Source organism: Cololabis saira, chromosome 2 (genome assembly GCF_033807715.1).
Source record: "Cololabis saira isolate AMF1-May2022 chromosome 2, fColSai1.1, whole genome shotgun sequence".
NCBI classification, from domain to species: domain Eukaryota; kingdom Metazoa; phylum Chordata; class Actinopteri; order Beloniformes; family Belonidae; genus Cololabis; species Cololabis saira.
This window is the reverse complement of record NC_084588.1, coordinates 33,926,776-33,998,864: the sequence shown is the minus strand read 5'-3', so window position 1 is coordinate 33,998,864 and position 72,089 is coordinate 33,926,776. Positions and strand designations below refer to the sequence as shown.

The 72,089-nt window shown below is 40.0% G+C and overlaps 1 protein-coding gene across 1 annotated transcript; it reads left to right on the top strand.

Moving 5' to 3' along the window:
- The first annotated feature begins 14,816 nt into the window (after positions 1–14,816).
- Positions 14,817–68,916, top strand: LOC133462838 (chromodomain Y-like protein 2). The gene is made up of 7 exons (XM_061744292.1): positions 14,817–14,980; positions 52,193–52,799; positions 56,302–56,507; positions 64,136–64,308; positions 64,421–64,631; positions 65,582–65,725; positions 65,804–68,916. Exons 1-7 carry the CDS (start codon positions 14,957–14,959, stop codon positions 65,960–65,962), a joined length of 1,524 nt encoding a protein of 507 aa, XP_061600276.1. The 5' UTR covers positions 14,817–14,956; the 3' UTR covers positions 65,963–68,916.
- Positions 68,917–72,089: the final 3,173 nt, after the last annotated feature.

Sequence of the window (72,089 nt, the reverse complement as noted above, 5' to 3'; positions counted from 1 at the left end):
TGGCGGATCGTTACGTAACGATCCGCTAAATCACCGCCCCCTCCACCCAGCTCCCTGTCTCCTCTCCTCTCCAGCGCACCATAAAGGCTGATTTATGGTTCCGCGTTACACCGACGCAGAGGCTCTGCGTCGATTTAACGCGGAACCATAAATGAGGCTTAACACGGAGCTGTTTAGAGCCTCTTTTGTTCTAATCACCGGAGGAAAACTGCTAAGAAGACCCGCGGCCACTGACTGGACTTAAGATAAGGGGACAGTGCTGCTTGCATGCCTTTATTTTTATGATTGTTTGCTGTGGTTCGCCCTCCTGCTTTTCCGTGCATGCTTCGCCTGTCGCTCCCGGCTTAACTCTCCGACGCCGCTGTGAGCGTATGGCTGGAGGAGGAGGAGGTTTGGAGGAGGAGCGGGGCAATGATTGACAGGAAAGGGGGGAAAGGAAGTATTTTTCACGGCGCAAAAAAACACTGTAATAAAAAGCCAGGAAAAGAGTACTAGAGTGAAGTTTTTCTTGTTACACTCTTTTAGACACATTTGAGGGATGTTGGCCAAGACTTTTAATAGTGTTAAAAGCATGTTAAAAATGATGTCACAATACCTTTAAGAAGAAGAAAAAAAAAAAGGCTTGATCTCCCCGGCTTGGGACAGTCTCCATAACAATGATATCCAAAGGGAAAAAGAGGTCCCTGTAATAATCCACTCCGAGTTACAAATAATCTGGTGGTGTCTCGGCTCTGGGATTTCAAACCCTTTCCTCAGACAGAGCTCCCCTCACTTGCAAGTTCAGCCAAACCTTTATAGTTGATTGGGCTTCCCGCTTCTGGTCACCTGTCCTCCAAAACTCCATCCCCATCATTCGATAGCCGGATTCTTAAAGATTTGTTTTTTTTCTGGTAAGCCTTCCATTACATCCTGCAATATTTCTATTTTGGCTTTACACAAGAACTTTGCAAAGAACATGCATGATACCATGGCCAGTTCATGAAACATTTCAAACAATTGCACCTTGCAAGGTTTACAAGCAATATGTTTTTCTATATTTTAAATCAACACATCTTAAATGCACCTTATTCATGTGGCAGTGTCACATTATGCTTAAATGCTTAAATTATGGTTTTGGAACTGGAGAAAGGTATTAACATGGAGGTTGTCACAATAGTGATATAAATGTTTAGAAGTGTTCTCCTGGTGATTCATTTTAAGGGTAAGAAAGATTGTGCAACTAATTAGGTCAATTAGCAACAAGTCAGTGATGTGAATTTGCATAAAAAGAACATTTGGATAGGCAGAGCTTGTCAGAGGTAAAGAGGGGCAGAGGTTGACCATCTGCAAAAAACTCCACTAATAGTGAAACAATTTCAAAACAATTGTCCTCAGCATAAAAGTGTGATGATTCTGAATATGTCTCTATCTAAGATAAAATATCAAAGTGAGGATAACTTCCAATGTGCAAGAGACAAGGCCATGAATCCACTTGGATCACAGGCCCTTGTGGTCCTCGGGCAGCTGAAAGGCCTGATTAAAAGGCAGAATCATGATACAAACATGATTCTGGTATGAACATTGTTGTATGGGCTCAGAAACACTTCCAGAATCACTTTCTAAGAATACACTTCATCTCATGATCCATAAATACATGTTCATGTAAAAAGGTCAATCATGCATAGAAAAAGTCAAATGTAAGCATGATCTAGAAACACGGCTGTCTTTCTGCTAATGCTCATTTGAAGTGGATTAAAAAAGTACTTTTGAAAGGCAGGGACACTATGTGCTCAGAACTAAAGAGGAGACACTGTCAACCAGTTGTTATCAATGCTTGACTAATTCTGCATCTCCAATGTCAATGTGATGAATTATGGCACTTTTCCACTAATACCTACTCGGCTCTACTCATCTCATCTCGGCTCGACTCAACTTGGCCTAGTTTCTTTTCCATTACAAATGCAGCACCTGGAGCAGAAGTAGGCGGGTTGAAGCGAAGCTGCTGTGACCTATTTGATTGTGTGATCTAAACGAAGAAGACAACAACACTAAAGATGTAGAACCTAGAGGAGATGATATAGGGTATATGCTGCTGGGTCTGTAGCTTGTGTTTTATATCAAGTAAAAAAATGAGAGTGAGAGAAGGCATTAAGCGGCTACGCTTTTAATTTTATTTATTTTTTTGTTCGTCTCGGCGCTGCTGAAAAGTCCGTTGGTAGCCGCGAGCAGCTATGAGGTGACAGAGCTCCTGGTAGATCTTGTTCATAGACTTTTGCGCTGCCATTGCCTGTTGAATAAAATGAACAAGAAGCCACCGTCAGAGTCGCTCTTTCGCTGATGTCCACATCCTGACTCAGACGTCTGACTCCTAACCCCCTGACCAATTGGTGGCATGTAGTGTGATGACGCAAGATACAGCCCGACTCAGCCCGCTTAGAACCTCGGCAGAGTAGTTACAGAAAAAGTATCTACTCTGCACAGATAGACCCCTAGTGGGAAAGCACCAAACCGAGTGGAGGCGAGCTAAGCCGGGCTGAGTAGGTACTAGTGGAAAAGTGCCATAAGTGCCAACAGAATGGGCAGGTGGAACCTGAATGAAGACCAAACTGAAAAGAATATTCAGAAAATATCTTTTTATGGGTTAGTGCTTGCATCTTTTGGAAATACATTCCTTTATAAAAGCATGGCTTTGTACTGGAAGACTTTGGGTACTGAACTGGCCTGCCTGCAGTCCAGACTGTTCACCAATTGAGGTGCATCAGGATCAAAGAAATATGACAAAGAAGACCCTGGACTGTCAAGTACCTCAACTCCTATACCAGATAAGAAGGGGGCATAATAACAAAAAACAACTCCATCAATAGGTCTGTATCCAGATGCATTTAGACTTGTGGCTGCCATCAAATTCAAAATGTAATTATTTTTTCCCTCAAGTTGATACATACTGTTTGCTCTATTGTGAGTAACTTATTGATTTATGAGATTTTAAAACACATGTATTCTGATTTCAGTTTGCAGTTTATATAGTGTCCAAACTTCATTTGGAATTGATTTATACAAAAGGATGTACATTTCTTTGAAATTAAAATTATTTACATCCACCAAAGATCTTTACATCTGTGCATTTGTTTTTTCCTTCTGCAATTTAGAAGGAAATTTTTAAGACTCGCCATTATAGATTTAAAATGCCCACTGCTGCCAGTTTGGGAAGCAGATTACAGTTTGGCTCACAGTTACATAAGAGTTGGTTGAGCAAGCAAAACACAATGTCTGAAATAGCAAATTAATTCTGTTCTCATTTGGTTGAAAGGAAGGAGTTAGGTGATGTATTTATAAAGCCACAAAATTGGCAGAGAGAGGAGATCTCGATGGATATGAGTATAATGTCACTGGAAGGTGCTGTTGAGTTTCTGCCAGTCAGTTTTGTTATCTTTTAATGATGATGTGGTTGTTTTTAATACAGAGTAAGATATTATCTGAGCATTTTAATCTGAACAAGTGAATACAGTTTGTTGCTCTATCCACAAATCCAAGTTGGCAATAACCAATCTGGATTCCGTGACAGCACATCAGCACAAGCACTGCTGTCATGCTTTTTAAGTTGTCAAGTTAGAACACATCCTTGATTATTCTACAGTGTATAAACAATCAGAATATTTAAAATGGCATAACTCCAAAAACCTGTAATCAAAATAAGAATCAGAATACTTTATTTATAGCTCCCAGGAAATTGTTGCCTGGCAATTCTCCAATTCATAAATACAAACTAAATTAAAATGTGTGATTAAAAACAATCCACTAAACATTAGGTGTCTTTTGGACGTTAAGGTGGCTGTTTAAAAAAACCAGGATAGCAGATTAAACTGGGATTTTCTGGATATCCTGGGTAAATTAATCCTGGATTGGGTTTCACAAAAGCGGTAGCACATAAATTACCATGGCCATATATCCTGTGCTGTTAGCCTGGTCTGGAGCAGGCTAACAGCCAGGCTTAGTTAACACTGGTGCCTCAATTGTTCAGTACAATAAAATGTTACTGTTTGACAGGGACGCAGGTGGTGCAACGCACAGGTCAAGTACCTGGTGAGACGCAGGAGGAGCCCGGCCGGGAGTCAACCCACAGTGCCCAGACCCTCCACGCTCCACAGGCCCAACATCGCCGGGTCATGTGGCCTTACCACAAAAGCTACCTAGACACAAACCGGGACTTGGGCTGCGTCCCAATGCTCCCCCTCGCCCTCGTTTTCTTTACTAACCCTAACTTTTGCGCGTTCCCGTGAAGGTAGTGGTGTCCCAATTCCTCTTTTCACCTAGGGGGAGGGGGCATAATGAGGGCTAGGGGCTGAGAATAGCCCCTTCAAATCGAGGGATTTCAGATGCTGACTTGGCGAGCGAGGGGGTATGAAAATTTCCCAGAATGCTTTTCGTCGTCATTTGCGGACTGAATCAAAAAAAAAAACATGGCGGACATTTCTTATTTTTTGGGGAATAAAATCAATATTTTGAGTTAGTTTCTGCATAAAAATGCATTTTGATTACATTTCTCGGCGCAAACCAATATTTTACTTTCATAATATTCACTCAGTGAATGTACATAATCCCTTTTTTGTCCGTTGTTCGCTAAGATCGCGCCGGAATATGGTTACGTAACCTACGTAAGCGACGCCGTAGGTTATGTAAGCGACGCCGTAGGTTACGTAAGCTACGCCATAGGCTGCGTCTATTTAACGCGGACCTAAACTCCGGAGCCGGCAGACAGAAATCTCTAAATTTCGGAGCAAATTTCTTAACAGGCGTAGCTACAACTGTTAGATTTCACCTATTAAACCAACATCTTCCTAAATGATTTATTTCAGCCAGCATAATTCTCAACAGAGCTGCGTCCCGGGAGAGAGTTCTCTCCCGGGGCGACGCAGCAGCTTGACCCGGACACGTCTCTTCTCGGGCTGTGAGCTGAGGCTGCTCCCCGGGGGCGGCGGTTATTCTCATCTCCGAAAACATCGGGTCAAATTTCTTAACAGGCGTTATTTGGATAAACTGAGCCCCGGTTGCGGATCTTAAGGTTACCTTTATGCCTGAAAAAATATTAAAACTTAATAAAGTGCCATATTAACAGCGCTACAGCTGAAATTAAAACAGCTTTTGGCTCTCAGCTTCCTGTTCAGGTTAGGGATGAAAACGAGGGGGAGTAGGAGAAATGGGACAGGCACCTGGGCCAAGTGCCCTAGATCTCAAGTGCCCTAAAATCTCCCCCTTCTTTTTTAGGGGTTAGGGAAGAAAAGAAGGGCGAGTGAAGAAAAGTAGGGGGAGTATTGAGATTGGGCCTTGATCACCCCGGCTGGGTCGCACGGGGGCGAGGGTGTCGGTTGTGAGACCCGAAACACTCCGTGACCCCAGGATACAACACTGATGTGTCTAGGTTGCACCAGAAGGTGTATATCAAAACCTTACTTGAGACCCAAATGGAAGAGTTTATAATACTTTTTTCATAATACTTTTGACTCCATATTTGCCAGCTTGGCTGTCTTGGTGTAATAATCATTGAAATCAATATGTTCTTGCATGAGATGCATTGACTTTTTTTCTTCTTAATGTGAGACAAAGCATAAAACTGTGCACTCAAATTAATAGAAATGCTTCTTGCCAACACATTTGGTGCAAAGACTCTCCTATCAGAAGAAAAAAAGACTTTCAGCTTTAGTCAGCAGTAAATCCATTGTCGGTCCACTGAGTCACTGCTTACACCCACTGGTCAGACTATGTTCTCCCTCAAACCAAACATAAAAATAATATACAAACAAAAACAAAATGCTTAGCAAGAAATACTCGCAGATTCACCAAAAAATTCCAGTTTTGTTTGTTTTTTTAAACAGCAACTCTGAAAGTGTTTCATATGGTTATTAAAATATGGTTAAACACAGTTACTTCATGATTTAACAAGGGGGCAATTACTTTTCACATAGGGCCAGATTGGTTTGGCTAGCTTTTTTCCTTAATAAATGAAATCATTTAAAAACTGCATTTGTTATATTTGACTGATATTAAAATGTGTTTGATCTAAAACATGTAATTGTGACAAAAAGGAAACAACAAAAATCTGTAAGGGGGTAAATAAATGTTTACAGCACATAAATCCACTCGCTGCAAAGCACTGTTACAAGAAAAACTGAAATGTAACTACTGCAGACCCACATGAAAGCGTTGTGTACAGTAAATGTAGTGGGATTCTTGCTAGATGTGGTTGTCTTTAACTGAGTCTTTATGAATCTCTCCTATTGTCTTTCTCTAACCTCATGATGTCTACAAACAAAGTCTTTGAAAAGTGAAGAAAACTCACAATTCAACCGTACCTATGCTCTGCTGGGAGCATGCAGCCCATCTTTTATTTAGTTTTTCCTGTTTGCCTCTAGTTCTTTGGACATTTTTGGGGTGATGTTCCTCCTTTTCTCCTGAAGCCTACACACCTACCTTCTATTACATCATCATGTTGCGCTACTCAACCTCTCTCTACTACTGTAGAGAGTAAAACAGATGTGCTTCGTCTTCAGGCTGTTCTCTGACTTAACATGCATTAGATCCTTTCTATCTGAATTCAGCATCATCACTGCATCACCTCCCACGATTCTCAGAGTATAAATGTTATCAGTCAGTATTAGTTCGTCTTCCACTTTTATTTTCAGCTGTAATTGTATTTCATTTTGCCTTTTCCTTTACAATGAGATGTACTGTCTTAGATAATCAAACAAATGTATAGGAAGGGCAATGTAGAATCCTTAATATGACAGTATTTCTGTAAATGTTTTTTTGAATTTAGAGAAAGAATCAAGGCAGGGCACCTAAGAAATATTAAATGTTTTTTTCTTGGTTAATTTGAGATCCTGTTTTTGCTGGAAGAGCTGCCATTGAAATAGTTGTCTGACAGTCTGTCTCTCTACCAGGCTGTTTTTAATGGGGTGGCCAGGGTGAGGCCAGTGGAAATTTTAGGGTGGCCAAGAAACGCAATCATATGGAAGTGAAGATGTATGTTACCATAACAAAACTATGTGAAAAACGTTTCCAAAGACCCTCATGGGATACAGGATGGGTCATAAGTGTGTGCATCCTTAAAGGTATTGTGACATGAAAAACACATTTTTTTGTTGGGTGTCTTGACATCAATTACACCCAAAAAACAACGAACTTTTAACATTCAGTGTATTGTGTGCTTTCTGGGATTTTCCGCATAACTATGCAAAAACGGCGCATGTGGTTTGGTGGCGGGCCGTTACGTATAGACCCGCTAAATCACCGCCCCCTCCACCCAGCTCCCTGCCTCTTCTCCTCTCCAGCGCACCATAAAGGCTGATTTATGGTTCCGCGTTACACCGACGCAGACCCTACGGCGTAGGGTTACGCGGCGACGCGCTCAGTCAAAAGCGTTACAGTGGCGACGATAGACGCCAAAAAGCGCGACCCGCCTTCATCTGATTGGTCCATATTTGATAGTTCCTACTTTCTGCCATAACTTTTGAACGGGTTGTGATAAAGACATGTGGGTGGTGTCATCGGACTCGGTATTGAGTACTTGACCTTCATTGGCCTGAATTAGCCCCGCCCCTTTTTCTGATTGGTCAATATTTGATAGTCCCTATTTTCTGGCATAACTTTTGAATGGTTTCCCATAGTCATGAGTGGTGTCATCTGACTCGGTTTTGACTCCTTCACCTTAATTGGTGCAAATTAGCCCCGCCCCTTCTTCTTTTTTTTTCTTTTTTTTTTTTTTTTTTTTTTTTTTTTTACCTTGTCTGCACACATATTATTGATTGATACCATGACGGTAGAAACCAAAAGTGTATATATGTGCATTATTACTATATGTAATATATACATATATATACGCACACATATGCGTACACATACATAAATATACACATACAAACCCAGTGTTTTTTTTTTTTTTTTTTTTTTTTTTTTTTTTTTTTTGGGGGGGGGGAGGGGGTGGGGGGGGGTGACGACATCCACTGCCAATCCAGGAAGCAGGAACACACGGAGACACACGTCAAGCACTGGAAATCTGCAACAAAAAACCACAAACAAAGCACGAAACCGGCACGGAGCCATCCAAAACACGAACAGCAATCGACCTAAATCTTGAGATCTGATCGCAGTCTGAGCTAAGCTATCGCTACCGCTACCTAAACCCAAAAACTAGAGAGCCAGCATGCAGGTGAACAAGCCAGTGTGTATGTCTATGTGTGTGTGTGTGTATGTATATGATCATGCATGTGTGTGTGTGTGTGTGTGTGTGTGTGTGTGTGTGTGTGTATGCATGTGACTAAATGACTATATGTGTGTGTGTGTGTGTGTGTGTGTGTGTGTGTGTGTGTGTGTGTGTGTGTGTGTGTGTGTGTGTGTGTGTGTGTGTGTGTAATAAACCAAACAAAGCTCCACCTGAAGTGTATCTATAGTGGGGGAGGGGGGGGAGCAACCCCGCCACCCGCGAGACCAGAGGCCGACAAGGAAGAGCCCGGAACCCAGGCCACCGGCAACCCCACAGAGGGGAGAAGTAGGAGGGAGGCAACCCACCGCCTGCGAGGCCCCCCCCCCACCCGGCGGCGGCCGAGGGGGCCCGCGGACCGCGACCCAGGCAATCCCCGGCCACCCGGTCCGGGCCGGACACGCGGCCAGGAGGCCCTCACCCTTCAGGCCAACGACCCCCACCCGGCAGGGGGCCAGCCTGCCCGGAGAGACAGAGCCGCCCCGGCCGCCGACGCGGGCAGGCGCACCCGTCCCCCACGAAAGTGGCCCTCCAAGACCAGAGGGGCGCCCCGCCGTAGAGGCAGCGGGGGGGACCGGAGACGGGCCCGGAGAGAGGGAACCCCCCAACAAGGCGACACCCGCGCAGGCCCGACAACGGAGGGCCCCAGACCCAGGCATCCCATTCATTCATCCATTCACCTATCCGATACCTATACTAATAATAATATAATATACTATACATAATAATAATAATAATAATACTAATAATAATAATAATACTAATAATAATAATAATAATAACCATCTTTGTATAATATAATATTGATAAATTATTAAGTTTTTGATGTCCTGCCAATGGAGGCTCAAATCCTCCATGGCAGGACCCTTCCATACCGCATTCTCACCGACACAGACATACAATCACGCACCGTTTCCCCCTCCCCGGGGGGGTCCAGCACCGCCAGAAGGCACCCCAGGCTGCACGGCGGGCCCCGCCAGGCCCGGGTAACCCGACCCACCTGTCCCAGGCCCAGGCCGGTGAGGGAACGCGGGTGATGTGGGCCCCTTCTTCTGATTGGTCGATATGTGATAGTTCCGATTTTCTGCAATAACTTTTGAATGCTTTGACATAAAGACTCGTGGGCGGTGTCATCGGACATGGTTTTGAGTCCTTGAACATAATTGCTGCAAATTAGCCCCGCCCCTTCATCTGATTGGTCGATATCTGATAGTTCCTACTTTCTGGCATAACTTTTGAATGGTTTGATATAGAGAGTCGTAGCTGGTGTCATCCGCTAAATGTCCAGGCCTGAAGAAATCTACATGCAAGTCATACAAACGCTTCCACTGCAGCCTGAACGTGGAAAGGGTGCGAGGGCCCGTTCATCGCTGCTTGCAGCTTTAATTTATTTTGAAATCCCATGCCCTTGTGTTTAAGTTATGTCTTGACTTCTTTTGTTCCCATCTGCCCTGATTGTGTGCACTTGTGTCTAGTCAAGCCTTCTGTGTGTATCTTGTGTTGTCTTTCCCTTGCTCCCTGCTGGTCCGTACTGTTTTATCTTCCATGTGCCATGTCATGTTTAGGGATTTTTGGTCAAGTTTAGGCTCTTGTGTTTTTTGTTATTCGTGCTCAGCAGCGCTTTAAGTTAAAATATATCACATTTTTTATAACTGCTCGCTCTCTTGCAACTGGGTCCAACTGAGCCACACCATAACAAAAATATGACCAGCTTGCATTCTGCTGTATTATTTGTGTTTAATTCGAGAGGGATAATTTTATGGAGATGAAACTTTCCTTTCATAATTGCCACTGTCACACAATCATCAAGTTCCTTGTAAATGGTCTTGTTCCCTTTAACTGTGCTTGACTTTCTTTTTCTTCCTTCATCAACTCCCCTTTTTAATTTTGTTTGTTGTGCACTCAGACATAACTGTAGGATGGTGATTATATGATTGAAGAGAGCTCCCTTGAATACCAACACAAGCTCCTTATTTATCACCTACATCAACACACACACAGATCCAGGTATTATAGCTACAAACCACTGATAAGGCCCGGAATCTGGGTGTAGTCAAAGGACTAATGTCAATGCAAATATCTTCAGTCAAATTGATTACTGCAACAATGTATTCACATGACTGCCTAAAAAGTCAACCAGGCAGCTACAGCTAATCCAGAATACTTCTGCCCGAATTCTCACCAGAACTAAGTGGACCACATCACTCCAGGTCAGGTTATAAATGACTCAATGGTTTAGGACCAAAATACATCAGAGACTTGTTTCCATATCAACCATCCAGACCTCTTAGGTTTTCTGGTTCAGGTCTCCTATATGTCCCCAGAATCAGAATGAAATATGGAGAAGCAGCATTCAGTTTTTATGCTCCACAGATCTGGAACAAACTTCAGGAAAACTGTAGGAAAGCTGAAACCCTCAGTTCTTTTTGAATCGAGGTTAAAAGCAAATTTGTTTACAGCTGCCTTTGACTGAATTATTTAAATAATTCTGAATTCATATTTAAAGAATGTTAATTTCACTACGAAACTCTAGCTTAAGTCTAACTTTTCTTTATTCTGCCACAGGACTGAAGCTCTTTTTTTTGTTCCTCTTTACTTTTCATGTTTTTATTATGTAGAGCAGGGGTCGGCAACCCGCGGCTCTAGAGCGGCATGCGGCTCTTTAGCGCCGCCCTAGTGGGTCCTGGAGCTTTTTCAAAAATGTTTTACCTTTTTTTTTCCTTTTTTTCTACTTTTTTTTCTCTTTTTTTCTTTTTTCTTCCTTTTTCCTTTCCTTTTTAATCTCGACATTTTGACTTTTTTTCTCGAGATTTCAACTTTCTTCTCGCGATTTCGACTTTTATCTCTAAATTTTGACTTTTTTCTCGACATTACGACTTTTTTCTCGACATTTTGACTTTTTTCTCAACACTTTGACTTTTTTCTCAACATTTCGACTTTTTCTCTCAACATTTCGACTTTTCAACATTTCAACTTTTTTCTCTACATTTCAACTTTTTTCTCAAAATTTTGACTATTTCCTCGACATTTTGACTTTTCTCGAAATTTTGACTATTTTCTCGAGATTTTGACTTTTTTCTCGACATTTCGACTTTTTTCTCAACATTTCACCTTTCGCCATTTGTCGTCATTCCAAGGCTTATACAAAACTTTTCATTTTTTGCGGCTCCAGACATATTTGTTTTTTGTGTTTTTGGTCCAATATGGCTCTTTCAACATTTTGGGTTGCCGACCCCTGATGTAGAGGAACCTTAAATCGTCTTGTTTCTTAAATGTGCTATACAAATAACTAATACTTGCCTTAATGAAAGAAGTCACATGCTTTTTTTGTTCAAAGTACCACACATATATAAAACAACATACTGTACCTCTGCATATAACAGGCCAGTTTTAGAGAGTGAGGTCAGGTACTCCCCTCCACCCTATCCCTGTCTTCTCCAGGATGGGGTTCTTTTAAAATCTGTGTGCTACTGCTTTGTGCAATCCACTTCCAACAATATTAATCCAAAAAAGTTCACCCAGTTGTCATAGTAGTAAGTTGTTGTTGTTGACTGTAGTAAATGTAGCTTTACATTACAACTAAGACAGAGCATTAGGAATTGGTTCAGCTGTTGAAGGAAAGGTTTTCTTGTTTGTTTGTTTTGTGATTTTTACTTACTGAGCAGAGATTTATCTTTTTGCTTTGATATTCATTTTTGAGTTGCCCACATATATTTATCTGTTAGGGGCTTGCTCAGTGCTTTTTCTTAAACACCCTAGTACATAAAAATGCCCTGACAGATGGGATGTGTTTTAAAATGTGTAAGAGACCTGAAGCAACTGAAATGTTCTTGACAAATGTGTTTGTCAGATATCAAGCCAGCATGATGAGGGTCTCAGATGTTGAATGATATTTTCAAGGTTGCATTAAATGATTGTAAACTTTTTTTTCCCCACAATATTCAAAGTAGACACTTTTCATTACTAAATTACATAGTTCGGTCAGAATTATTTATGAAATTATACAAACCCATTGACTTTTCCATTGAAATGAGCACAACCAAAAGTGCTTATTTGTTTCCAAAGGGACAATGACGCAGTGGAGTTCTTTGTGGACGATGACCTTGAAGTGCCATTGTGATGTACAGCCCTCACAACAGTCTTCTTTGCCAATATCCAAGTATTCTTGTTGAGGTTTCATTATTACACCTAAAGTTTTGGAAGTCTTGCACTTTTGACCATGTACGAGTTTGTTTTGAGTTTATCTCCTTTTACTTTGCAACTATGGAACAAAAAGCAATTCTGGACATAGTGAAACATTTGGAAATGGCAGTAATGCTTGCTCACGTCACAGAAGCATCCTTTATCTTTGTATCTGACAAATTCCTTACCTTTTTGCCATGATGACACCCTTCTTAATACAACTTTTGGAAGTTCTTTCTTAATTGAGTGTCGAAGTCACATATGCCCAGCTCACTGAATCCTTATAAATAAGGTCAAATGCTAGATGATTGCTGATTGGTTGCTGACTGAAGTCTCTGTCATTAGATGTCATAATAAAACTAAAGATTACATTCTTGCTACTGTTTTATCAGCTTTAGTAAACTAACTTTTTTGTGTGCTAGATGATGTAGAATTTTACCATGTAAATCTTTTATTACAAGAGAGGGCCCTCACCTTTTACTGTAATACTTTTTATTGCTCTATTTATTTATGCATTCATTTATTTATTCAATATCAAACACAACAGACCATCCAGCTCTCATTGGAAATTTTACTTTAATTTGAGGAATACTGTAGGACCATCATACAGGATTAAACTTTCATCATGTGTATATATATATATATATATATATATATATATATATATATATATATATATATATATATATATATATATTCAATGTTTCTTATCCCTTTGAGACGAAAGATTTGCAGTCCATAATACAACCAAACAATAAAACTTTCTTCAGCATTTACTGTATAATTTCCTTAGAAATAAGCACCAATAACACGAATACTGCAGCATTATTCCATATAAACAGTATTTCAATTTGACCTAATATGATTATTGGATATATGCTGTATACTTAGATATTATTAGTTATGAATCATTTCAAAAGCACCTGTGCGGAACATTTACTGGGACGTTGTACAATAAGTTTGCCTACAGTATATGATATGTAACACATCAATAACATACCTGTTAGTAACCGCAATGTTTTACCATAATTGTACCATAAATAGCTAAGTTAAAACACTGACAATGTTTGTTGGTTCTCTAAGGAGCCAAATTATGGTTCTAAAATAAAAATAAGACCGTTCTGCCTCTACAGTATATTCTATTTGTCAAAATTGGTATCTTGTATGGGTGCCGCCAGAGTCCTTACAAACACCAGGAAACTGGACCACATTACACCGGTCATGAAATCACTACACTGGCTTCCAGGGAGTCAAAGGATAGAGTTTAAAATCGTACTGCTGGTCTACAAAGCACCGAATGGTCTTGGACCAAAATACATGTTTGATCTGTTAGTTCCTATGAAGCTCCCAGACCCCTGAGGTTCATCTGGATCTGGTTTGTTGTGGTTCCCAAGAACCAGAACCAAGCAAGGTGAGGCAGCGTTCAGTTATTCTGCTCCTCACCGGTGGAACAAACTTCCTGTAGACCTGAGGTCTGCTCCAACTGTCAGCTCCTTTAAATCAGGACTAAAAACATTACATTACATTACTCCTCCTGTAAAGTTAATGTTTTATTCTTGACTTTTCGTTAATAAAAAGACCTTTGAAAGAAAACATTACTGTTTACTGAAGCGTACTCTTAAATTAAATTTACCTGCTGTACTCTACTGCCCTTGCTTTTGAATAACTTGTGCTTTGTATAATTTTACCTCTTTTCTTATAATTTTATTTAATTTATTTGGTATTTAAGCGTAGCCTACTCTTCAATTAAATACTTTCTGAAAACTGCAAATGTACCTGCAGTACTCTACTGCCCTTAGTTTTCATCAACTTGTGCTTTTTATTATTTTACCTTATTTTCTCATAATTTTATTTCATTGTATTTGTTATTTACCATCTAATTGTGTCTTGCCGCTTTTAATGTTGATGTAAAGCACTTTGAATTACCTTGTGTTGAATTGTACTATATAAATAAACTTGCCCAATTGCCTTATTTTGTCTTGAGGTTCAACTGATTCTGTGATATAGTCCACAAACCATGTGAACGAACAGAATTGGTTTCGCAGCATTCCGTGGGTAATGTTGATTATTCATAGTTGCATTTATTTCCCCCCTCAATGGATCGAAAGCGAGGTTAAGTCAGGTCTGTGGCAGCAAAGTGGACAGGTAGAGTGAGCCTGAGAAACCGGGACATCTGACATGTCATCTGGTTGAGTAGTTGGGTCGCTCAGAGCTCGGAGGAGACCAGCAGCCCAGCAGGCTGAGCTTTCTGAGCTTTCTTCCTCCCAGTAACGTGAATGTTTCAGACCTCGACTCGGGTCTGGGTAAACAGCACCGCCCCGATGCTTGTTTGTTTTAAGTGCGGAGCGATCCATCGCATAGCGCCGGGCTCGATTGACACTGTCTGCTGATCTGCTACTGCGGATTGCTCAGAATAACAAGGCTGCTCGCTAATTCCTGTTTATCGGGGGGGTTTCAGCGAAACACCGAGTGAGTGAGTGTCCAAAAAAAACCCCCGACAGCCAGGGCAGGCAAGACCGCCGCGGTCCGCACCCCACCATGGCTTCAGGAGACCTCTACGAGGTAGGATAAAAGCAACGTCGGCGGAAAACGCTCTGTTATATTCACCAATAATGGAATTAGGAAGTAAAGGGAAGGGCGTCACGTATGTAAAAAAAAAAAAAAAAAAAAAGAGCCTGTCCTAAGCCCTTTAACAGGCGAAACTAACCCTTCTCAAGCTTTGCGAGGACCGGCTCGGTGTATGTACGCGTGTACTTTAAGTCGCTTCTGAAATACTTTGACATAATTCTCGTCGGCTGCGGTGGAGGAGATGTAATTGAGGGGCTGAACTCCTTCAGTCTGACGCCGAGTTGAAAGTCGGGGTAAAGTGACAGCATGGAGCATGGAGAATATCTCCAGACGGAGTGATGGGCTCCCGAGGTGCGCACACGGGCCAAAAACACACTTGGACACCGTGCCATGTACAGCGCCGAGAGTTTATTTATTTATGTATTTGGAATAATGGCAGATAAGACGACACATGAGTTGGAAACCAGTCCATGCAGTGCGTCTTTCATTGCTGGATGCGTCAATTGGTGAAATTATGACTCCCACGTTGGGTTTGTTGCGTCTAAAGACTGAATTATGGCTCTGCGTTAAATCGACGCAGAGCGTAGGGTGCGCGTCGCCGCGTACCTTACGCCGTAGGCGTTACACGTTGGTGTAACGCGGAACCATAAATCAGCCTTAAAAGTTGCCCAAATGACTGGGCTGCTTGGAAGGTCTTTCCGCCTGCAACATCACTCTGGGCCCTGCATCAGCTTTATTCATGTGCTGCCGTGGTGTCATATATTTCATTTTAGAGAGAGAGAGGGGGGATTTGAGGGGGGATTTTTTATGCTTACATATACTTTTGTTTATTCACATTTTATCAGGTTCAAGGCATGTTTCGGGTGTAAGTAGGATTCAAAACTTTGCAATCATGTATATTTCAAGTTCATTTCCACTATGTAGCATCTTCTCAAAGATTTGCCTTAAGGTATGCTCATGCATGGCCGTTAATTTTTGCTTAAACAAGTGACCTATTCTAAAGTGGGTAGTTCAAGTGATGAATTGTTTTAATCTGTAACTTGCTCTTTTGTCTCTTCCAGTTTAAAAAAAAAAAACATTTATTTTTGCATTACCAGTACAAATGCAAAATTGACATAATAGATGGATGGGCTCTACTGTGTTTTATTAATTTCAGTTCAATTTCAGTCATAATTTATTAATCACAAAGGGAAATTACATCTGATTTGATATACATATTTTTTATTTTTTTTAGGTGCTCTTATCAAGTCGACTTACTTATGCTTTTTAGTTTTCAAACAAAGTTGTACATTCTTTTTTAAAATAACCTTAAAAGTTGCCCAAATGACTGGGCTGCTTGGAAGGTCTTTCCGCCTGCAACATCACTCCGGGCCCTGCATCAGCTTTTTTCATGTGCTGCCGTGGTGTCATATGTTTCATTTTAGAGAGAGAGAGGGGGGATTTGAGTGTCTGATTAATTTCAAGGACAAAACAAATAAATATACTTAAGTGGATCGTGTTTTCCAGTGTGCATTTGTGTAGGGTTGCCACCTTTCAGAAATAGAAATAAGGTACGCCCCGATTTCAGCAGCGCAGGAGCCAAAAAAATGTTTATTTTATATGAAAAAAAAAATGCGTTTTTAAAGTTTAAAGTGCTTTAATAGCATTGAACTTGCATGACTGTACAGACAGACAACCATACCAGTAACTGAAATATCCTCCTATTCTTTGTATGTCCACATCAGCCCAGATGTATAATATAGATACAGGTGAAGAATATGGTGTAAAAGTTAATTTATTTCAATAATTCAACTAGAAAATAGTGTAAAAGTTAATTTATTTCAATAATTCAACTATAATATACAGAGCGCAGCAGGTCCTGTTGTCCCGCCACAAAGATTTTGATGGCCTTAATGTTTCCAGTGGTTTATTTTGTTCAGTATTGTTAAATTTTGTGTTGATGTGTGTGTGTGACAGACTTGTGTATGGGCCGTTAATGAAAATACGGGACAAATCGCGTCCCGTATTAGTTCAATACGGGATGCAACATTTTTTTCTCAAATAAAGGACAATTCCGTATTTTACGGGACGGGTGGCAACCCTACATGTGTCTGTCTTTTAAGCATGGCTCATCTGAAAAGAAACTTGGGGTTCCTCTTGACTGTTCATGGAGATAACATTATCTGCTCACAACACTGACAAATAATGCATGAGTGAAGCACTATATCACCTAGAAAACATATGCTAAATAAGATAAACAGTTACTATTTGCCTTAAATAAAAGAAAGCTTTTTTTCCCACTGCAACACATTTAATTTGGAATACAACAACATAGTGCAATAATGCAATTTACATGAGGCGAAGTCAAACCCCCTATTGAAGTAGTTGTGCTTAACCTTTTTAAATCATTTCTGCCAATTTGATTTCCAATATTTTGTATAAGTTGGTATCAAGCATTCTTCCACTACTCAGAGTAATGAAAGTTTGTTGCATAACATATTTGAGTCATTATTTTGTTATTGTGTGTGTGTGTGTGTGTGTGTGTGTGTGTGTGTGTGTGTGTGTGTGTGTGTGTGTGTGTGTGTGTGTGTGGAGAGGGGGGCGTATTTCTTTGTGTCAGTCAGTGTGGTTACATGCACAGCTAAATCACTATTGACAATAATCTAAGAATTTAACTGGAGTTTCCGAGAAATCCAAGTATACGGTACATGCGAAGAGAATCAAATTATAACTATTAGTTAACAAATGCGGCACATTTGAAGTAGATGTAAAAAGAGGACAACAACGTGCGAAGATATGAACGCCAGCGATGCAGCAGCTCTGTAGATTTTGTACATACTAAGCCTGATGATGTTGCATGTAAGATACACGCAATGTCTTTCTCTACTTCTTCTGCTACTTTGTTGTCATGCGATGACTTTTATTATTTACGCTTCTGCGGTATCGTCACTTCCGGAAGTGGGAATCCCAGGCCAGTAAATAGCTCGGCTAACCGTGGTTTGCGTATACATGCCAGAATAACTATTTAGAACCGCATTATCTGCCTCTAATATCTTGATTTCAAAAACTCCAGTTTGGTTCGATTACAGCCTGACTAAGGTGTAAACATGACTTTTAAAACCTTTGATACCAGTCAGACCAAGGTAATGATTTGACTTTCTTTTAGTGCATGCAAACATAGCGAGTGATGTAGCTCTGAGGAACATTGTACTTCTGTTTTAGGTGTAAATCCCAGGATGAGAATGCTTCTAATTCCATGCCAGCTTTTGGTTTGACGGTAAAACCCCTTCTGCGTGGTAACCTGTGCTTGAACTCTGTGGCCATCGGACGTTTTGTGGAACTCCATCAATGTATTGTTTTATATATTTATATATTTCAACAGCAAATTGAGACATTAACAATGGATAAGATAGACAGGCAGATAGTTGATCCATCCCAAAGGGGAAATTCAGGTGTCCATTGCCCTCAAAATTCAAACACATCAAACTCATACCGAGATTAAAGACAAAATAATAAAAAAATTATTATAAATTATCATCAAAGCAACGGTAAAGTAAACGGCTCAAAAGTCTTATGACTGCAGACTCACATAACCTTCTGAAGTGCTCAGACCTGCAGCGCCCCGACAGGATTAGGTTAGTGACAGTTTTGTTTTAGAGTAAACAAATTGATAAAACTGACACGTTTTTTTGGTTTATGCTTCGTTTGTTCACTCAGACGCACATAATCATAGTCTGTCACGACTTATGAGTGACTACAAGTATACGCACACATACATATTTGTTGGTACCCTTTTATAGAATGGAAAAATACATTTGAGAAAAAACAATGATATTCAAATGATATGCAAGCAAAAAACAAACAAAAAACCATCATAAATCTGTGGAATAAATTGTTGGTACACTTATTGCAGTGGTCTGAAATAATTAGAAATTGACAAAAGTATTGATAAATTACTGACTAGTGAAAATAGGACAGGTTTTGAATTGAGTTTCAACAGAATCAATAAGAAAAAATAAATGAATAATAAAACCGGCCTACACAAAAATGATGGGAAACTGTTTGAGGCAAACATTACAATAAAGTAATTTCATTAAACAGGTATTTTGACCCATTTCTCATGAGCAAACTTCTCCAGCTGTCTCTTGTTTGAAGGGATTCTTCTCCTGACTGCATGTTTCATCTCTTCCCACACATGTTCAGGGTTCATTGAAGGCAACTTCAGAACAGTCCAATGTGTCGTCTTAGTCATTCTTGTGTTTTTTTGTTCTGTGCTTTGACTTATTACCATGATGAAGGACCCATGACTTCCAACTGAAAAAAACTTTCTGACACTGGGCAGCACCTTTCACTCCAGAAAGCCTTGACAGTCTTGAACCCTGCCACCTTATGTCAGATGCAGCAAAGCAGCCCCAGAACATAAACAAGCCTTGTTCATATTTTGCAGTAGATAGTGTGCTTTTTCTTTGAATATTTCATTTTTACATATGTAAACATATAACTTATGTGAATTGCCAAAAAGCTCCAGTTTTGTCCCATCCGTCTTAAATGAATTTCACCAGGTTTGTGGCTTGTCAATATGCATTTTGACAAATTTATGTCTGGCACTTTTATTGCTATCAACAGTGGAGTTCTCCTTGGTCTTCTTCGATCAAGTCTGCTCTAGCTCAAACAGTGATGAATGGCTCGAGCTGACACTGATGTACCTTGACCTTGGAGTTGACCTTGAGTGTCTTTGGCAGTTTTTCTCTTTTACCACCATTCATATAACCAGATCCTCAGTTTGTCATACATTTTCCTCTCTTGCCCACATCCAGGGAGGTTGGCTGCAGACTTGTGGACCCCAAGCTTCTGAATAAAAATTGCAACTGTAGTCACAGGAAGATCAAGCTTTGTGGAGATGGTTTTTTCAGCCTTTAGCTTTAACATACTTGCCTGTAATTGTCTTTCTGATTTCCTCAGACAACCATTTGCTTTTTCTGATCCATTTTCAGTGTGGTAGATGATGATGCCAAACAGCAGGTGACAACTGTTCATCCTTTAAATAGTTAGACTGTCTAACTGCAAGATTGAAGACACTTGTGATGCTAATTACAGGACACAGTTTAGTTTAACATGTCACTGTCGTCAAATTATTTTCAATCTTTTCTAAGGGTACCAGGTAATTTGTCAGGGCCAGTTTCATTCGATTATTATTATTATTATTATTATTATTATTATTATTATTATTATTATTATTATTATTATTATTATTATTATTATTATTATTATTATTATTATTATTATTATATTTTAATTAAACAAATAAAATAACTGATTTAAACCAATAAATAAAAATAGCCTACACATGCACAATCTTACACACAATCCTTCTTGTCAATTTATGGTTTGTTTTTGAGTGCATTAAGTTTTGTTGCAGCTGTAGGATAAAAAACTGTCTCTGAATCGATTAGTTCTTGTTTTTATTTTTATTTTCCGTCTACCTGAAGGCAACAGAGTGTCCCGGGTGAGAAGTGTCTTTTGGGATATTGCTTTTTTAAGACAGCGGTTGGTGTGTAAGTCCGTGTTTAGTTAGTTTCATTTTATTTAAATGACCGTTGTGGGTTATTCTTTCTGTATCTGGGTTTTTTTTATGCTTACATATACTTTTGTTTATTCACATTTTATCAGGTTCAAGGCATGTTCCGGGTGTAAGTAGGATTCAAAACTTTGCAATCATGTATCTTTCAAGTTCATTTCCACTATGTAGCATCTTCTTAAATATTTGCCTTAAGGTATGCTCATGCATGGCCGTTTTACATTTTTGCTTAAACAAGTGACCTATTCTAAAGTGGGTAGTTCAAGTGATGAATTGTTTTGCTCTGTAACTTGCTCTTTTGTTTCTTCCAGTTTAAAAAAAAACATTTATTTTTGCATTACCAGTACAAATGCAAAAGTGATATAATAGATGGATGGGCTCTACTGTGTTTTATTAATTTCAGTTCAATTTCAGTCATAATTTATTAATTACAAAGGGAAATTACATCTCATTTGATATACATATTTTTTATTTTTTTTAGGTGCTCTTATCAAGTCGACTTACTTATGCTTTTTAGTTTTCAAACAAAGTTGTACATTCTTTTTAAAATAACAATTACCAGTCCAGCATTTGCATTTTAAGCCAATCAAAGTACACTTTCATCAGCGATGATCACTGTACACCTCTTCAGTTGTGGTCCCCCTTATGCTAATTATCCTGAGATAGGAGCAGAAATATAGCCTAAAGTAACTACTATTGTGCTGAGGTACTGTGGTGTATACTTAGAGACACACAAATAATCACTTCACACAACAGGAATAAGAGCAAAGAAAAAGTAACATGGTATTAAGTAAAAGGGCTAGTGCCAATAATTTGCTGCATAAAGGGTAAATAGATTACACCATTAGTATGCAAATGGCTACCACTAGTATTTGACAGACTAAGGAAAATTAAGTTCCTCTGGTCTGTTCACCAAAGCATCTTCTAACTGATGCGCAAAATGGAAACTGTAGCTAGAAATAAAAGTTCCTGAACTTTTGCATGTGTATCTTGCAGGAATGTCTAACATAGCCCTTTGAAGAGGTCAGTTAGTCTCTTTCCCTTGGCTTCATTTATTTAAGAGGTATCTCTGAATTTAAAAAATATTAAAAAATAAATAAATAAGTGAAATAAATTCCTGTAAGGCCTTAATATGGGTTATCTTTGTGAAAATGACAAAGCTTAATAATTTACTTTTAGAATAAGTCTTATTCTACTGAGAGAGATGAACAGGCTAAGGGGAGGAAACAAACTACAGGCTAATTCCTTTTCATTTTAGTTACTATTTGACACCATTAATATTAGGGGTGTAACGGTACACAAAAATCACGGTTTAGTACATACCTCGGTTTTGAAGTCGCGGTTCAGTTAATTGTTCGGTAAAGTAAAGGAGGAAAAAAAAAAAATCGCTTTTTTATTTAATTTCCATCTTTTGTAAACAGCAATTTATAAATTTTCTTATAAAAAGAAAGAAAAAAATTTATATTTTTTATATATATATATATATATATATATATATATATATATATATATATATAGGAATAAAAAATAGAATACTGCTTAAATCTATTACCAAATCCTTCAATTAATAACATATTCTGAAATTAAACAAAATATAAAACGTGTTTAAAATCTCAACAACTGAGTATATAAAAACACCAGTGGCATTAGGTATTGCTTAAGCCTGATCTGAATTACTGGCAAATACCTGTTTAAATGTCAAAGGTAGTTGCGTTAACACGGTGCTGAGTTTTTAGCTCTGCAGCGGCAATATTCACATTCATGTGGTGTCATTTCAAATGCGTTGAACCAGAAACATGCCCGATTGCTGGTGAAAAATGTCGGCACACTGCTTTCGTCTTATCTGCTTGTCTTTGTCCGTCGTTGTTTTTCACTGGGGAAACCAGTGTTCCCAAACAGGAGACCTTGAAGATAAGATAAGGCAAACTTCCACTCCACCACTTAAAATTTGAAGTATGTTTTGCGCGCAAAACAAACCTGTTAACTAGCTACTGTTAGACAGTCCAGTATCGAAACGTTTCAGTATGAATGCCTGTACTGTTACACGCCTAATTAATATACATCATCTAGCCGTGGTATAATTTACACTGAAATTGCGTTTCAACTGCCATTGTCCTTATAATATTAAAATATTTAATCTTAGTTTTCTTTGCAGTTTATTTTTACCTGCACCAGTAGCATGATAGCCATTGGTTGAGCCGGCTGTCAATCAGTCATATTAGAAATATAAAAAGATTCACCCCCCCTCAGAGTTTTCATGAATGTGAAATCAAATAATTTAGACCAAAATATTTTTTTGAACCAGGCTGTAAATATGTTTATTTCTGTTCTAAAGTTGGAAATTTTAACACAGGAGTCAATAGAGATTGACTGAGTTTTGTAGCCAGCCTCCAGCAGTCAACCGAGGAACTGCAACGATTGTTAGTTCTGCATGAGCGTCAATCCAGAAGTTAGATGGTTGGTGCTTGGATTCTATCCACTAACCACTTGGCAGTCCTCTCTTTCTTTCCTCTGACTCACAGTGTAGGGTTTGACACAATGACAGTAACTTGAATTGTCAAGCTACTCGCTGGAGATTAGATTAAAAAAATGTTGAAGAGTGATGAATGTGTTTTTAGAGTGCAACCGTTACAATCAATTCAGATCCCAAATCACAACAGTAAATCACACCTTATTTCCTGACTATGATTCGCAACTAAAGCGCTGCAACGCTACTGTGCTTAAATCCAGCCATGGGAACAAGTTGAAAAGAGGGGTTTAATGTGACTGTTGCGTTCGCAAGCAGTTATGGAAAACTGTGGCTTTGCAGGCCTGCCTTCTTGAAGGAAAAAAAAATGTATCGCTGCAGACATGCAAAGTTAGGTATCCCATGAATGATGATGATGAACCACGTGAGCTGGGGCTCAGTCATGGACAGCCCTGGCGCAATTTAATCTCGAGCTACCACTAAGCTAATTGCTGGGCATTTGGGGTAGTTGGTATGCAATATCATCAATACTATTCTGGAAATGGATTTTACTGTAACTTTTGATGTTTTTATCTTTGTGTGAGTGCAGATTTTACCCATGTTGACCACTAAATTAGAAGCAGAGGATGGCTGTTCAATACTTTGGGTTTTCTCAGCAGATGTGCAAGCTCGCAATGTTCAGATTATGTGGTGGCAAAAGTAACCCCTTACGAAGTGGAATTAGCAGAGCTTTCTTGAAAGATTAAAAAAAAAAAAGATTTTGATGAGAAAATATGAAACAGATGTACAGTAGACATAATGAAGCATGGAAAGCAGCTGAATTTATATGAGCTTCAGAAGATCACAATCATTTGAAAATCTATCACATAAGGGTCCTTGCGTTTGTGTCCGAAACCCAAGTACTCTGAACAATTGGCTTCCTCAATTCTCAGCCATAGTCGGATTTTAAATATGACGACAGTTAACAAAGATAACTCCTGTCCATTAAATGGTTAAACATTGTTGTGCTTGCTTCATATGAATGGTTGAAGTTAACCTTCCACTTTGCATAGGTCCACACTAGCTGCCTGAAGGGAGCATGCCCATTTTTTTTGTGGACAAAAAGATCTGATAATCAATTCCTATTTATCAATCCGAACTGTGTCACTTAAGTGTCTGGTCTCGGTTTTGGATGTGTATCTGAAAAATGGACATGTGACATGAATAAGAATATGCTGTCATTGATCTGAAAAAGTGTTGCACCCAGTTCAGCATACTGAGACATCCTTCATTGTTGGAATGTGTATGACAACCAACAAGTTTCAATGTGATTTCACGAAAGATCCTTTCAAAAACTGATACTCCCTAGCATTTTAGCAGTGAATTGCCTGGCGGCACCTCCACCTCAATATGGAACTTCAAAAGGTAAAGGATGATGTCAAAAGGAGAGGCATTTAAGATGTAGTGAAGGCATTAGAGAGGAACAGCAAATGCTTTGATTGATAATGTTGGATTGTAAATTAAAGAAAAGTTGTGTGAGGAGGAAGTAGTCTGTACATCCTTTGAACGAGTGTAGCAGAGAAGCAGAAAAGCAAAGTGCTGGAAATGATGCAGCAAACTGAGCTCGGTGGAGGGGGGTTTGCGTAGACGGGGAGCCTCTGCTTTGTGACACAATTGATTCCTCGGAGAAGAATTAATCAGGCTTAACGGTATGATATATTCTTTTCGTTTTATGATAAAGGAGAAGAAGTCAGTAAACTACACATTTTTAGAGCCATTACTGAGAACATTGACTTATTTTTCTTGATCAGTTTATATTTTCGAACATTTTAGACAATTGGACAAGCGCCTTACTTTTTCGCGATGGCATTTCAATGTTGGGTCGTTTTCATTTTTGACATGTGGGCACCCACATCTCGACAGCAAATATCAGTCGATCTTCTCTTTCATCCTTTCATAAGTAGCAGGGCAGGACTTTGCAGCTGTGATGACTTCCAAATGAGGTTGGAGTTCTGCCTAAGTAAACTCTTCTGCTTCATTATAGTGTCTTTTATTCAATTCATTCTCTTACTGTTGGTACAAAATATGCATGCAGACAGGTATTTGGTCACATACATGCCGTTTCAGGGGACTGCTGCATTCTACTGAATGTCTCAGGCAACACAGCATACTGTACCAGGGGGATTTCAAGGTTTCACATGATTTTCTTATTCAGCCCAAATGGCTAAGAATGAGAATTTTTTTCTCCAAAGCAGAAGAACATCTTGACATTACACATAGCTTTCCAGGACGATGTTGTAAAATAGGGTTTTGGTTAATAGGTGTCTTTTTGAGCTTTGTGTTAAAAAATACATATTATAGAAAGAAAAGGGTGTGAATTAGATGAAGCAAGCACAGAGGGACTTTTGAATATCCAAACAGTGATCTACAGGGCAGAGTGTGCTCAGCTGATGCTGATTCATACTTCGATGTTTGCTGTCATTATTTGAACGTTTTATAAATAGGTAAATGCTTGACTCCAAATCCAACATTCAATCTCTAAGGCTGCACCAAGTGCTTTGTGGAGATGTCATTGTGAGCTCTTGCAGTGTTTTTTTTTTGGGGGGTGTGGGTTGTCAGCTAACTTGGTCATTTTTAGATCAGGTTTAGGATGTCTGACTTTTAAACCCAGCAGCAAGCCAAAATCCCAAGGAATGTCAGGTCTTGTTTGACAGAGGCCCATAACCTCATGCTGCTCATTTTGCTAATCAGACTTAGAATACAGGCTTGTACAGGTAGATGTAGTTTCTTCATAACCATTTGTGGAATAATTACATCAGGGGTTCCCAAACTCTGTGCTGGGGTCCTCTTCTGGTTTAACATTTCTGAAACACCAGACAGGTGTCCAGGAAGATGTTCAGGTAGCATTCTAACGAGATGCCTAAACCACCTCAGCCCCTGTACCTGTAGCGCAGAAGCGCCTCTACTCCAAGTCCGTTGCAAAGGACCAAACTTCTCATCCACCTCTAAGGGAGGGTGCAGTGACCCTGTGGACAAAACTAATTTCATCCACTTGTCTCTGAGATCTTTTTCTTTTGACCACTGTTCATAGTTTGTGACCAAAGGGGAGGCTAGGAACGTAGACTAAGACATGAGTCAAAACATCTTTCAACATTATAAGCAAACTGCTGATGTCAAGCATGTGCAAGATAGAACAATTTACGGCTCCTTAGGTCTATTGTCTACTGTATGCGTGATCATATTGTAGAAGCATTAGGACTTTCGCCTCTCCAGCTGAGCAGTACAAGTTAAATGATGGTTTACTGAATGAAGCACAGTTAAACTTCCTCTTTTAAAAATGCATTAAACATGGATATTGAACTGTAAAACTGCAGTGTTGAAGTAACATTTTACACATGCAAAACATACACACATGTACACACATCTGTGGCTGATTTAGTTGAAAGTTAAAGATACTGTGACCAGTACCAGTGGTACTGGTGAGCCTGTCCTAAGGGCTGTAGCAATCAGTAACTTTACCTATAGGTCCCATCAGAAATAGAAGCACACACATACTCCACTCTTTGGAGTCTATGGAGCTGTGCTCCATACCATGGAGAGTGTCAAAGCCAGTATCAAATTAGCACCATGTCAATTTACAGCAGAGAAGCTCCTTATGTCAATGTCAGAGTGCCAAAATATGATTGTCGCAGTCATGTTTAACAGAAGTCAGGTGTTAATGTCTGTTCCTTTCTTATCATATATGATAGAGTTGTTAATGTCGTCAACAACTTTAATAATGTACTACCTTACAGAAATTCCAATGATGTCGTACAAAAGCATTACATTTATCGTAGATGTGATACCTAACTACCGAGACCCATTTTTGAAGTGGATTGTAAATTCATTTATTTCTATTGCAAAGTTGGACATTTTAAGATGGGAGTCGATGGAGATTGACTCGCTTTTGGAGTCAGGAATGGATGAAAGACCGGGGAAAAAAATGGTTTTGGAACTTATTTTCTATGAATTTTTCCTAACCATCATGCTAGTTCATTTAATAGGTTGGGGGGTGTACAAAACACCAATAATGTGATAATAAACAGATTTAATGGTTATGATTGCAGCTTGAAAAATAAACCAGCATACAACATCATCAGGAAGCATGACTTCAAAATGTATCGATTGTGTATTACAGCAAAAAGAAGTACAATGAAATGAGCACAGATCTGAAGCATATGTTATATTTTGTGGAGGCCTTTGGCGTTTTTCCCCATTTTGAGCTACTTTTTGTTTTAACTTCATGTATTTTTGGAAAATTTTGCATCCTTTTATTTCCAGCACATGGTGACCTGGTGGTACGTTTCCATGATGTACATATTGGATAAACTTTATGCTGCAAAACATACAGTAAAGAACATAAACGTACTAACTTGTGAAGATGCAAAATTAAGGTTGTTGAATAATTGAAATGTGAGTTTAGATGAATATGTAGACATAAAAATGTTCAATTATGTAAACTGAAAGTAAAAACAATTATTTAAAAAACAGGTGTTATAACTAGGCATTTTTATGTAATTGTCTAAATATATAACTATTTTACATTCAAAATTATTTCTATCCCGCTATTTCTGCCACTGAAAAAAGCACTCCAGAGAGCAACAAATCTAACTTTGTTCATTATTATTTTTTTCTGCTTCTTGTTCTTTCTCTTCTTTTGTTACATCTTCTTCATCATCTGGTGCCGCTGCTTCTTTTTCATCCTCTGCTGTTTCTACTTCTCCATCTCTTTTTGCTGCATCTTCTTGTGCTGTGGCTTGTTCTTCTTCCTCTGCTTCTGCTTCTTTGCTCTTCTTTTCTGTCATTCTTGATATATTCACGTGAATACGCATTAGATCTGCATAGGTAGATGTGATTTCTGAGGGCACAATCATTTATCAAAATAAAGCACATGACACATGCAATGCAGTGCGTATAAATCAATTTTGTATAAGATAGATGGATAGATAGATAAACGTTATTACAGACTCAAGGTCCAGAAAAAAGCTAAAAATAAAAACAAACATACCGTACATTGTTATAAGAGACAACTTTACCAGTGTTTGCTCAGAGCGGCATATAGCACTAAACTTAACATTTGACAACAGCAAGATTATTTTCACCTGCCAATGGATTTAAAAATAAGATCCCTCAGGTTACACTGTAAAGAGCTGATTCGCATCGCCGCAAACATTTCGCACTCATCTATACACACACGCCAAACAATTATAAACTAGTTTTTCTAATACTTTAGAAAAACATGGTAGGATAGATATCGGTCTATGATTGGAAAATAAGATGAACAAATAAATGATAAAAGATGTATGTCATGTGTATTTTGAAAAAATTGGTACAGTTAGGAAGGAGATGAGACCAACTTCATATCCAGATTTCATATTATGCAATACACTACCACTTACCTACACTAATTGGCTTTTCCGAAAAATAGAGTTAAGATCATTTTTAGTCCAATTTTGTTTATTCATACAGTGCCTGTTCAAAAATATGATCTTATGGCACTTAACAGTGAAATTAAAAAAGTTAAAAACAACTCCCATTAAATAGTCCAACTCAGTTCTGTTACCTTCAGATTAAATCCACTTTGTTATAATTCACTCCATTCCAGTTCAGTCCAATTCATTAGGATTGAGTTCACATACTATATCACAAACTATTAAAAAGTAGAATACCACAGAAAACCAACAGATTGCACCAAACCTTCACTCTAGAGTACATTTGTGGCGATGCCTGAGTGAAAATCACATCACCATAGTCTAGAACAGAGATCAAGGTTGCCTTGACCAGCGTCGATTTAGATGACAAAGCAAAACTTTATTCTGAAATAAAATCTCAACTTCAGCATTAATCTTTAAACCAGATACTAAACATTAGACACTAAAGACAGATGGTCATTGATTTAAAAAACCCAAGATATTTAAAATAAGACATGCATTCTACCAAAGAAGTTTGTAAGTTGGTGATGGAGGGAGGATTTACTGAGAATTTTTGGCATCAGAGATAAACATACTTAGATTTGTCAGGGTTTAAAATTTGTTGATGTGTATATATATGTGCAGCAAGTTTACATTGCATGCAACTAATTGCTTGCCTAACACAAAACCCCATTCATTTTCTATGGAAAGTGAGGAGGCATGTTTATTGAATATGCAAACAATATACATTGTTTTACAGTCCAAAAACATACATGCTAGGTTGATTATAATTCTAAATTGCCTGTAGGTGTGAATGTGAGCGTTCATGGTTGTTTGTCTATATATGTGGCCCTGTCCAGGGTGTATCCCTGAGCTGGGATAGGCTGTTGGAGACCGCCGTCACCCTGTACAGGATTAAATGGGTATAGAAAATGGATGGATAGGATAGTTACAACAGCTACCAGAAAACAGGCTTGGCTATATGAAGGGATGACATTGAGTTCTCCTGGCAGTGTTGGTCCACAAAGTCAGCTCTACACAGCAGAGACTAGAATGAGTTACCAGCTGTTATGCATAAATCAGTCCTATCTCTTAATATACTACAAGTTGTTAAAGTCAGTTTCAGAGCACCCATGTGAAATATTATGGTTGGTAAAAATGTCTGTCTATGAAGGAAAAGTGTGATTTTTACCAATTTACTTTTGTCTCCTCATCTGGAGCACCCATGTTGAAAATAAGTATGTGTATCCATGTGTTGTGTTCCCATCATTGTTGACCAGGGCACGGACATACCTGTGAATACTGCAGTCATCTCAAGCTTGATTAAACACCAACACCCAGCTGTAAACCCTTGATTGCAGTTGTATACCCTTTACGACTGCAATCACTTGCCAACTGGAAGAAGGGCTTATGAGAGACCCCATTCAACTAATCAAGCAGGTTTGACTGTAGTGCCTGTTTAACAGTTATCTGATAGGTTTGTTTAAAAAAAAAATTAAATAAAAAATGTCTCATGTTGTTGCAAATAACCAGAAAGTAGCAGTGCAAAACCTTTTTCACACCAAGGCAGCAAACATGCTGCTGTGCTCCAAAACCCATTCATTTCAACGGCTTGCATGCCCAATGAGACATTTTTCACTGCCTTTACACAAACTGCATGTGTTTTTCTCAGTGGCCGCACTAGACGCAAACTAGGTCAAAGTTCAATCTGGGTTAACTTTGACCTCTGCATAGTGTGAGATATAACAGCAATACCGCAAGATACGAGGCATCCTTCCAGGATGGTGACTTAGACGGAAGTAAATTTTAAACTGATCACTGTGGAAACAGAGCTCCCTCACAAGCCTGAATTTATAAAACTCTCCCCTGGAACCAAAAGCCTCATATACAGACCCCCACCCCCCGCCTACCAAAATTGTGCAAGGTTTTGAAAACTGTGGCTTGCTCTCTAATCTGTGACTACCAGGCAACTCGTGCCTTCTAACCAGCAGTAAGCAAAGCGCAGGTTGCATTTGTTGTGCAAGGGGCATTGGATGCAGTGGACTTTCCAAAGAATGTGCTTTTTTTTCTAGTCTAGTTTTCCACTGATGATTGTCTTCAACAAGGCCACAATAACCTCAATAGATTTTATCACTTGAAACCTCTATGAGACAAAACTTAAAACGTTGGAAGCTTGGTAAGGAGGGGTGTACTTTTCCTCTATATCTGACTCTGTAGGGTTGAGTAGGGGGTTGGATTTTGTCCCAGCTATCCCCGGCTGACAGGTGGGGTACACAGGTCAACAGTGGCTATATTTCTAGCAAGTTCAAGCACAGCTAAGCTTCCATTGTTTTTGCTGACTTGACAGAAGCTAAAACTGTGCTGGATAATGGAGACTAGTAATGGCTAGAACTTTGTTTGTTAAGCCTACATTTCATTTTCAGTTTGTGTCTTGCATCGAAAGTGACAATTAGGGGTCATTTGATGTTTTTTCAGCTCAGAATACTATAGACAGATCATTTTATGTCAAATGTATTAAGTTAAGTAAGTATATGAATATAATGGAGTGACAAATGTAAAGAAAAAGGTTAGTGATTAAAATCTTGGTTCCGCAAGAGTATGGTGCTGGCAGACAAATGAACCAAATGAATACTTGTCTGCTATTAATGCTAACGTGCTCAGAGCATAAAGCCTGTAGACTTTAAACATGATAGATATAAAAATGATAGCCAACTTAAGTAGTGTGGTTATCTCGTATAACAAAAGATATGAGGAAATACAGTAAGATTTTGAGCACTTTTATTCTTTTGTCAGATAAAAAGAAGATAAAGAAGAAATTTAGCCATGTTTCCTTTCTTTATAATGTGAGAGTTTTCTGTAAAAGTGATTTAAAAATACAAGTTAATAGCTAAATGTACGTGCGGTGTAGTGTTTTGACAGTCATCGGTTTTTATAAGAGGTGTTGGGCACACTGATTTTGGACCTTCATAGATAATGCCGGGGCGGCAGTAGCTCAGGTGGTAGAGCGGGTCGTCCAATGATCGGAAGGTCGGCGGTTTGAATCCCGCTCCGTCCCAGTTTGCTGTCGTAGTGTCCTTGGGCAAGACACCTTACCCACCTTGCCCCGTGTGAATGTGTATGAATGTTTGGTGGTGGTCGGAGGGGCCATTTGGCACAATATGGCAGCCACGCTTCTGTCAGTCTGCCCCAGGGCAGCTGTGGCTACAAAACATAGCTTATGTGTATGAATGAATAATGATCTCTGTAAAGCACTCTGGGTGCCTTGAAGGGCGCTATATAAAACCAAGACATCATTATTAAAAGAAACTTGGCATTTTTCATTGCTGCTCCAAATTGGTGGTCCTGCACCACTTAGTATAATTAATGCAACACGCTTCTTCTGCCTAACCATGACAGGAACCACCTTCAAGTATTTTTGGTACCCATAAAACCAATAATGCAGTCGTTCCCAAACTTTTTCTGGTGGGTCGCCCTTTGGTTTATAAGAACCTTTCTGAACATGCGCATGAACAACACCCTGTCAAACAAGCCTTGTCAAAAACCTGTCTATTATGCTCTTGGGTTATTCTGGAGTCTCTTGGGTCCCTCACAAGAGGCCTCTCCAACTAATTAATCAACCTTTTATATAGTAAATAATCTGAATCTGAAAAAAAATGTGCATATATTTTTTTTTTAATCGTGCAAATTTGTATTTTATAAAAAAAAAAATATAATATAAAAATATATCACCATTGGACACCAATCGCAAATTGTTGCGATTCAAAGTTGGTCGGACCTTGGGGGTGCCCCCTTCTGGCTTGGGGCCCCGAACATTTGCCTGGTATGCCAGTTGGCAAGCGGCGCTTCTGATTACGCTAGCAGTGTCCAAGCATTAATTTTTTTCATTCATTCATACTGAACCACCTTCTACAATGGCTCTGCCCCCCCATCTAGGGGTTGCGCCCCCCACTCTGGGAACCACTGCACTAATCGATGATTACATTTTTTTGTTTGCTTATTGCTGATGGTTTATTCTCAGCACATGCTGATGATGCTACTCTAAAATCGATCATAACCTACGATTCAGAGGGTCATCGTACAGCACTGTTTCCCAATTCCAATCTCAATTCTCCTTAACTGATAACCTCTGCAATCAGACTACCTAACAAGAAAACTTCACACATTACCTCCATACATATGCACTAAAAAAATAGAACATAAAATAAACCAAATCTTTGCACAAAAAATCTTACTATTGCACATTTTCATATACTTGAAGCTTGAACCATCAGCTTGGTCCACACAAGTCTGTTAATGACTCATCCATTTGATTCAGGTTTGTAAGAACAGGGGGACATCTAAAACATTCAGGGCAGTGGCCCCTTGAGGACTGGAATTGGGGAACACTGTCCCACAGCCTACACATACCATTCTTGATGTAGTACTGAAGATTAAGCCAATTTAAGTCTTACAGTGTGTGATGTAATAATCAGAAATGGTTCAATGTATATATAGGAACCCTTTGAGAAAATTTGTTTCCTGCATTGGGTATTCTCTATAACTAAATCTTAATTTCTAGGCATCATGCATTTTTAAACATTTCTGAGTGCACAGATTCATCATCCTCTTCCCTACCTTCTCTTCTTTTTTCTTGCCCTTTATGCATTGCAAAATGTAACATTATTTGGGACAGTAAGCTGACTAATTCTCTTTTTTTTCCCTTCTTGTCTTTGACACCCCTGCAACTCACCCATAAAAGGCTGTTTATGCTTGTTATTACATGCAGCACATCTGAGAATATAATGAGTTATTACACTAGCTATACTGACTCCTTTGATGAAACCTTTTAGCAATTTGAATGTAATGGCCAAAACCCACACTCAGAATGTCTTGACTATCAGCGTAATACAGTGAAAAGCTTTTCTTCTTTTCTACTTTATGATGGATAAAAGTTCTTTAATCTAATATCCCTCATTATTATTTTTGTAATTTAATAGTACATCCCCCCTTTTTTCTCCCCCTTTCTTTCCTTTTTGTTCTTCTTTTTTTATTTTATTTTTTTATTTTAAAATTTTATTTTTTACACTGGTGTAATGGACAATCATTTTTATGTGCATCTGGACTCAAGGGACAATGGGGATTGTCGGGAGGGTTGGGGTGGGTAGTGGGTGGGGGAGGGATAGCTGGGTGAGGGATCTTGTATACTTGTAAGTATTTGAATGTTACAGCCACACTATGCTTGTATTCTTTATTCTCTATAACCTTTAACGCTGTGAACATATGTATATTGCTTAATGTATAACCAATACAAATTTCTAAAAGAAAAAGTTCTTTAAGATTAAATGAAAAAATATGCAAAATTAATTTGACCTTCCACTCGAAAAAAACAAAACCTTCCAGTGATAAATATTGTCAACAAAAGTGTTTAAGAATAATTATTTAGTGTTAAATTCTTTACAGGCAATTGTTTACAGGTTGCACCAGCCATAAAATGCATAATAAAGAAGGAAAAAACATATATAAGTCGCACTGGAGTATAAGTCGCATTCATCTTGAAAGGCTATGTTAAATAAAAATAGAATAGAGGCAACAACAGGCTGAATAATTGTACGCTATGCTTACGTTACATGACACAACTGAGAACGTGCCTGGTATGTTAACATAATATATTAAGAGTTATTCAGATAACTATAGCATAAATAACATGCTTTGAAGTTTACCAAACCATCCGCGTCACTCCAAATAACTAAAATCCAATGAAATCTTCATCCTCAGTGTCACTTTTAAACAACTCTGCTAACTCCGGAGGTAGAAGATGCGGCACTTCCTCTTCTACGTCGCTTACGTCTGACTCATCGTCAGTTGCAGTTCGCCCTCTTGCGGTTTAGTGTGAAAATAACATGTGAAATGATATACCGGTAATAATATGTTAATAATTTCACACAAAAGTTGCTCCAGAGTATACAGTAGGTCGCACCCCCGGCCAAACTATGAAAAAAACGCATTTATAGTCTGGAAAATACGGTAATAACCGAGCTTTGGCCCCTGTGCAGATGATTCTCAACAACCATTAACTCCTCTGCATTTGAGGTAGCTTTTAGCTCCAGACAAAAAAATAAATTAAATAAAATAAAATACTGGAAGACCCTGAACTATTCTCTCTTCTATGGAGTGTGTCTGTGGTTCTTCAAATACTGATTCTAGGTATTCCGAGAAGATTGGCATATAGCGAAGATGGAGTTTATTTTATTCCATTTCCTAAATCCAAACAAAACAGATCTAAAAGTCTGCCTTGGATTAAACTGCTAAATTAAAGTTTAGAAGATCAGTAAGGTTGTCCACATTTGTTCTAAGGTAAATATAAACAACAATGCTCTCAACTCACTGATACGGTTGACTACATGCAGTGTTGTGCCACACGTAGGGGGCGCTGTTCCAGTCATCAAGAGTTATTAATAATTGTATTCAACAATTATTAATAATTAATAAAGTAGACTATTTATCAAATTGAATCATCAAAATGATTTAATCCTAATCGGGGCACCACCTGGATTTCCAGGTAAAATGATAACTTTTAACAGCAGAAATCAGTCTCACAGATTAGGGATTATTCCACCAGAACAACAGTAAGGGCTGTTATTTCTGGTGAATAATGTTGAAGGCGATTACAGTTCGGCACTAGCTCTGTCAAACAGCCATTGTGACCAGAATATGTGTAAAACATCACAAACAACTTCTCATTAAAATCAATCAGAATTTATTCACATCCAAGTGTCAAGCGGATGGTAAAAGCGACACCATTGAATAAATTAGGTTAAAACATAAAACACTAATTATCAGAAAAACAACAACAATAAAACGTTAACTGCATAAGGAGAATAAATCAAAACAATAAACACGTGATACAAAACTCCCGATCATTTGTGTCTCCAGGCAACTGGCTGCACGTGGCCGACAAAACATTTAAAGATGGCGATGCCCTGTGGTATTTAAAGATGGCGGCGCCCTCACCACGCCACGTGCAATCAGACGGGATGACAAAACACGGCGTTTAAAACGTGAATAATTGGCGGAAAATGGTGCCACAAAATAAACAAACAACGATAATGCCGGTAGTTGCCGGCGTTACACAGTAGTATGCGTACAGTAACTTCATTAAACACAAATTTAGCTCTGAACCGCTCTAGATTAAACTGATCGCCCAAAACACATAAACCTCACGCCTCCCGGGGCTCTGTCGGTGGTGATCAGATTTCTGCCGGGGTTTTCCCGGTGTGGGAGTGCTTCGTCTTGGCTCGGCTCCACCTTGCGGCTCGGCTCGGCTCAGTTCCTCTGTCCTGCGGGGATCCCACCGGCAGTTCGTTCCTGCAGTGGTCCTCCAGGAGCGGGCAGCGGCTCGGCTCTCTCCTGTTCCTACTTTGAAAAGAAAAGACAGTCTTGCAGCGTGCAACAGCCGGGGCGATCTCTCCGATCACGTGGCCTCCAGGTGCGGGACAGCCCACTGTAATCAGGGCCGCTCCCATTACATCACCGAGGCGCGGGCTTCACGGACGCCGGAGAATCTGCTTCTCGGGCTGATCTGGACGCGCTGCCGGAGGATCGAAACCTCCTGGCGAAAGAACTCAAAACAAAGAGAAAGTTAGGAGCAGAGGGAGAGAAGAAGCAGCTCTCCGGGCCGCAGCTCGCCGTATGGATCCCCATGCCAGATCCCGGTGCGGGCGCGTTTTCTTTCCCACCCCCGACCGGGGAGGCGAGGAGACGTGATCCCGATGGGTTTTTGGCAAGAAGCCAAGAGCTGACGAACTGCACAGAATGAAGAGCTGAGGAAGAGAGAGAGGCTGGGGGAGAAACAGAGATATTTGTGCTCCGCGGGCTGCGTGGCGTAATAAGCGCCAGGCCAGTGATTGGACGCGCGCCACTTCAGGCGCCTCCCCCAAGGCACACTGGTCCTTGTAGTCTCTGACAAGGCGGCCATTTTAGGAAGCACATTAAAGCCGATTCCGGGTTGAGCCGGCTTTAAAGTCGAATTCACATATTCACAAAATGTTCATAAGCATTCATAAGTCCAGAGTTCACATGACCACATGATGGTGGTCCAACAGCAGTCATCATGTAGCAACGCAGCTTTCGGCTCAGATAAGTTAGCTAGCTTGTGCTACAGTTAGATAACTTTAATCTCTGCTCGTGTTGTGACTTTACCTCAGATTATGGAGATACAGAACTGAAAATGTATAACTTTAGATCAAGTGGTAGACGGCTAATTGTTGACCTGAAGTTGTTTAGTGTCAACTTCAGATCTACTACTTCCTGTGAAGCGCTAGATGTGAAGTTTCTTTATTACACTCTATCTAAACTAATGCCTTCCCAAATTAAACTAATAAAAAGAGTATTGGTTTATTTTTACCCACATTTAATTTTTTTAGCAGCGTTGTTGTCATGACTACTTGTGACGACAGTAAGATGAAGCTTCTCTGGCTTGCACATTACCAACTATATATGTTTAAAGATTTTGTACATATCCCTCCATGGAATATGGAGTGCGTGTTTGTTTTGTTTTGGATGAGCGTACAGTTAAACATTTATTTACGAAAACTGACAGTCCGATCCCAAACCAGCCCAATTTTTTTTGCCTGCTCAGTTTTATTTTTACCTGTAAATCAGACAACACAACTCATGAGAGGGTTTTTGAGTCGGGCAAATGCATGGCTCACATGATTGAGGTATGAGGCTCTCATTGTTTTGACTTTATAGTGTATATAAAGTTACAGATACACAGCTACTAGTGGGGAGGTAGCTGTCTCCAAAAGCCCAACCCCATTAGCCTCACAATAGGTGTAGGTTTGTCGAAGAGCAGTTTGTATCACCAGTGTCCGCCATTATAGTGCTCTACTATACAAGGTGCACCAGGCAGTGTCACATGTATACTTTATTACTCTGGGAACCAATGGTTCCTCCACAAATAAAAATGGCCTTGTGTAGTCCTCTCCTCATCAAATACTTGAAACCCTATATCAGTTGTTTCCTTCAACTGTCTTCAAAGAATCCCCTTAGCCTTGCCCTGTGCCACAATTTTTTCAAAGTAAAAAGAATCAACTATTACAGAATCTCCCTGGATTGACCGACAAACTAGTCCTTTAATGTAGTTAGGGATAAAATGGTAGGAAGCCAGATCAAATAGACCATTTAATTTCTGTCAAAAAGTATGATCAATGTGGTCTAGCATTTTATTTAGCTATATTTCAGAGAAAGTATGTACAAAACTCGTCAAAATGTTAATTTTTTCTCTAAAGCTGAAATATGTACAATACCTCTCTCTATGAAAGGGGAGCTGTTTTGTAACAGCAGGCAGGAGTTTCTTTCATTCTTTCTTTCAGATTTGTTTTGTTTCTTCGCCAAATTTTATTTCAATGCCATATGAACCTTAGAGCAAATCAAAGCTAAAGCACAGAAATCTTCTAACACTCAATAGGCATGGCAGTTTGCTGGAAAGGGCTTGCTGTCTCAGCATGCTTTAGGGTCTAGGCCTTCAATCATGAGCAATTCAATGGCAACCTTTTGCTACAGGCAAATAATAAATCTAATTATAAGATAACAATGATATACTGAATAATAATAATCTCCTTCAATTAAATTGCAGCCATTCAAGTCCATGTTTTGAATAAGTGCCTTAAGAAAACATTAATTGAAGCTCAGTTTGCTACACACTGATCTAATCCATGTCCAAGCCAGATTTCTGGCATCTTTTCTTGGATGCTTGTTCATCAATGTTTGGGGCAGGCTCTAAGATGAGGAAAGCCTCAGGATCGAGTGAAGGTGTTCATCAGTAAGATGACTCCTGTGTTATGTTTTGTTATGTTCATCATTCGAAAGGTTGCTCGCATAGATAGATTCTGCCACACATAAAGAGCATTTGAACAGCTTGTGTATGGAGCTGAGGTATTATATCAGGGAGGAAACATGGAAACTGTGGCGTGCCCACCGCGTCATACTGTGACTTCAGTCGATTACTACACTGCAATTCAGTCAGCTTCATTTGAAGGTTATTTGGTGCACTTCCCACCTCAACTGCCACTGGATTACAGAGCAATTCAAACCTACATTTCTGGACATCAAAGTCTGCAAATCGCCAGGTAACTCAGAGCTGAGTATGTGGATTTTTTCAGCAAATTGTGCATATGGGAACACGGTGGTAAGGATTTGCATTTTCATGGTTTGGCAGCAGAGAAAATGGCCCAGGTTTCCTTGCAGCATCTGATTCTCCCACAGACACAATTTAGTTTTAAAAACCCTCACTGCAACGTACACGTCTTTGATGGCCCGGCCCCGTCCCTGAAGCTACAGGTGCAGCACATTGAGATGATGTCACACATAAATGCCAGCTTAGACAGAAACTTTTGCTTCTGGAGCTGTGTTGTGTCTTTCCCTTTGTTTTCAAGAAACTGACATATTTCCTCTCGCAGCTCGAAACATCAGTTCAGTACTCTTTTTGGCTTAACCATCTCACTTCTGTGTTCTCTGAATGACACAACTCCAAAAAAAGACTTGACTTGGCAGTGATTCAAACCTTGGACTCTTATGAAGTTAACTACTTGAGTTATTGTAGTCATAACATGTTCCATCCTTGGGGCTTTGCCACACAATGATCTCCTCACATATCTTCTCCCTAATCCTGCCCACCAGTCCACTCTTTTGGCCAGACGTTTGTCCCACAAGTTTATCCCAAGGCAGCTTCATTTTAGTTACACATTTGGGAACCTGTTCAGAGAATTCCTTTCCTGTGGTTGTTGCCATGCATAGATGTTAATCCTAAAGGTTCCTCTGTAACACACAGATTTGAGTCCACTTCATGGATGAATACTGACAGCTGGGCAGTATCAGATGCGCAGTATCAGATGCGCCGCAGTTCAAGGGAGAATGCAATGAATTTGTTTCCCTTTTTCATCAGCTGTCCATATAGATTGGTGGCAAAATCACATGTGTGATCAGCATTTGAAAATGCTTGCTGCTATCTGGGAACAGGAGTTCACAAAATTTCAAGATCCCCTTTTTTTTCTAAAGTTATACGTAGCCTCTAAATTTTTTGTGACGCTGCCCACAACCCAGATTTGTTCAGTAGTAAATGCAGGGGTTCCACTACATGTAAATGATCCATACTGCCACACCAAAATAAAAGCTGCCATGCCATCAGAATTATGATTTTTTTTTTCAGATGTTACAAATGTAAATTATATCATATGAATGGATCCATATAAACATAGTCTATATTTCTACACATTTATGGCCCATAAATGTGATCATATTCCAACCACAGGTAGTCATTTTGACTGCTTGGGATTTCGCGCTTGAAGCTAGCTTGATGCTTGTCCTACGTACTGATGTAAATCATCCCAATATTTTAATCGGATGGTCTCATCATGGGGGTGTCTTAATTGTGCCCCACAGCGATCTATTGAGAATGTGTTGGACCATGTGCACTGTGATTTCAGCAGTTCATTACTTAAACAAGTGCCAGAGGGTCAGCCCCAGTTTAAGGTGCTTTGAGAGGAATAATCTTAATAATCGAACCCTGATTCCCCGTTACCTGTGGGTCACCATGGTAGGCACAGAAAGTATCATCGAAAGTTGATAGGGCAGATATTCGAATGAGACGTCGCCGCCACGGAGGGCCAGCGATCGGCTCAAGGTTATCTTGAGTCACCAAAGCGGCCGGGGCACCCACGAGGAGCACCCCCCATGGGTTTTGGGTCTGATAAATGTACGCATCGCCGGAGGTCAGAGTTCGTTTGCATGTATTAGCTCTAGAATTGCCACAGTTATCCAAGTAACGGTAGAGCGATGGCAGGATCAACCAGGTAGCCCCTCCACAATGGGGTCGACATGCGAGGCGGAGGGGAGGGGATCGACGCCTGGCCGGGGACATGCCTCAAACCGGGGCGGACGCCCCCCAACGCACCATTCTGGGGGTTGCTGGAGCGCGGCTCCCTCGCGGGGCGCTTTGAGAAACACGTGCGTCCCCGCAGGCGGGGAGGTCAGCCTGCCCGGTGGCGGGCTCCGTGGCGGGACACCTGGATCCCCTACGGCCCCTGGCCACGCCTAGAAATCCTGTCCATAAAAAATTATGAACAGGACCGGTGACAAAGGGCAGCCCTGCCGGAGTCCAACATGCACCGGGAACAAGTCTGACTTACTGCCGGCAATGCGAACCAGACTCCTGCTCCGATCATATAGAGACCGGACAGCCCTTAGCAGAGGGCCCCGGACCCCATACTCACTGAGCGCCCCCCACAGAATGGCACGAGGGACACGGTCAAATGCCTTCTCCAGATCCACAAAACACATGTGGACTAGTTGGGCAAATTCCCATGAACCCTCAAGCACCCTGCACAGTGTATAGAGCTGGTCCAGTGTTCCACGACCGGGACGAAAACCGCATTGTTCCTCCTGAATTCGAGGTTCAACTATCGGCCGTATTCTCCTCTCCAGTATCCTGGCATAGACTTTCCCGGGGAGGCTGAGAAGTGTGATCCCCCTATAGTTGGAACACACTCTCCGGTCCCCCTTTTTAAAAAGAGGGACCACCACCCTGGTTTGCCACCCCAGCGGCACTATCCCCTTCCCCCATGCAATGTCGCAGAAGCGTGTCAACCAAGACAGCCCTACGACATCCAGAGACTTGAGGTACTCAGGGCGGATCTCATCCACCCCCGGTGCTCTGCCACCTACGAGCTTACAAACCATCTCAGTGACCTCGGCTTGGGTGATGGATGAGCACATCCCCGATTCCACACTCTGCTTCCTCAATGGAAGGCATGTCAGTCGGACCGAGGAGATCCTCAAAGTATTCCTTCCACCGTCCGACGATGTCCCCAGTTAAGGTCAACAGCTCCCCACCTGCACCGTAAATGGTGCTGGCAGAGTACTGCTTCCCCCTTCTGAGGCGCCGAACGGTTCGCCAGAATTTCCTTGAGGCTGACCGAAAGTCTTCTTCCATTGCCTCACCGAACTCCTCCAGACCCGTGTTTTTGCCTCAAGGACTGCCCGAGCTGCGGCTTGCTTGGCCTGCTGGTACCTATCTACTGCGTCAGGAGTCCCACAGGCTAACGTAGCCCGGTAGGACTCCTTCTTCCGTCTGATGGCATCCTTTACTTCCCGTGTCCACCACCGGGTTCTAGGATTGCCGACAGGGACCGGAGACCTTGCGTCCACAACTTCGAGCCGCCGCGTCGACAATGGAGGCAGAGAACATGGTCCACTCTGACTCAATGTCCCCCGCCTCCCCCGGGATCTGAGAGAAGTTCTCTCGGAGATGAGAGTTGAAGACGTCCCTGTCAGAGGGCTCATCCAGGCGTTCCCAACAGACCCTCACAATCCGTTTGGGTCTGCCCGGTCTGTCCAACTTCCTCCTCCGCCAGCGCATCCAACTCACCACCAGGTGGTGATCAGTTGACAGCTCAGCCCCTCTCTTCACCCGAGTGTCCAAGATATGCGGCCGAAGGTCAGATGAAACGACAATAAAGTCGATCATCGACCTCCGGCCTAGGGTGTCCTGGTGCCACATGCATTGATGGACACCCTTATGCCTGAACATGGTGTTCGTTATGGACAAACCGTGACTAGCACAGAGGTCCAGGTATCACTGTCATTGCCCACGTGAGCGTTGAAGTCCCCCAGTAGAACAATGGAGTCCCCAGTTGGAGCACTATCAAGTACTCCTCCCAGGGACCCCAAGGAGGCTGGGTACTCCGCACTGCCGTTCAGCCCGTAGGTGCAAACAACAGTGAGAGACCTTTTCCCGACCCGAAGGCGCAGGGAAACGACCCTCTCGTTCACCGGGGAGAACTCCAACACATTGCGACTGAGCTGGGGGGCCATAAACAAGCCCACACCAACTCGCCGCCTCTCACCCTGGGCAACTCCAGAGTAGTGGAGGGTCCAGCCCCTTTCAAGGAGCTGGGTTCCAGAGCCCAAGCTATGTGTGGAGGTGAGCCCCACTATCTCTAGCCAGTATCTCTCAACCTCCCGCAGAAGCTCCGGCTCCTTCCCCCCCAGCGAGGTGACATTCCATCTCCCTACTGCGAGGGTTTTGGTCCAGGGATTGGGTCGTCGAGGCACCCCGCCACGACCGCTTCCCAGTCCACATAGAACCAGCTTATCACGGTCCTTCCTGCGGGTGGTGGGCCTACGGGAAGGCCGGTCCACGTCGCCACCAGACCCAGCCACCAGGCGCTCGTCTTCGAGCCCCAACCCCAGGCCTGGCACCAGGGTGGGGCCCCGGTATCGCCGATCTGGGCGACGTGACGGTCCTCGATTTTCCCTCTTCCATGATAAGCTTTGGAACCGCTCTTAGTCTGGCCCGTCACCTAGGACCTGTTTGACATGGGAGACCCTACCAGAGGCGTAATGCCCCAGACAACATAGCTCCTAGGATCATTCGGGCAACACAAACCCCTCCACCACAGTAAGGTGGCAGTTCCCCCTCCTAAAAGAACTAAAATATTAATACAATTAATACAAATAACTTAAATAAATGAATGTGTTTGCTTTTGTCAGTTTAGCTCTGTGTGTTTACATGCTTTCTGTCAGACTGTCAGGCAGGTACGAAGAACATATAACGGATTCTGTGAATTACAATCTTCCACTTTTCCCGCAGGTCCAAAATAAAAATAGAGAGAACTCCCTTGAACAGTTATAACAACTGATTTTATAATGTCTATTGATATTTAAAAGCTCATATATTGAATGTTTAAACTAATTAGCAGCATTAGGCAAAGAATAATATGCAGAGAATATTGGCTTTTCGTACCTTCTTACCTTTTCTTGCCTATAGTCTTTAAAATCGCTTTTGTTTGCCTATATGTGGCTTTGCGATGGCCTTGCTACCTGTCCAGGGTGTATCCTGAGTTTTGGCAGAATACAGCTGGGACAATCTCCAGCAGACCCAATTCAGAAATAATATTTGCATCCCCTTTTCTATTTTAAACTTTAATGAATCGAAAAACAGTTCGATCTATGGCACAAAAACCATTATATGATCCAAACTTTGAATTGTGTAATCTGTACGAGCCCAGCTGTATGTGCACAATAGATGTCTGCAATCACACAGATGAATACACAGGAGTCAATGTTGGGTTTCAGTTTCTATTCCAAGCACATGTCAGTATGTGTAGGATAACTGGAAGGTGACCAGTCTTTCACGTCAGACATGGCCACCCCTCACAGCCACAACCAGTTTTTTGGGAAATCTGTGTGTCCTGAAACCAGCATTTATTCATGTTGTTTACCCAAGTTTAGGCTCAGTGTGAAAGTTGCTTAAGTAACTGTCCCATTTTCAGTTGCATTTTGTGTTTTATAAAAGAAAAGATTACAGCTGAGTCACAACTGTTACAGTAATCCAAAAGAGAGAGAAAAGTATCGGTAAGTAAAGTAGACACTTCTTGATGCCATGGCATGTGGAAGTTTGGCTAAAATGTCAGGGAAGCTTTATTCCAACTAGAGCACTCATGACTCTCTTGCAGATAATGTTACAGCTGCACCCCCAAATAAAAACACCCAGGGAAAAGAAGCCGATGGTCTGCTCAACTTGAAAATAGATCTAGCCCTCGTAGTTTCCCTGGCGCCAACATATAGTTGTGCTTCACAGCAGATTCTACCATATGGTGGAAGGATGGAGACATCTTCCAGGCCAAACAGCTTCCTCTTAGCTGAGAATGACAGGATTTATACTTTTTTCAAAACACTAAAAATAGGTTGTGGTGATCAGAAACATTAACGGCAATCCTAATGCCTTGACGTCACATTTTAACAATGACTGGCTGATTTATGAGAGTGTGGTGCGCACTCATGGCAATGTTGACAATTGTACAATCCATAGTGCATAAAAAACATACAGATGGTTTGCTACTTTATTACAAATGTTGTGGGAGAAATTCACCAGTCTACCTCGCATAATATATCCCATAATGCGCTGCGGCAGTGTGCTGAGGGAGCTGGTCACAATAAAGCAAAACAAAGCAATTTTATTTCTATAGCACAATTCAACAACAACAAGGTGATTCAAAGTGCTTTACAAAGATATTAAAAAATAAATAAAAAACATGATTAAAATTTAAAATCAGTAGTTAAAATATGATTAAGTTTTGGAACTTCAGATTTGGAGCTTTATTCAAAGGCAGCTGAAAATGGGTGTGTTTTCAACCTGGACTTAAATACTGTTTCAGCTCATCTGAGGCTTTCTGGAAGTTTGTTCCAGACATGTGGAGCGTAGAAGCTGAATGCAGCTTCACCATGTCTGGTTCTGACTCCGGGAACTGATAGAAAAACAGATCCAGATGACCTGAGGGGTCTGGAAGGTTCATACTAGGTCAGGAGGTTACTGATGTATTTTGGTCCTAAACAATTCAGAGCTTTATAGACCAGCATCAGAACTTTAAAGTCTATCCACTGATGGACAGGCAACCAGTGTAAAGACCCCAGAGCTGGACTGATATGGTCTGCTTCTTTGGTCTTAGTGAGGACTCGAGCAGCAGAGTTCTGAACGAGCTGCAGTTGTTCAACTGACTTTTTAGGGGAACCTATAAAGATGCTGTTACAATAATCACGCTACTAAAGATGAATGCATGGACTAGTTTGTCCAGGTCTTGCTGAGACATCAGATCTTTTGACCTTGATATATTCTTAAGGTGATAGAAGGCTGACTTTGTTATTGCCTTAATGTGTTTAGGTCTGAATCCATTACTATACCCTGTGGTGACCTGTATTTTTTTCTGTTTGGCTCCAAACACAATTACCTCAGTTTTGTTTTTGTTTAGCTGGAGAAAGGTGTGGCATATCCAGTCATTAATCTCCTCAATGCATTTACCAAGAGTCTGTACAGGGCCTCTGTCTCCTGGTGACATTTTCATAGAATAAAATGGAATAAAATAATTATTTATTGCCCACCAGGGTGGAAAATTGTCTTTGGCTCACCAACATATAAGACAATCAGTTCTAAAATCATAAGTATCACATAAAATCATGGTTAAAAGACCATAAAAGCATGGATAAAAGACATTTTAAAAAAGTGGGAAAAAACAGGGGGACGGCAGTTCAATTGATGGTTGTGGGCGATTGTTTACTTTGTTGCATTCAGTATGGAGATGGCATTTGGTATGAAGACTTTAGGGGTTCAATATAACAGGACAGAGGATTGAGCTGTCTAACAGGATTTTCCGAGCTTTCCTCCTTGTCCTGTCAGTGTTGGTCAAAGGCTTCTGGGCTTTCCACACTATTTTACTACCCATTTTTACAATTTCATTTAATTTGTTCTTGCACTGGCAGGTCAGGTAACCAAACCAGGCATACAGATGAAAGGTTAAAACACTCTATGTAAACTGAGTATACATCATCTAAAATCTCTGGATTAACACCAAGCCAGATGAGCAGACTGAGTTGCTGCTGACATTTTTTAAACGGGGCATATTATGGCTTTTAATGTATATTTTAAACAGGCCTTGAATGTCTTAAAAACAATCTAAAGCTTGTTTTTTCTACATAAATCAGAAATTCAGCCTGTGGGCCATGTCTCTAGTTTTACCGCTTCTAACTCCTTTTTCTGTGCTTCATTCTGAGGGGAGGGGGGGCTATGATAATGAGGCTCTGCGCTGATTGGCTGCTTGAATGACGTGTAGGAGGGGAGGAGAATAAGCCTCTCCGGCCAGAGCAGCTGGCTGCGTCGTACACAAACTGTCCCATGCGAGAAGGTTCTGCGACAAAATCAATTCCATTGCTTTATTTTTTTTTGTATTGGACTGTCCTAACTGGCCGCGGTATTAACGGTTTCAGCGTGGACAGAGTGTCCGATGTCACGCAGCTCGATGTGATAGTCGGACACTCGCATTCAGTTACATGGTGGAAACGGATCTTAAAGCCTGATTTACGGTTCTGCATTAAATCGACGCGTACCCTACGCCGTAGGCTCTGCGTTGGTGTAACACGGAACCATAAATCAGCCTTTAGTCACCTCGTCTTCACACATGAAGATTTCTCATCATTTCTTATGTTACAAGACAAATGAATCATGTTAACTGTAAAGAAATCACAACACTGAATTTTCACAAATGGCAATTTTATTGTTAAAAAAAAATAAAACAACATGAGTTGTATATAAATAACATTTATGCACTATTGCTGGCTCAAGGAAGGACCGTGCGTTTTCTGAAGGTGTCGTTGAACAGCTTCAGTTGCTCGTCAGATCTGAAACCATAGACAGAAGAAAAATGTATTTATCTTTTACCTAACGGGTGAGTGGCTCCGTTAGGGGGCCACTCGTGTAGAGTTGCCGGGTCTGTACTGTGGGAACTGATCCTTTTTATGAGGGTAAAAAAAAGGATCAGTGCATCGGTCTTAGCACCTGGGCGCATTTGTTCACGGAGTGAACCATCTTGTCAATCATTCAGACTCTTTGTATCTGTGGGGGGAGGCGGAGCCGCGGGTTGAATCCCCCGAGTTGAATCCCCCGAGTTGAATCCCCATGGCAGACTGCGCGGACCCCAGTTTCTTTTCCTCCGCTTAGTAATATGCTTAAATTCAGCGGGTTGTCTCGTCTGATCTGAGGTCATAGGCGGAAAAAAAAGGAGAGCGCGGCTGGAGAGGAGAGGGGCGGTGGCCGTCTCTCTCCCTCCAGCCCGCGGCTCAGTGCTCGGGTGATTGCCGGGTGAGCCGGCGCAGCGAGGGGACGAGCCGGAGCTCCGTCACCCCACGCGTCCGCCGCCAAGATCCCCCAAGTGGATGGGAGCGTGTGTCCGCCTCCGCCGGCCTTCGCAGGCGCAGTGGTACGCGTTCAGCGCGGAGACCTGAGTCCACCGGCACTCCCTTTTTCCTCTCACCCCCGCGGGTGAGAGCTGCTGTTTGGGGGAGTGGCGGTTTCTGCGAGGGGTGCGGAGGTCCCCGGGCGGGTCCCGCACGTCGCGACCGGGCGTCCCGACGGTCTGCACTTGGGGGCACGAAGGCTCAAACCCCCGTTTGCTTGTTTTATTTGTTTTGCATATTTAAAAGTTCTCCAATGTCAAATAAAGGTTTAATTATTACATTTGAAAGGGTGTACTTGCATTATTATGATATATTAACATTACATAAGTGCTTATTTTGGTCTCGACAATGTCGACAATAATATCGTTTATCGTCAATAATTTGTGGGACAATATATCGTCCAGCAAAATTTGTTATCGTCCCAGGACTAACTGGAAGGCATTTTAGTAGTTGTTTTGTGTTAAGTTATTTAGCTATTGAAAAACTGCTTTTTGAATGATCTTACTTAAAAATGGGAGATTTCAGATGGGCCCGTAGCTGTTCATTTTATGTCTTTTCAAGATTGTCCTTTTTCAGTAGAAGTTTAATTACAGTTGTATTTAGTGGCTCTGGAAACACACCTGACATTAAGGACACTTTCACGATTAGTAACAGGTCGGACTCCAAAATCTTTGAGACTTTGAGATCTTTTCGAGTAGTCATATTAACAGCATATGCAGTTGCTATACAGACTGTTTTGTGTTAAAATGAATAAAAAAGCCTCCATTTTATTATAACTGTAAAGTATTACCGTATTTTACACACTATAAGGCGCACTTAGAATCCTTAATTTTTCTCAAAAATTGGCAGTGCTATTATTGTTATTGGGAATTAGTTGAATAAAGTTTGACTTACCAGACTGTTTTGTATCTCTTTATTTACGTTTTATCATGCGCCTTATAACCCGGTGCACCTTATGTATGAAAATAGACCCGTTCATTGATATGGTCCGCAAAATACAGTAAGTACTTTAGGAAATTGTTTGAGCTATAGTTATGAAACTTTTTACTGTTTTCTTTTACTGTACTGAAATTCCTTGGTTCACAAGGTCTCTGCTTACTTATCATTTTAATTTGTGTGAATTTAGTGGCCCTTGGCACTATGGGTTCATTTAATTACTACACATAATAAAAGGGCTCATCAAATGAGTTTATGGTCTTCTGAGGACTCTGCAGACCTAATCTTGGTAAAATGTATTTTATATACGGTAGATATTTCAATAACTGTTTCCTTTTGTTTTCCCAGAAAATAGTCACATAGTATGCCTTTGGGGATTATTAAAGTAAGATTGAATTGAATTGAAATGAATCTTACATTGGCTTTATTTCAGGGGACTGATGTTAGAGGCAGTTCCTCTGCCATCCTTACTGGTCCCTTATCTGTCTTCCACAGGAAATCGACCTTTATCTTGGACTTGACAGATTTCACAAAATGTACCCTTTTCATGATTTTGCACTCTCTACAACGTTTCAAAACATAGACTAAACGGTGTCACCTTAGAAATTGGAAAAGGTTAGATATTCCTTATACTGTATGTACAAATAAGGTGACAAATAAGAGTGCTTCCACAAAGCATTATGTCAATATAAATGAAAACAAACAAACAGATGGTTAAATCAAATATCCATAATCACCTTGAGCAGTTTAAAAAAAATCTAATCTCTTAGTCACTTGCATTGGATGCTTAATTTCGTCTCTTGTCTCCAGCATTTAAGCTTCACGCCACAATTTATGAAGCTTACTAGACTAGAAAGGCAAGACGAGATACTTGTAGACATTTGAATTAGAGGTAGTCAACTCCACAAAATTTGGTTTGGTGCCGGGGTCACTAATGACTCCATTTGCTGCTATAGAATGCTGCTATAGAATGAGTCCTCTCGTCACTTGGCTTTCTGTTAAGTTTGAAAAATCTGTACAAAATATTTACTCACAATTTTTCTGAAATATATTCCAATTGATCATGATTATCAAGATCAAATTCAATATTAATTCTGCATTAGATGTGTAGCATGTATTGGAGCATTAACACACTGACCCGTGTCATAAACAGACTAGCATGACATTTGTAGGCAGTAACTCCTTAACTAAAACTTTGCAAACAAACTTCAGATTGAAGTCAAGATGTGATCCACATAGTCTTTTCACCATATCTCTGTGCCTTTTTTGGAAAAATCTTTGAACTTTGAAATCACCAAACCTATTTTGGAAGTAATGACCAAAAGTCTTAAAAATGTCACTATGCATTCTGTAGAGTAAATGATGACCATCTCACCTGGGGCCTTAGGCGCAAAGAACTGTGCGCTTTTCACACTAAAAGGTGCTGTACCTGCAAATCTGGAAAAGTATGTACACACAGACATTTTCAGATGTATGAATCTGTGTGCAGGCATGTACCTGCGCACATTAATTTAATTGATACACGAATTGAACGAATTGAAAAGTGTGTGACTATTAACTTAATTTTAGAGTGACCTCACTGATGACGTGTTATGAAGTTGAACAGCTTGTGTATCAAAGAGAAAGGCAAAAGGAGGGGAAAAGAGGTGAGCTCGTAGCCTCTAGCTCTTCGCTCACCTCTTTTCCCCTCCTTTTTTTGGCCTCTCTCTTTTCTCTTTGCTTGGATAGTTCAGAAGCATGTCAGACACCAGCGTGAGTCGCAGAAGATTATACGAGTGATGGGAAAAGAGTTGTATCAGAACATAGCTGATAACAAGAAGCCGTTCGCGGCTAGCGCTGGATAGCTACATCGATTCCTGAAGAGGAACGGCTTCAGTGTCCGAAGACGCACAATAATGGCACTTTTACACTAGTACCTACTCAGCAATCAGCTCTCAATGAGGTGTGGCGACTCAACTCGCCACACTTCATCTCAACTCGACTCGCTTTGCCCTCGTTTATTTTCGATACCCAGATGAGAAGTAGGCGGGTTGGAGCGAAGCTCCTGTGACGTATTTGATTTTGTGATCTAAACGGAGAAGACAACAACACTAAATATGTAGAACCTGGAGGAGATTATATTTGTGCTGCTGGGTCTGTGACTTGTGTTCGATATCAAGTTAAAAAATGAGAGTGAAAGAAGCTTCAAGTGGCAACGCTTTTTTTTTTTTTTTTGTTTGTTGCTGAAAAGTCAGCTGGGAGCCGCGAGCAGCTATGAAGTGACAGAGCTCCTGGTGGATCTGGTCGTTCCTTAACGCCCGTCTACATCCCTTTTTAATTCTCAGCCAACAGGTTTATGAACATCTGCACCTCAGAGTTGAATCACGAAACAGACTTTTGCGCTCCCATTGCCTGTTGAATAAAATGAACAAGAAGCCGCGAGTCGCTCTTTCGCTGATTTCCGCCTCTTAACTCAGACGTCTGACACCCCTGCCCCCCTGACCAATCGGTGGCATGTGATGACGTACTGTATCTACTCGGCACGCCTCCACCCGCCTCGACCCCTAGTGGAGAAGCGCAAAGGCGAGTCAAGTCGGGCTGAGTAGGTACTAGTGTAAAAGCGCTATAAGATTTGGGTTTAATGGAGACACAAAATAATAAAGGCAGTTCCCAAATAAAGGCCTTGTGATTTGAGCGATTTAAGCAAATAAATGCCCGGGCCTTTAGGTATATTTTATGGTATATACTCTATTGTGCATTTCTGTTTTTGAAGTTTATTGTTTTGAGGTGTAAGTGCTGTCACTTTATGTTTATAACCTGTATATATGCAGCCTTCCCCTTTTGTTAATGCCAGAGGTTTATACAAAAGGGCCACTGGGAGTAGAAGCACTGCGGTCTAGCTTTTCAGCAGTTTTGCTCCGTCCTCAGCATGGCCTCAGGTCCCACTGGGAACTTTTCAGAAGGAGAGTGCATCTGAGTGCTGTCTGCTCAGCTGGATTAGTGAGATTTACGCGTTTACGCGTTTACCTAAAGGTTTCAAGATCACACGAGACTCGCACAATAATCTGATTGTTTTAAGATGTATTCCTTGTCAGATTGTTTACTTTCTGCTTTTATACATTTAAAAAAGGATGAGTGGTGTCAAATAAAATTTACTTTTCGACATCTAAAATGAACCTCTCCTCCTTTTTTAGACGCTCTGAACTTTAGACACATGGCCTCCATGTGTAATGTCAGGATATGAGTCGGTGTCCAGTTGAGTTGTTTTACTTTGAAAATTAACCAGATTATCTATGTCTGTCTTGTATTTGACTTCCTGCCAGCTCAGTATGCCATGTGTAAATTAACGCAGTTTAGCCATGGCTAAACACCAAAATAGACTCGGCACGTATCTTTCTGAGACCAGAGCAGCCAGTTTCTTCTGGGAAGCTTGTAAACAGTCCCACGATGTGTCTGGTTGGACCGGTGTCCTGCACGTTTTAGATGTTTCTCTGCTTTAGATTCTAATTAATGGTCTTCATCGGCATGTCATCAAGGTCTGCACAAATCTGATAATGACAGTCATTTTTATCACGGTCTGTTGAAGCAGACAAATCTAAAACGTGCAGGACACTGGCCCACGAGGACCAGAATTGAAGACCAGGGATTGTAAAGATGCTTATGTGAAAGTGGTAATGTGTTACTGCCATAAACACTAGCCAGATGTGTGTGTTTTTCTTTATTATAGGAGATTACAGTTTCATATTGTAAACTAAAGAGTTACTATATTGATGAGACTGAAAAAGAGGAACATGTTTTAGTAGGTTAGTAGTGTAAATTCTGCACCATTTCATACTAATGTTAGTAGATGGACAAATACGATTAAGATTGATACATGCTCGGGTTATAACGCATATAGGTCTATATTTCATCGACTCTAAAGTAATTTGTATGTAAAGTTTCCTTTTATGACATGCATAGTATTGTTTAGGTATTTGTGAAGAAAATCTGGAAAGAATGAAAAATGGATGTCAAAACACTTAAATCTTTAACGTCAGTTTGTAATTGCCTCCTTTTTTGTGTGTGGTCTTCAGGTGGAGCGGATTGTAGATAAAAGGCGGAACAAGAAAGGTAAGTGGGAGTATCTGATTCGATGGAAAGGTTATGGAAGTAAGGAGGACACGTGGGAGCCAGAACACCACCTACTGCACTGTGAGGAATTCATTGACCAGTTCAACAGCTTGAGACTTCACTCGCGCAAACGACCCAAGGTCCCTCACAATCGTGTGGGGCCCCACATCCCCAGCCATTCTGCTGCAACAGAAAACTCCAGAGCTCGCTCTGATGCACCCAAAAAGAAAAGAACTTCTGGTCCAGCTGTTGGGGTAAGAGTAGGATCTGTTTTGGGAATTGGAAGAGGCGGTTCTGGAGCCACTCAGAAACACAAGAAAGTTGGCATTGGAGCAGGAAAACATGCTTTAGTGGACAGAATGAGCAAAGCCATGACATACAAGACTCCTCCATTAGGTGATCCTCACTTTGTTCCCTCAATGAGGCTTTCTCATAATGGACTCCAGAATGGAGAGGTGGAACCTCATATGTACAGGACAGCAGCAAGGTCACATAGACTGCCTTTAGATAGAGTGGATGAAGAACTGGGACACAAGGATACCACTGGATCGCAGTTTACTACTGAACTAGGTAAGATATTGAGAAAAGTAAGGAGTTTGCAGAGATCGTTTAATATTGTATTCAAAATGCAGATATTTTAATGGAGTTTTAGTCCATTGCTCTTAAATAATTGTAAGTCAGCCAGGCCCAGAGTTGGGAAAGCCACGTCAAACCATAATCATTCTTTCACCGTACTATATAATTGGCATGAGGCTTTAGTGTTAAAGTGGAACACCTTTTTCTTTCAAATTTAAATGGAATTTTTACCAAAACGCTCAATTATTTTCACACATAATATTGTCTGAAAATGATTGTTGGATATTTACAAGGTCTTATTTTTTAAACTCAAAACATGCATCTCTACTTAAATGATGTTCTTCCATTAGTACTCTCTTGACTTCTCTCTCACCGCTTTAAGGTTTATATTGATACGTATTACACTGATAATATGCTTTATCATGTTATCACGTTCGCACCAGTTAATCAAGAACAGACATTGTCAGTATCCAGACCTGGTTTAATATGCTTCTCGTTATCTCCTTAGTTTGATCATCTGACTCCAAATATGTTTTTAAAAATAATTTTTCTTTCCCGCACTGTAAATATGCTGAAAATCAGGCCTCAGTGTATGTAGAATGAACGTAGAAACCCACTTCACCCTTATCTTCCACATTATCATTTTTAAGGAGAAATATAATCATCTTTTTCCAAAAGTTGGCAGAAACACCAGGGATATAAATAAAATGTCTTTGACATACTTTGACCAAAATACCATAGAGATGCCGTACAAAATGGCTTTAGATGTCTTCACTTCTCTTTTCAAAGCAGACGGGATGGATGGAATGATCTACTCTCCACCCCACCCACCACTTCTTCGGGTTTTGCTTCTTTAGAAATCAGTCGTGTTGTGCCGCCCACTTCAGAGGCACCAAAAATTGCACTGTGATGAGAAGCTGGATGGAGATCAAATGGGGAGGCAGGATATTTCTACTCTGATCTGGGTCTTTATTGTAACAGTATTCTGAAAATAGGATAAATATTTACTTGGGAGTTGGCCCCAAGTAAAGCCACCGACGGACAAAGAAATGCTCTCAAGCGCAGAACATGTGTTTGTTGCCCTATGTGTTCCCTTTAAGGCTTTCCATAACATAAAAAATATTCCTTTTATATTATTTAAATTATTTATGAAAGTACATTTACCATGTACACATTTTTTGTGGAGTGTTACGTGTCATTTATCTTGTCAAAGCTCATATTGAGGTTGTTTCTTTTTATAGTGCAGGGGAGCTGATAACATGGTTGAGTTTTGATCCAAGGTCACAGTCCAGCATCTGAACCATTGTAGTTAATAATTATTTATGTTTTTAAAGACGTTTTCCCAATTTGTTTAACAAAAATAGGCATTGTCATCAGAGTAGAAGTCTTTTCTTCTTTTTTTGCTACTATAATTGCAGCTATAACTTTATATGTTCATCATATCATAAGAATGATCACCTTTTGTTTTGCTGTAATGCCATTTAAAGAAATGGTGTAAAACAATCAGTAACATCACATGATCAAGTTGGAAGTAGAAACCATCTGAAATGCTCTACTGTTTAACGATGCCAGATCGTGTAATTGGTAATAAAACATCCAATCTTTGAAAATAAGTCTAAAAGAAGAAACTTTAAAACAGATTGAGAACTGTAAGATATTGCACTGCTACTGTAAATCAGTGACTTTCTATGAATGGCCTGAAAATTAAATGGACTTCTTTGCAAATGTGATCCTGGAATTACCAATGAAATGAAACCACTCAGAGTTGAATTCTGCAAGGTTTAGACATCTATCTCCTCAGATTGTACAGTAGATTCAGAAATTAAGATCCATGCACTTATTTCCCTTTCCTTAAATTGAAGCCTAGTGCCTTAATCTATATCAAGATTACTTGATTTTCATTTTGTTTCTACTTTTCCTACTCTTGACAGCTGTAGGAAAGTTAATTTCTATTAATTAATTAATTTAGATTAAATTGTCTAAGACTGGCATACAATGAAACGTAATCACGGGCTGTTTTGAGCTAGGGGCGAGATATTTAATGGAAAATGTGCATGGAGCATGTGTTCTTGCCTAAATCAATCCTTTGAATGTTAAATCTTGCTGCAAAACTCCAATATGGTGACAGCTAAGAGGCAAGGCAAGTTCATTTGTATAACAACTTTCATGTACAGGACAAGTGCTTTAGATATAAACATTAAAAGGTGCATTGAAAAATTGTTTAAAAACTAAAGAGAGAAATAAGTTAAAGAATTGAACATATGACATGCAAGAAATAAACGTAACTGGGCATTGTGGGGGATTACTGAAATGCAGTATTAAAAGAAAGGTTTCAACCTTGATTAAAACCAGCTGAGAGTTTCAGTGGCCCTGATGCATTCTGGGAGTCTGTTACACCGTGTTTGGTTCTAATTCTGGGGACAGGAAGTAGGCGTGACCCTGACGATCTGAGGGTTCTGATTGGTTCACACTGCACCAGGAGATCAGAGATGTATTTTGGCCCGAGACTAAAAGTTATAAACTAACAGCAGGATTTCAAAATCTAATCTGGACAGACAGGAACCCAGTGTAAAGATTCAAGAACTGGAGTTTTATGGTCCACTCTCTTAGTGAGGACTCGGGCAGCAGCGTTCTGGACTAACTGCAGCTGTTTGAAGGATTTTTTAGGGAAACCCGTGAGAACAGCGTTACAGTCTCAGATAAAAGTGTGGTCAAGTTTTTTAAGTCCTGCTGAGACATCAGTCCTTTATTCCTCTACTTTTAGGGGATAATAAACTGACTTCACTACTGTTAAAATTCAGTACATAGTCCAGAACCACTTCCAGATTTCTGGCTTGGCTATTGGTTTGTAGCATCACTGCTTGAGTGCTCATGTTTAATCTTTCATCCTTGGCTCCAAACACTTTTATTTCAGTTTTTGTCTTTACTTAACTGAAGAAAATTCTGGCACATCCACTCTTTAATTTGATCAGTGCATTAGATCAATGTTTAAATTGGATTATAGTCTCCTGGTGAGATAGTTGTATAGACTTGTGTGTCATCTGTGTAGTTATGGCAACACGTTTTATTCTATTCTAATTTATAATTTGAGCGAGTAGGAGCATTTAGATGTTAAACAACAGAGGCCCCAAAATTGAACCTTGGGCCACTCTGTATGTTATTTTTGTTAGCTATGAATTGTAGTTACCCAAAAACACAAAATAGTCCCTGTTTTCCAAGAAAATCTCTTGAATCATTGAATCTATCTCTGTTTCTCACTCACACACACGCACGTGCATGAAAACACACACACAACCTGTTGTTGTGGAGTCACATTAACCAACTTAAAGTCACGCCTCATTGCAAAAAAGAAATAAAAGATTACTTGAAAGTAACATGATATTTATTTCACAGGCAAGTTGCAGGTGTAAGTTTCATCAGTATTTCTTGATTATATTTGGTCCTCTGGAAGATAAATTGACCTGTCATCCCTTATCTGTGCCTGACTCCCCTCCAGCCAATGGAAAGATCCATCTGCACAGCTCAGTAAAGCGGAAGCTGGCAGAGGAGAAAGGCTACGTGTTTGACAAGCGGCTTAGGTACAACGTTCGACAGAACGAGAACAACTGTCGATTCCGAGACATTGTGGTCAGGAAGGAGGAGGGCTTCACGCATGTTCTGCTCTCCAGCCAAACAACAGACAACAACGCTCTCACACCAGAGGTGAGAGCAGGAGCGTACACACTCTTTTGTTCTTTCATTTGTTCATGTCCGTTTGGACCCATTTGTTTAGTGTTTTACTTTCACGTAGGAATGTATGAACTCAGTTAATCAGTTCTGATGACATCCCAATTGCCTGGGATTTTTTTTTTTCCTTTTCTTTAGAAAGATTATCCCAAGCTCCTTCTATAGTGATGTCCGAGACCCATTCAATAACTGCTCAAGGGAAGCTTTTTCTGTGCCTATTTCACAAACGTTGTAGTTCTATGTGACAGCTGCCAAGTATCAGAATCAGAATCAGAAAAGGGTTTATTGCCAAGTTTTCACACGAGGAATTTGTTTTGGGGATTGGTGCAACACAATACAAATATAAAAACTAATATCTAAGAGATAAAATAGAATGAAATGTATAAACAATAAAAAGTATAAACAGTAAAATAAAATGTAGACCAGAAATGTACAAAATGAGGTTTTAAAGTGCCGGGTGAGTCTGTACAAAAGTGACTTAGGAACTTAGGATAGGTAAAAAGTAAAGACAGAAATGTATGATGGTGTCAGCCCAATGAATCTGGGATAGGGCGCTGGTGAGGAACTGTCAGTTTCTTTAAAACTAGTTCCTCCCAAAAAGTGCTTCCATGAGTCTTTTTTTGGACGACATCAAAAGACTTAATCGAATACAGTGTTGTGCCGTCAGCTGATATTTGCTGCAAAGTGAGCAGTTTGTGAGCACTTTATATTTTATTTTTTATCATTTTTCCAACTTTTCTTAAAGAAAAAAGATGAATTTGTCTTTTATTATAGTATAGTTTATTATTGTATTATAGTTTATTATAGTAATATATTGATTTATCACATATTTATTATTTATTATCTTTTTGACACAAATTAATCTTTTAAAGTTTCTCTAAACAGCTGCTTCTTTTTTTAAATATACTGTATTTGATAAATTGCACACATTATGCAGGGTCTAACTATTTTTAGAAGCACTTCTGATTTGGTCTGATATACCAGCTGTGTCTTTTCTACGGGCATCTGGGATGCATAATCTGTGCCAAGCTGTTTTCACTTGCTTTTGCAGCGTATTTAAACTGTCTCTTCAATAATTTATTCCCTGTAAAATCAACATCTAGATGCAAGTCAAACTATCTATCCTGAATGCAAGAGTTGCTTCCTGACCCTTGTAATCTCTTCCAGTGATCAACTCAAGAAAGTCAATTGATTTCATAAGCATATCCAAAACTTTGTTGGCTCCCTGCAACTACATGAGGTTTAAGATGGGACATTCTCAATTTAAAAAGACTAAGCTAAAAATATAATCAAATAGTGATGAAAGACTTAAACAAGAGAGAAACATCCACACTACTGGATCTCATATAATGACTTGCTCGTCTTCATCTTCATGAATTGTGAGGATTCATTCATTGAACTGGCTTCCTGCAGAATTGTACCAGCCTCTGATGAGATGCTCATTTCCACACTCCACTAAGCAACAATCTGGTGCAGTTAAATGTGCCTGGATATTTTGAGTAACTTGCGTGTTTGATCTTTAGAATGAACATAATTCACTTTCTACATGACTAACACAGTCCAAGAAAAGCTAAATAATGTGTTTTTGCGTAATTGACACTATCAGGGTATAGTTTTTGTTTTGGCAGAAATGTCATGGGTTTTTGTTGCTGTTTTTTTTTTTTTTTTTTAACTGGTTCCTCTAAGGTCTGTCAGTGTAACTGAAGTCGGCCAGAGACAATGACAGAGATCACAGTCAATCACCTTTGGATCATAACTCTAAGCAAACAGGATGTTCTTCTATACATAAGGAAGGTTTTGTCTCAGATCTTTCATACCTCACAGGCACTCAAGGTACAGAAACGATGTGTCTGTGTATGTGTGCACATGTGTTTCTACTTTCATGTGTGACAATAAGCCTGTAAGCTGTGGGCTTATCAAACAGCTCAGATAACTCGTTCAGTGTCTCTCAGTCTTTGAAGCTGAAGGAAGAAGAGAGTCTGTGGATGTTTTTACTGACTGGATGCAGCAGGGAAAATCTTGACAAATATCCCAATACATTTTTTGCCAGACATTGCTTTATGTTTCAAAATCATCCAAGCTGTCACCTCATCCCTCTTTTGTCTTTCGGTTCTAATGTAGTTTTCTTTGCATTTTTTAAAATTCTCAGGGGTTATTTCATTCTCACGTGTTGATAGTTTTTTGAAAATTACAAAATTAAATCATGATTGCTGGAAATTATTACATGGGAACTTTCTAATAATCTTTAGCTAAAACTTAAAGAAATCAATGTTAACTTGATGAATACTTCAAAATCCAATGCTGTGCAGCAATTAACAGATTTATATAGCACCTATTATTCCATACAGTATTTGCAAAGCAGATCTTTTCTACCTGCAGTCAAACTGAGAGGGATAATGTCTGGCTGAGGTTGTTCCCAACACCTGACAGCATTTCTTAACAATATAAACCCTGTACAGTTTAATTACCTCAAAATCACTCTCTGTAAGAGCATTAAAATTATATAACAGAATGGATGCTTTGTGAATGTGACATGCTGGTTGGTGTTAAATAAACAATAAGCATGTGGTGGGAAAACAGAAACCTTCAAGACTGCAGTCACACATTGCTTTTGAAACCAAACTGATGATGATGATGATGATTATTATTATTATTTCCTACAACCCAGAATAATAAAAAACAACACAAACAAACACATTGTGGTCATGTAGTGGCACTCATGTGAATAATCCAGCTCATCCAGCGATACACCTACCCTTTGAGGATGACACAGAAGAAACAGCTCCAGCTCTGAGCCTGACAGTTTGACCTGTCCTGTCAAAAATCCTCCTGTCTGAAGTGTTTACCCCAGAGCCTTGAGGTCCAAATAACATTAAACCTTTCCCTTCTCTGTGGCCAAACACATTTAGCAGTTAGACACAGCTGCAAAGGAGCTGATAAATGGATCTCATAAAACATGTTCGTGACAATGAAAAGTAATCTTACAGTTATAGGTTTCAGTTTCTCCAGAATTTACTGTCATATATTTTATTTCCATAGATTGAAAAAGATGATTGACATTTTTACGTGAAAGGTCCCATATTATGTTTTCCTGACTTTCAGTGGTTCAAAATAATCTTTAACTGCAATATACCAAATTGCAGGTGATTGATTCTGAATGAAACAAATGTTTTTAAAGAGCTTCAAAATATTATTTAAAAAGACTTTCTGATCAAGTTCAATTTGCATATGCAGGTTGTCCTATAAGCTCAAATCAACCAGACTAAGGCATCTATCCCAAGGGACAAAACTGGTCTTCTGGGTTTAGTCCAATGCTGAAGTATTGAAAGTTGTAGTTTCTGGGCTGACCACTAGGGGCTGACTAAAAAAAGGAGTTCATCTCCAATGACCCCTGTGACACTGGGAGTCCCCCTACCTCCCTCTGCTCCCCTCTGCTCCCTGCAGATCCAACATGGAGTTGAAGGAGGCCTACTTATGGCAGCACTCAGACAACAGAGGTTTTACGATGCACAATCCTACAGGCCCAGAAGGTTTTAAACTATTGTTTATAGAAGACAGTTTAAGACATGTTAAACCCAACTGTCATTCGTACCTGTAGTTTAACCTGCAGTGGAGGCTTAGCCTAAACTCGATGCTGGTGTCCTCACAAAGATGTCCCAACACCCACTTGAGGGTTTTTTTTCTGCATGCTTGCTTAAACCTCATAAAGGTAAGGTTTAACATGACCCTAAATAATTCACTTCGCACAAGGAGATGTGCATCTCACCCTACACACTCATTTTGTTCATATTTACAGGGTGCTGCCTGTATATTTAAGACAGAAAATTTGATATTTTTAGTGGGTTTGGCCAATGAATTTCGGAAAACGTGAAAACACAAAAAAGATAATTGTGTTAACAACACCTGACTGGATTTTGGTCCGCTGGGGAAGACTGAGTATCTTCTGTTGCCATCACAAGATTCAGCAGGAGCTGGGGCATTTCCTGACCTACTGTTTCCAGGTCCAGGTCATTGAACACTTTTGGCGCATCCACTTTAATGTCAAACCCTCTGTCCTGCCGGATTTGTGCTGAGGGAGCCTGCTGTTAAATCAGTCCGATGCAACGTCTTCACATGCATTTTCATGTAAAAAGTTGCTTGTCATAATAATTTAAAGCCCTAGCCATCTTTAATGATCATTCTTACGGTCACTTTCCAAGATAAGTTCATTAGTTAATAGACATCTAGATTTAATTAATCTATTTTTTTAAATTAACATATACTGTAAATGATTTTATAAAATGAATATATCAGACAATTTAGCAGTTGTTACAGTAGACTGAGTGTAACATGGGAGAAAGGTCTGTAACTGAGCTGTATGTTGGTTTATGGCGTGTACCCTAAAGAAACTTTCAGTCGCTCTCTCAGAAAAAAGCAACTTTGGTCCGGAGCCCATCTCCATAAAGACATACTGTAGATGAAAGCACGTGCTTATCTTCACTTGTCACGCTCTTAGAGGGTTTCACAAACACCCTCACTTTTTTGCCTGTCATACGCCCTAGTTCAGGCTTCTCTGTTCTTCCGAAATGTATATAAAACAATTTCAGCAAAATAACTGATCTAAAATAAACGTTTTGTTTTGTTAAATGTTTTATCTGATATCAAATGTGGAGAAGCAAAGAGCCTGAAGTGCAAGAAAAGAAATATTGTTGAAAATACAAATTCCTAAGCTTCAAGATGGCTGTCGGTCGTCCATAAAGGTCTTCTTCCTGTTTGCACTGAAGAGTGGACGTATCATCTATCCACACATTTGAGCTGGATTTTAATTCACCTAAAAAAAAACACAAAGTTCACCATAACTCCAGATCATATTACACTGAGGTGCATTCATTTCCTTTGAGACTTCTAACACTAAACAATACCACTACTTCACGAACATTAGCCCTTTCTTTAGCCGTAAACAAGAACATTTAATGTAAGTGAAGAAGACTGGCTTTTTGTCCCCCAAGAGGGAGACTGGTCCTTACAATGTGTCTGAGTAAATAGACGTATGTCCCCACAACAAGAGTAAAGTACACAGTAGTTAAAACTTGTAATAGTTTACACGGTTGGTGAGATGTGTAGAATCAAGATCACTTTGAGGCTGACTGGTTAATATGGGTCAGGGGTAATAATCTGATTAAAATCCTGCAACAGATTACAGTAATCGACTGCAGACAGTGATGTGGTGGCGTGGGCTGGAGCCGGGGTTTCCAGAGAATTTATCAGCTCAAACCCATTCTCACAAACATAAGTGATAGACCAAACACTTGCCTGATCTTGCCAAATAATGCATTTCTAAAAAAAAAATGTCTAGCAGGGTGATATTTAACTCTTTTTAGAGACCCTATTGGTACCATGTGGGTTAAGGTTAGTGACTGCAAGTTTACTCAACTGAGAGCTGACCATCTGATTATAGCTTCATATTTTAACATACCCATTTCATTATTCATCAAGAAGGAAAATTGATACTACTTTTGAATCATTTTGTCTTAATGCAGTGTTTCTCCGTACCCGGGGGACAAATAGAGGCTGCTTATATAGTGAAGTCAGTTGCTGCCAGCAGGAAGGCTGTCAAGAAAACCAGCTCAGCAAGTTGACATGTAAACATCTTACTTACTCCAAAACTTAAGTATCTAGAATTAGTCTCTCCACCAGAGTCATCACAACTACACACTAAGTAGACGGCAAACTGTGCTTTCTGGTTTGATTTAGTCTTCACTGAGAGGATGACACGGCTCAGACTTTTGAATGCAATTAATTCTTGAGTGTCTGACGCAGCGCCTGTGGTGCAGGCATGTACCTTACGTTGCAGCAGATGCCTTTGCTTGATTCAATGGTCATATAAACCAGCTCCTCTTCTTGCTTTAAGGCACTCAACTACTTTCAGTTTAATGGGATGTTTGTTAAACATTTATTATATTCCCAAGTACTCTTTTAGGAGTGTATTAGCATTTTGTTGTTGGTTGATATTGCTCGAAGCACCACCAACAAGAGCCTTGGGACTGTAACTGCAAACCAGTGCAAACAAACCGTTGCTCAGGCATTAGTGCTCAGGGAAGTAGGTCACTTTTGTGTTTGTTGCCGCAGCCTTTCTTAGACTAAGAAGAAAGAACCATAAACCAAGCTTTACTCTCTATACTGTAACCAGTGGTGGACAGTAACGGAGTAAATTTACTTAGTACTGTACTTAAGTACATATCCAGAGGATTTGTACTTTACTTGAGTATTAGATTTCTTTGGTACTTATTACTCTTACTTGAATACATTTCCAAGACAAATATTTTTACTTTTACTCGAGTACATTTCTAGGAAGGCTGAAAAGTACTCGTTACTTTCAGGTCTGCTCTTTTTTCTTTTTTTCTTTTCTTCCCTAAAATCCTATTGGACACAAGCTGTTTTTGTCAGAGGAGGAGACCTATCACAGTGCACGCTCTCCACTGGGATGTACGTAAAGCGGAAATACGTCAAGCCTCCTCAAAACGATACCGCCAAAGTAGCCTGCGTTTGTCAAGACAGAGCCGCAACAAGTCAAGACAGAGCCGCAGCAATGGCTACGTCTGCGTCAGGAGAAGAAAGACAATCCGCTGAGTCGTCTGAGTCTGATAATGAGCCGGACTCGGAGCAGGGACTTTCACAAAATCCTTGGCCGTATCTTAACTGTGTTTGAGTTCGGCCGAGTAAAAAACGAGGGCACAGACAAACCACAGACATTTACAACGTAAACTTTACAACTTAAATTAATTTAGAAAAAATATAGTAATTTACTGATGTGGAAAATAAGAAATTTACTCTTACTTTTGCTTTTACTTAAAGTAAATTTAAAAGCATTTACTTTTGGATACTTAAGTACCTTTAAAAGCAAGTACTTTTCTACTCCTACTCTTATTTTGACCAGTAGTATTTGTACTCTTACTCAAGTACTGGGGTCGAGTACTCTGTCCACCTCTGACTGTAACCGGAGGCTAAACGTTTACGTTAAAGTTTTTTCTCTGTTTTCCTACAAAGAGAAAAATATAAATTCATTCATTTTAATTAATAGCAGTATGTAACATGTGAGTCTCTGAAAGGCTAAACTTGCCAGTGTTTCCTTGTGTATCAGGTGTGATGAGACTAAACTTCCACTATCCACTAAACTTGTAGGTAAAAACAAAATAGTCATCTATTGAGCAACACAAGAGTAGTGATGGCAAACCTTCACTTTCTGTGGATATAACTGATACAGATTTTTTTTACAGGTGTTAAAGGAAGGGTAAGCAGTTTCAGGATGATGCCACATCCGTTGAAATTTGAAACAAAACATCAACAATAAGAGGAGCACTAGCTCCTGCCTCCCCCTCCCTTCGGTACTCCCTCTCGGTGGCTGGACAGACCACTGTTTGTTACAGTTGTTACACCGCCCACTCTGTTTCTAGTTGATGGAGCAACAGCAAAGTCTGAAGACCAATTTATTTGTTTTTACTTTTAACAAAGTACTCACAAGAAGGGCTATTTACTGAATTTGTCAAAAAGTGAGTCTGACTTGATGTGATGCTGGGAACCTGATACCAAACAAATAACGCACACCTCCTGGTCATTCTCCACAGATTATGAAGGAAGTTTGTCGGGCCTTAAGCAATGCAGCGGCTGATGATAGTAAGTTATTGCTGCTCAGCTCTGTGGGGACTGTTTTCTGCAGTGGCCTGGAGCCGTCCTACCTCATAGGGCGTCTGTCCACTGATCGAAGAAAAGAGAGCAGCCGCATCGCAGATGCTGTACGGTAAGAGAAAGTCTTTCCTCCAAGCTTTCTGCCTTTTTTTTCTTTTTTTTTTTAAAATCACATTCCATTAGTATTGACAGAAACTGCATTAATCTTTCCATGACCCTTTCAGGGACTTTGTGTTGGCATTCATCCACTTCAAGAAACCCATTGTGGTGGCAATAAATGGGCCTGCTCTGGGCTTGGGTGCATCCATCTTGCCGCTCTGTGATGTGGTGTGGGCCAGCGAGAGGGCCTGGTTCCAAACTCCCTGTGCAGCTCTCCATCTCACCCCGTCTGGATGCTCGTCCTACACCTTCCCCCAGATCCTGGGTGTAGCTCTGGTGGGTCAGAGGACAATGAAAGCTGTTTGTGAATTCCATTCGATTAGTTAGATTCCTCTGAAAACCATCTGTATATACTGTTTTAACTTAAAGGGAAAGTTCGTTTTTTTACAACCTGGACCTTATTTCTGGCATTTTTTATGGTTGTATACTCACCCAGAGGTGTTTGGTGTCATTTGGAGTCCTTCGGAAGATATTAGGAGTTTTTTGCGAGCCGCTTCTCCATATAACGGTAGCGGATGGGGGCACCGCGGGACACAGACGATGCAGCGTCTAAATAACACATGATTGCCGCGAAACTCTTCATTTCTTTTATGAATCACTAGATCTGCTTCCAGGACCTGTTGTAACATTGTGGCGCTGTCTGTGTAATAAATAAATCTGTTTGTAAACAAGACCTCTGAACTCATGACGTCATCTCTGTGCGCGCATCGCAGACACAGCTCTGTGTACAGCTGGAGTTCGCTACTGTTAGTTTACTGTTAGTTATTTGAAACATGTCTGAATATTTGTCAAATTCTGAGGTTGTGGACGACGACTTTGAATATGATGGACGTCCTTACCGTTTTGAGCCGGAGTATACGGCTGAAGAGCTCACTGAACGGAGGACAGAGTGCGCGCACAGAGATGACGTCATGAGTTCAGAGGTCTTGTTTACAAACGGATTTATTTATTACACAGACAGCGAAGAGTTTCGCGGCAATCATGTGTTATTTAGACGCTGCATCGTCTGTGTCCGGCCGTGCCCTCATGCGCTACCGTTATATGGAGAAGCGGCTCGCAAAAAACTCCTAATATCTTCCGAAGGACTCCAAATGACACCAAACACCTCTGGGTGAGTATACAACCATAAAAAATGCCAGAAATAAGGTCCAGGTTGTAAAAAAACGAACTTTCCCTTTAAATGAAACTTTGTGATCTATTACAAAACATCTTTCATCTAAATGCAGGCTAACGAGATGCTCTTCTGTGGAAGAAAACTGACAGCGCAAGAAGCTTGCAGTCGAGGTCTAGTGTCACAGGTTTTCTGGCCAACCACTTTCAACCAGGAAGTAATGCTGCGCGTGAAGGAAATGGCTTCATGCAATGCAGTGGTAAGTTCTAGACGACTCCGAGGCCAACGTTGTCTGTTGAATATCGTCAAATAAGTATTTCCTCTGTGGGTTCAAAAGGTTTTAGAGGAGTCCAAATGCTTGGTGAGGAGCATCGTCATGCCGGTCCTGGAAGAAGTGAATGAAAAAGAGTGTCATATTCTGAAGCAGCTGTGGTGTTCAACCAAAGGACTGGAGGCGCTCTTTAGTTATCTGCAGAATAAGACATATGATAAGTAACCATCAACTCCCAGGAAGTTGGAGCTAGTCGGTGTGTGTGTGAGAATGCCTTCAGAGGAACGTCCAGGAGGATGGCGCCGTGATCTGAAGCTGCGAAGAGGCTCTTTGTTTCTATCCATTTGTCAGGGGGGATTTGCTGGTGTTCTGTTAGCTTACATCTGTAGGAACAAAATAAAATCTGTCGTGTTTTGTTTTTGCAGAGCAGCTTTTTATTGAACCCTCACTGTCCAGACGTCCATTTGTGTGTACTGAACGATCCAACAAGGTAAAGGGTCAAATGTGCATTGCTTTAAAGCAGGGAGGTGCAGTGTTTCTGTACTATCATCAGGATTTATGACATCAGTGTATGTCTGACTACACATGAGAAAGTGATAATATATATTTATTTCAAGTGTGAAAATATTTCTTTCTGTACATGAGAGTAGTTTTTACCATTTTTTTTTAATTCACTTAATGTCTTGAGTTGAAGTGTGAACCAAAGTTTTGCATGAGGACACTGCTTCTTTCCTCCTAAAATGCACCCTCTCTCCTAGTGCAAGGACTGAAGAAAACCTAGCTGCTTGGAGGTGTTAGTGAATTTGAATCAGTGACTGCTCAAATAACTGTTGGGCTATTATAAAAGACCATAAAACACCTTAGATAATTGAAACAAAACTGCACACAATATAAGTGAGGACCAGAAGTAGTTGGACAATGACAGTTTAGTGATATTGCCTTTATACTTCGAGACAATGGATTTGAAATAAAAACCATGAAGATGTGATAAAAGTCTAGACTTTCAGCTTTCAGGGACATTAACGATTTAGGAATTATTGCTATTTTAATTAAAATAGTTCAATTTTCAGGGGCTCAAAAGTATTTGTGCAAAGTGATGTCTATCAAAAAGACTTGATCCTAACTATTATAAATTAAGGTTGTATTACAACTATGATTGAAGTTGTTCTCAGTCAGTGACCACCTGTAGTCTGGGTACCATTGTCTGCCTGTACCGTGAAAGATGTCCTGTTTGTTTTGTATCACTTTGGTGAATGTGAGCAGAGAATATAGCTTTATTCACCTAAGAATTCATCTTTCTACTTCTGTTAGCAGTCACATCACCATTCAACACCAGTGAGCTGGTCCCAATGGTAACCACACAGGCCCCTACCATAATAATGCCTCCAACATGTGTGACACATACTGTGATATACTTTGGATCATCTGATTCAAGTTTATTTTGGCTTCAAATGTCCAAAGAATCTGATTCCTAAACAGTAGAGGCTTTATTTGACTAAAGTCTCATTTAATTGTTTGTTCTTGAATTTGAAGACCTGGTTGTGAACCCTCAGTATTCACTTATATCTCTTTATTGTATATTTAGACAATACTATCCCTGCCTCCTGTGGAAGTTGGAAAGAGTTTTTCTTCATCAAGGATTTTGTGATCATACACTTTACTTTTCCTCTCTGGTCTGGCAGAGCTTTTAAAGTTGTGTAGCTCAGCAATGCTTACTTTCTATTTAGAAATGAAACTTTTGACTTGCCCACACCTGAGGCATCATTAGACTTCTCCGTCTAATGACGGCCTACTTCACTTGCTAGGAGACCTCCTTGCACTTCATATTGGTAGCTGCAGTCAAACAGATGCCAAACTCAATACCTGACACCAACTCCAGTGCGTTCATTTGCTTCATTTGTCTACAAATAACTTTGGACCGAATTGTAAAAACCTCTGTCATTGTTCAAATACTTCTGCACCCAACTTCACAAATCTTTATTAGACGCAGACATTTTGGTGTCAAGCCGTTAAATGGAATCAAGAGTAATGGTTTGTGATGTTCCTGGAAAAACAAGCAGCACAATCCTCACCGTCAAACTCCATCTGTCTTTAACTCTTTTCACCTGTAGAAAATAAGGCCACAGTGGATTAGACAGCTTTGTTTTGATTAAAATGCACCAATAATTTATTGAAAATCAAGTGGATATGAAGAACCCTTAGAGTCTTACATGAGCGCTCCGAGTAAATAAATTGTCGGCACATAAAACACAGGAAGATTGGCCATGTTTTAGTCCACTTTGTTAAGTTGCATATGTTGGTAGCCTTACTGTGACGTGACTTCCATTTAGCAGCTCACATTGATATTATGTGAAACGTGATGATACGGGGGGAGAAAATAAAAGACAAAAAGAAGCTGATCATGTTGTTGCCTGGGACATATTTTCTGGTCGTGAATTTTTAGGGGCAAAAGAAATAATTGCTTGTTCCCCTCCAAATGTCAGTAAACAACATTGTGGAATGAAAACTTTTTTGTCAGTGGAGTCAAACTTGTCCTTATCTGCATGTGATGATTCAAGAGTTCATGAGATTGTATTTTTTTGCGATGTGTAATATATATGTAGGGATCTATTTTGTTTTACCAAAGTTTAAATGTATGTAGGTCTATGTACATTGTTTTGTAAGACTTGTCCATTTTCCAGTGAAGACTTCTATCTGAGTGTAGCTTTGACTGCTTTCTCGAACTGATTGCATGTAACATACTGTATAAATGTGTTGCCTGTCTGGATTACTTGTGTTTCAGGGTATGTTTTGTACTAGCGTTGTAAGATTTGTCAGAAATGTTGCCGTTTATTTTTGTATTTATTTGACATAACCGTTTGATTGTGCAGTGTGACGTGCACTGCTACACTGCTAATCACTCTCTAAATAATCTCCCCAAAAGTTTCTGATGGACTCGGGACAGAAAATTTGAATTGTAAACACTTTTAGTACTTGAATGTTTAGCCTCTAATAAAACATCAAGTGGTTTTATTGTAAATGATGAAAGGAATGTCAATTTAATATATATTGTTTTACTGAGCTTGATGGGTGTGGACAGATTGATAAAATGTTATATTTCATACCGGATGTACAGATGAGACTGTTAATTTCACTCATAGGTTTCTTTTATTTTCTGGAATGATTAATGGTTTCAAGAAGCCTTCTTTTGTTTGTGTGTTTGTTTGTCTTCAACATTTTAATTCACGCAGTACTAAATTACATTTTAAAATAGTCGCGGATTGACAATTCAGCAAAGGAAAAGGAAAAAAAATCTGCAAATGTCCATGAAAAGACTTTTTGACTCATAAATCGTTAGTTTTTGTTTTTTATTTTTTGTTTTCTCAACAGTAAAGGGGCTGCTGCATTCACTGACAGTTTTGCACATTTGATGGTAAATAACAGATAATTTCTTAATTTCCTGCTTTGCTCGAGAGCCCTGAAATGATTGAGGAGGACATGTGTGATAGGACTACTGTACAGCATCAATAAATGCCAATCACTCAGGTCACACTGATCCTCCAGTACAGCAAGTTATGTGTTCATTCTTTTATTTATTTTGTTTTATAATATATCCCCTTGAATAGAAAAAGCTTTCCTTTTTCAAGTGTTTATTTCTCTTTTAGAATTCAGATCGAAATTTCCATCTCGGCATGTTTGAAGGGTTTGATGATACAACTTATATCAGTTATAACTCAAAAGAAAACAAAATCATGCTCAACTATTTATTTTAAATCATGTAACTGCGTTATTTTTTACCTCCCTGTTGTGTTTGTATGTATTTCATTACTCAAATTCCTCACGTATATTTCCTAAAACCTTACCATTGGATTTAAGAAGTGGGTGCCTTCAAATTCAAATATGTCTCAAAGTTGAACCTATCGATTATGAAAGTTGGAGTTGATTGTTCAAATAAAGAAACAGTATTTTGACTACATCTTCTCCCTTTTTCTCACAGCTCAATAAGCTATGTCTATATTTCCATCCAGTTTATTGATCGAATTATATATTTCATCCAAAATCACAGGGTCCGTTTAGTGTTAATAATGAGATCAGTGGGAAACAAAAGCTATTATTTCCAACAAAGGATTCAGTTTAATTAAAATTCAAAACTACTTTATTAGCCTCCATAGGGAAATTAGTTTCCATTGATTTAATATTATCCATGAAAGACAGAGTGTTTGAGAAGTGAAGATGGTCAGAGGATCCTCACTTTGTCAACAAATGTGTGAGAAAATCATTGAAATCTTTGAAAATAGCGATCCTCCAAGAAAGCCTAAGCTGAGCTTCAGTGATCTTTGATCCCTGAGATGGAACTGGCTCATGTGACCGCATGCTGACCATGCTGATATAACTACATGGGCCAGGCATTAGTTTGGAAAAGCTTTGTTCAAACTTTGCACAAAAAGAAGCCTTACGTTAATCTCGTCCAGAGGGCTACTACGGTACTGAGGGCTCTGGGCTAGAAACCCATCTGGGATGGACTGTCACTCAGTGGAAATGTGGCAATATCAGGTGCTGTCTGCTCCACATCATCCACACTGTTATCACCTAAAATCCAAAAGTCAAGTTCTTTGACGGTATGGGGTTGCACATTTGGCTCTGGCAAAGGTCATTTACATTTTTGGAGATGGAAATAAAAGAATAATTTCTTCTTTTTCCCAAATCATTCCTTTTTTCAGTTGTTTATATAATGTTTGCACATGGAAGCTGTGTCACATCTCCTTTCTGTGTGTATCATACTTCCTACAGCTCCACTCCACATGCTCTTTTCTAAAAAAAAAATAAACGTTGGTGATCTCTTGGTGTCCCAACATTAACTTTGTCTCCAAGTATATCTTTTCTTTAAATTTGAGCATGTTCAAGCACCCTCCAGTTACTACGACCCGCTGATGTTTTACGCCACCTTCCTCTGGCTTTTTTTATTAGACTTGTTGAACATCATAAAGTCCCCAAAACAGTTTAAATACATCAGCCTTTAAATGTGTAGGGCAAATAATGTATGTTAATATAACAGGTTTTAAATATTATCCCTCACCTGTGGGGGAATGATATTTGTTCTTTGTTTCCCTACTTTTTTTGAATTACTCCATCTCCTGTCACTATGTTTTTAGCACCTTCTACATAAATCTGTCATGTTCCACTAAATGTAACTAACCTACTAACTAATGTAACTAATGTAATTAACCTTTTCCTCACTCAGTCACATCTATAATACCTTTCTGCCACAGAGACACTAGTTTAAGTCCTACAAGATGAACCGTCACCTCAAACCCAGTAGTCTCAACCGGACGGCTGTCATCCCTCCGATACTCTCAGATTTCTTTGTGGGCTGAACATCGTCTCGCGTATATTAGCTCATTAGGTTTACACAGTGGTGGGAAGTAATGTGTAAACTTTACTTTTGTATTTATTTTTCCTTAAGACTTTTTACTCCTTACGTTTAAACACAGATATATGTACTTTCTACTTCCTACATTATTAAAACAGCCCAGTTACTTTTTTCCAACGTCCACAGATGACATAAAACAGTTTACTAACTAGAGAAGGAACTCAAGGACAAAGATGAGTGGGCCAAATTTCCTCCACAGCGCTGTAAAAAACTCATTTCCAGTTATCGCAAACGCTTGATTGCAGTTGTTGCTGCTAAGGGTGGCCTAACCAGTTATTAGGTTTAGGGGACAATCACTTTTTCCCCCTTAATAATAAAAACCTTCATTTAAAAACTGCATTTTACGTTTATTTGTGTTATATTTGTCTAATATTTAAACTTGTTTGATGATCTGAAACATTTAAGTGTGACAAATAAGAAATCAGGAAGGGGGCAAACACTTTTTCACACAACTGTATGTGTTTACTGAAGTACATTTAAGACTCTGTACTTCTTAACTTTCCCTTTACTAAAGATGGTGAATCACTACTTCTACTTTTAAGTATCTGTACTTCTGCTTAAGTATAGAAAAATAGTACTTTTGCCACCTCTGGTTTTACATTAATTGCATCCTTCATGCCCCCGACGGCACCCCCATCTCTGCCCATCAGACATGCAGTTACAATGTTTAAGTGCCACTGTGGAAGTTCAATGACTGTAACAAAGTTTTAGTCTTTATTGGTGATTAAATTACACTTTATGATAAAAAGGCTGAACAGCCCACAATGTAGTTGTTGTCCCGTACCCCAGAAGTTTTATTTATTATTTATTTATTTATTTATTTTTATTTTCAGCCTGACTTCAAATCGAAGCAAGAATGCATTCTGAAATGAAGTGACAATTTCACTTTATTTGAAAATGATCTGCCTTGAATCAATATGATTAGTTTGTACAAACAATTCC

Excerpts from the sequence above, each read along its gene's own strand:
- LOC133462838 (XM_061744292.1), top strand. The coding sequence starts at position 14,957 with ATGGCTTCAGGAGACCTCTACGAG. Across the intron at positions 52,800-56,301 it reads GCAGTTTACTACTGAACTAG|CCAATGGAAAGATCCATCTG; the intron begins GTAAGATATTGA and ends ACTCCCCTCCAG. Across the intron at positions 64,632-65,581 it reads AGATCCTGGGTGTAGCTCTG|GCTAACGAGATGCTCTTCTG; the intron begins GTGGGTCAGAGG and ends ATCTAAATGCAG.